Below are 72,089 nucleotides of genomic sequence, written 5' to 3' on the forward strand. Positions count from 1 at the left end.
GGTGTAAGTTGTAAAAAGGTTTTGAAAGACTTGCCAAAGCAAGGCATTCTTGACAGGGATAAACATTGGGAGCAGCTCTAGCTGACTCAGCTCAGAGGATGACATCACAGTTAATTGACATCTTTCTGTTAACAATGCATGGATTATCTTATCTTCTTCATTCTAGGGGAATTATGCATTGAGTGAAGACATCTTGCTGTAGAAGAGAAGAACAATTCAGATAGTTCACATGATTTACAATATGGCTTTGATTGTCTTATGTTAATGGCTGGTAAAGAACTGAAACATGTAGGCTGGAGATCACTTGATAGAAATCAAGGTAGGACTGCACTTTTGCACAGAGTAAAGTTGAAGCATGTAGTTATCAATTGTAAAATAATATTCAAATTGCTATTAGCTAAACTAGTGAAACCTGTAATTTAACATACATTAACATTCTTTTCTTATTTGAAGTCTACTGTTAAATTTCAATTATAACATTAACCCTATCAAGTAATTTACAGGTCATGTTTCTGTCTATCAAGCTATTTACTTCTCATATTTCTATGTATTCTTCCATAAATTTCTATGAATGAATTCACCCTTGAGTGGTATATTTTTGTCTGTATTTGCAAATACATATTTGTGTTGCTTTTTGTATTTCTGACTTGCAACTTCTGAATTGAATCTCCTTTCTTTACACAGAAATCTCTGATCTACATTGTATGAGAAAATCATGAAGTGGTTGTTGTCATTGATCCAGAAACTAAGTTGCAATCTGTCTTGATAAATACCTGAGGCGGTTAAAGCAAAAACAAAAACAATTGCAGCAGTAATCAGAGACTTGCTATTTGCTGACCACTGTGCCCTAAATGCCTGCTCTGAAAACAATCTGCAGATCATCGTCAGTGACTTCTCAAGAGCATGCTCAGACTTTGGCCTTACCATCAATACGAACAAGACTGAAGTCTTATATCTACCTGCTCCTGGGAAAGCCTACTCGGATCCAAGCATTACTATAAATGCAGTGGACAAATTCACATATCTTGGCAGCACACTCTCCAGAAATGGAAAAATCGATAGTGAAATCGACCTGCATATCGCCAAGGCCAGTGCATCCTACGGCAGACTGTCTACAAATGTCTGGAACAGACGTGGTATCACCACAAACACCAAGCTAGGGGTCTATAGAGCCGTCATCCTCCCTACATTGCTATATGCCTCAGAAACATGGACAGTGTACAGTAAACATGCAAAGAAACTAAACCACTTCCACATGACATGTCTGAGAAAAATACTAAATGTCAAATGGCAAGACAAAATACCAGATACAGAAGTCCTTCGAAGAGCGTGTCTGCAAAGCATCCACACAATCCTGATGCAGTCCCAGCTGCGATGGGCAGGTCACATCTACAGAATGGAAGATCACCGCATCCCTAAACGACTCCTGTATGGCCAACTAAGTGAAGGAAAGCGCTCGCAAGGTGGTCAAAGAAAGCGCTTCAGGGACACCCTCAAAGCTTCTCTGAAGGCGTTCAGCATAGACCCAGGCACCTGGGAGACAGAGGCACATGACAGAGCATCATGGCGTCGCGCTGTGAAAACTGGCGCACAGGTTGCTGGGGAAAAAAGAACAACGCTGGCAGAAGAAAAACGCCAGAAAAGAAAAGCAAGGCCCACGACACTAGCTCCAGCTGGAATAACCTGCCCAGTGTGCGGCCGAACATTCTGGGCTCACATAGGTCTCACCAGCCACATGAGGAGGCATAAAACCCCAGTGCAAAGCCCTCAGCCCCCTGGACGACAAAGTGGTCATCATCGAACCACGATGGACGAACTATAAGTTGCAATCTGTCTTGGTAAGCAGTATTGAAGTTAGGGTGATAGCTTTCTTGGTCACAATAATTTAATTTGAAAATTAAAGTAATTTTTTTTGCTTTAGTAGACAGATTTATAATCATTAAACATTGTTTTAAATGTCTAAAAGATTAATTAAAACTTGTAAAACTGTTGTGAAATTATTTTCACTGTTATCAGTATTTTTTATTCCTAGATTTATCACTGCTTTTAGTTACCTATATAATCGTTGTGTTACTATTCAAATGTTGTGTAAACATAATTCTTATTACTATTATGCTTTACAAAAAAAGTGAATTATGTTCTTAAAGGCTCACTAAATAGTTTTATTCAACACTTCATACAGTTGGAGAATTTAGGGGAACACTTAGCTTATTTTTTTAGGATGGATTATTTCCTTTTATTTAAATTAAACTATAAAACTAATAAACCATATTCATATTTAATACTTATTTTCAAATATATATCTAGACCTTCATAAAATGCATACAAAAACATGTGAAAAAATTAGGTTGATTAACTTTGATGAAATTGTATACTTGATGATCATATTTTTGTCAATATCAGGAATGATATTGGTCAAATGAATTGTAAAATGTGTTGTGGACTCAAGCCTGTTTTTAGACTTTGACTTTGTTACAACATAATCAGAAAATCCTGCTGCACTTAAATAGACTGTAGGAAACTGAAGTAATGATAGCTTGTATAACTTGTTTGAAAGTTTATGGATTCAGACAAACTTGACCAGAGATCATTTAATGGATGATCTGTCAGAAACTAGATCAGTTCAAAGTCCATTGTGATGTTGTAAGGAAAGAATTTCCCTTATGGAGAAGGACTAATAAAATCAAATTTTTTTTTTTTTTTCTGCTTTACTTAATAATTAATTCATGTACTAGTTAATTATTCCAGTAGTTTGTGGAACACCTAGTCAGGCTTTCTGTGGGAAAACAGTTTGGGAAACATTGACATACTATATGATGCAGATAGTGACTCAAATTATCATATTGACAGCATTTTAACTTTATTTCTGTACAGTTGTAATAGAGTTTTAGATAAGAACTTTGATACATGGCTCTAGCTTTAGCCATGCATTAATGAGTTTAAGTAGTTTTTTATTTTAGTTGTAGGCAGGGAGTTGATTGGTTGATGTCTCAATATACATGATCATTTATCATGGTCCGGCACTTACGCTGGGTAGGGCATGTATCCCGTATGGAAGATGAACGTATGCCAAAGGCAGTCTTTTTTGGTGAGCTAAAAGGTGGTTGACTTAACAGAAGCGCCCCACAGAAACATTTCAAAGACCAACTTAGGCATCAGCTTTCCTTGGCTGACATAGAAGAGAGCACCTGGTTGCATGTGGCCTCAGAAGGATACAGCTGGAGGTCACTCACGAAGGCCGCAGGATGCACATTTGAGACAAAAAAAAAAATCCGCTGCCGAGGACAAATGCAGACGGCGAAAAGAAAATCTGAATTAACCACCTGCGAACAATGGTTATGCTTGCCCTGGATGTGGCAAAATATGTAGGTCACTGCTGGGGCTTCGCAGCCATGGGAAATACTGTACTCCTCACTAATCTTTGGACTCCAAGACAAGCCTTATACATGATCATTGTTAAGCTCACTATCAGTTCATTATTTAGAATTTTCTTTAAAAAAAAGCATAAAAAAGTTCCCCTTTCAGACCTTATTGTCTATAATAATATAATATTAATAATACATGCTTTGTCCAATACAAGAAAAAATAAATATTAATTGTTTTTTATATTTTCTTTATTTACTGTCAGATGTTTAGTCACTTTGGGAGCAGTGATCTTGAGATTTCGATGCTAGATACTCTCAGATTTAAAAGCCGGTATCTTGGATATTTTCTTAGCTCCTCTAGATCAAGATGGCAAAGAACTTTATAAGGATAGGTCTCCCATCCATCACACAACATTCAAGCACCAATGGGTTTCTTTCAAGGAGTTGAAGATAAGGTTTGAATCAGATTTATCTTTTTACTACCTCTGGCATTTTTTTTATTCATCTCATGCTAAAAAGTGATATTTTTTTTGCAAATTAGAGGACAGAAGGTAATATCAACACTGGCACTGGTGTAGATGAGAGTAGCTGGCAACTGATGCTTTCTGAAAGAGACAATTAAGCTCTCAAGAAGGCAGTGGAACACACATTTAAGGCCAAAATAAAACCTGTTTTGAAAGACAGGTGAAAATTCAAAAGAAAACAATTGGATCCTTGAAGGACAACAGCTTTGTCTGCATCAGATGATGAAAAATATGCATGGAAAAAGAGGGTTTGCATAATATTGATGTGTAAAAACAAATGTCACAGATGACAATCTCAGCTCTGCATGGCCTATACAAATGTCTTCCACATATTAGGCTGATTGTTGACAAAGGGCAAAAGATTAGCAGCAAAATCTCAAGTGTGATAATTGAAAAATAGAGTTAGACTTGACTCAAAACATTTTGAAAGGACTTGTAATGACAATATCAATGCAATTTCTGATTAAAACAGAAGGAAAGGCTGGATGAAGACTTGGAGAAAAGTTCATTTTCTAAATAACTTTTTTATATAAATTTCATTGACTTTCTAGAATTTGAGTTCAATCTATTTAACTGTGTTTATTTTGTGCATAGGTAGTTCCCCTTAACGAAGCTGAGATGAGGCAGTTAAAGCAAAAGGACTGCAATGTTTGTTTCTAGGTAATGTTTTATAGACATAACATTTACCATCCTTTTTATTTATGAAAGTAAAAAAGTTTTTTTCTTTTCTGGAGAGGGGGGGGGGGGGGGGTTTGTGGTAAAAAAAAAAAAATAAAGTTGCCCTTTCCGATCTTGTTGTCTATAGGTCAGATGATGTAAAGGTTATCTGATTCTGTGGCCTACGGCTAACGAGGGTGTCATGTGGCCAACAGAATGACAAACCACTTTACTTTTTCCCTAACTAATGTCAGGTACCCAATAGAGCTGGGTCTTTACCAGGATTTGAGCCATGGACCCTGGTTCAGAAGCTAAGTGCCTTACTACTCAGCCACCGCACCTCCCTGTTTGTGGTAATCAGGGTTTGAGTGTAGGCACATCGGCACAATTTAGGCCATGTCGTTCCCAGGCTATTTTATCTTGATAGGCTCTAAATATAAGTGTCAAATATTTTTACATGTGTATAAGATGCATGTCCAGATAAAGGTGCTACAACTGACCAAATTTTTAAAAATTCATATGTAAAGATAAACTAAATCATGAATAGTGATGTGCCTTTAGAACTGTTTCATGGGAGAAAAACATCTAAAATCATTTTTTTTTCTGCTGGACCAGACACAAGAGAATTCGACAACATATGTATCAGAAGATCAAAATCAGAAACTGAAATCTGCCCATTTGGAGTGTCACCAGAGAATGCTGACCATCTCCTCCAAAACTGCTCTCTTTACCAAGAGGCTGTACATGACACTGGCTTCAAAACACCCCAATAGAAAGAAAACTATATGGAGAGTTCCCTGATTTGGAAACTACTGCAAAAATAATCTCATATACTGGTCCAGTCATCTGAATGCTCCAATAAAAAAATGAGAAGGAAGAAGAAAGAAGATTGTATGTACCATTTTTGTTTGTTTGAGGATGGGGAGAAAAGTGTTCTTAGAATTCAAACACCAAAAGTATGTGTCTTTATGAATTCAATGTAATTGATACTAGGCTTTTTGGGCTGAAAATAAAATGCAGGAAATTTTATTGGAAGTGCAGAAAAAAAAAAGAGTTTTTAGCCAAAATAAACACTGTATAGCCTGAGAACAAATCAGGCTGAAGAACCAAGGGTAATGCTAGTATACTATAGAAGTAGAATCTTTTTTTATGCTTGCAACTTCATTGATGCATAAGTGTCACAAACTGCTTGTTAATGTGATATGAAACATATTTTTTTTTTTTTTGGTACACATATAATCACTCTAAAAAAATTATTTCTAAGATAGATAACTGTCTCTAGTAACCTGCTAGTGGACCATGATGAACCTTTTTCTATCTTGCTTTGTATGATATAAACTTTCCTAGTTTTGACTTTAAATTGTCATTCTAGTTGTGTCAGTTATGCTTATAGGCTGTTAGACAAAAATAGTGAAAACAAGAGTACATAACATTTTCTAAAGAAATTTTTAATATTTTGCATTTTTAGGGAAGCAACATGGCTATCAAAAAGCAGAGACGATACAAACCTCATTAGATGAAGAGTTGGTAAAGTCCTTGGTTTTGAGCCAGCAGAGAAACATAGAAAGGTAATTTGTCAACATTTCAGATTTATCACTAAGAGAAAAGCAGAAAAGCTTTGATGGGCAGCATCTCTGTTGACCCAGTGATCCATCCAACTTATGGAACAAGTGATGGTGAAGATGTTCATTACAGTGCTTATGTCTGGCAACACTGAATGACTTACATTTTTAGTTCATGCTTTTCAAAATGTGGTGATGAAAGCTGAATTGAAGCCTTCATCTCTGGCCAATAGTCATGCTGTTTATTATTGCTGGTATTATTAATGCTTTTGATTAGCACAACTTCCATGCTCCTATAGCAAGCACAGTGCATTCTGGGTCAATATCTTTTGTTGACATATGGAAGGTGGGGGGGGGGGGGGGAAGTATATCTGTGAGTCCTTCCTTTAGGCTCTCAGCAAGCACAATGTGGAATCAAATCAAAAATACCTAGTCTACAATGTGATTTCAATGAAGCTCTCCTCACATACATAATCAAGCAGTTTATAGCTTAGCATTTATAAATTGTATAATGTGTTATGTTTATATGTGTGATTTTTTTTTATGATTTAAAGAAAGAAACTTAAGGATTTTAATTTTTATTCTTTTTGAAATATGTAAGGAATGTTAGTATATTGTTGGCAACATTGTTGGTGTAAAAATGTATTTTCACTTGGTAGCCAAGAATGCTTATAACTGATATATAATTAATAATAACAATTAATAATAATAATTAACAATAATTTAATACACAAAATGTCCAAAGACACACAATTGTATTAAAAATGTCTGATATTTATGTTGCCAACAATTGCTTTATTGTTTCAATGTTATAGACATTGGAACCTCAGCATTAGGGTCAAATGGTCAGTGCCCCACCAATATTTTTTTTAGATTTATCAATTGGCTATGAACTAAACTGCATTCATTGGAAGCATTAGCTTTCTAAAAAGTAAAATAAAGTCTATTGGCAGATGATGAAAAGGTCTGTTTCTCTGGCCCATGGTTAACAAGGTTGTCATGTCCCCAGCACAATGACCAACTGGCTTTTCTTTTTCTCTAACTTATATTAGGTACCCATTAGAGCTGGGTGGACTCCGAGGTATGCTAAAGATCCCGAAATTAAAATACCTGTCTTCAGAAAATTAAATGTTTAGTTTTTCTTTATGTTACTACAACTTTTTATTTGTTATAACTTTTTTTCATTGAATATAAACATTTCATGAATTATTACATAACACTTATCATTTTGCAGGGCCGTACACATATATGTAAAATACATGCTAGATCTATGAGTGTAGAGAAAGATATTCGTTATGAGCTGCTGGCTAGATTATGCCCAAACAGTACAGGTATGTATTCACATTATTATGTTTATATTTATGGGGTAATTAACAATGTTAAAAGAAGTGGGATGTGTAGCTGTTTTGGATAAAATCTCTTGGCTCCCTATCAATGGGGCTTGAGCTCAAATCTTAATTGAGCTTAGTTGTGTTTGCTGAGCCTCTAAATGCAGTACAGAAACCTTTTTACTCCAAGTTTCCACTAAAAGAGATTAGACCATGAGCATGTTATAAGCATGAAAGATGCGCTCTATAAAAAAAATAATTAGAAAAATAAAGGAATAACTTGTAGTGAATGGAAAGAGCAAGGATATTTATTTGGTAAAAAATTAAATGACTCCAGATTAATACATTAAAATCCTAAATAAGAACCCTTAAAATGCAAAGTAGCGAAACTTTATTGAAAGCTTATAATCAGACACTACATAAAACATTCACTAACCCTAACCATATGACAATCAATGACTACAAAACATTTATGGCTGCCTTTTAGCCTTTTAAGCCAACAATCAGTTGCCTGATTGCAACTTGCTTAGAACATAAGACTCCATAAAGTTATTAGAGCTATTGAAACTATTTTACCAAGCTGGGTTCAAAGAAGTACTCAATTTTAATGTTGAGATATTACAGTGAGACTTTCCTAATCCTATTTGATGTTGAGATGAGACTTTGCTAGTCATATTTGGTGTTGAGACATTACATTGAGATTTTCCTAGTCATACTTTGATGTTTAGACTTGACTACTTTCTCTTTCTTCCATTCAAGTTTATACTTTCACTCAGCAATCTAATACTTGATACTCTTTCTATTATTGACAAATTCATGTATGAATACAAGCAATTACTTCATTTTAATGTACATTAGCTTTAAAAACTGTGTAATGTAGTTACCACAATGATCGTTATTGTTTACAAATTTAATTCTCTCACAAACTATGTTCTTTCCTCTCAACAAACACTCTTAATGTTAATGTCTTGTCATCTACTCTTGATAATGGTATTCAGAAGTAAACCTAGATTTCCATTTGAATCAACTTACATTAAAAGAGAAATTCTTCTTCTTCTTCTTCGTTCTCATTGTTATGTTGGAGTGTTCATATGACTAGACCAACACATGAGATGAACTGCGCAGTGGTTTCCAAATCAGGGAGCTCTCCATATAGTTTTCTTTCTATTGGGGTGATTTGGGGCCAGTGTCTTATGCGGGCCTCTTGGTAAAGAGAGCAGTTTTGGAGGACGTGGTCAGCATTCTCTGGTGATACTCCACATGGGCAAATTTCACTGGTTCCAATTTTGAGCTTGCGGTACATGTGTTGTCGCATTCTGTTGTGTCCAGTCCTGAGTCAAAAGATTAGACGTTGGTCTTGTCAGGATAGCTTATAGTAAGCGTCATCTTTCTTGTGATTTGGATGAGAGCTCGTCCATTTCTCATTTATTTTATTTACAATTAATTTCTTTTCTTCTGGATAGAGTGCAGAGTTTATTTGTGAGTTGGTTCTCCCACTCTTGGCGAGTGTGTCAGCCTTCTCATTTCCTTCTAGTTGTATATGAGCTGGTATCCATTGATAACAGTTTTTTTTCTGTTGTTGTTGAGCTTTGTAAGTGCTGTTCTAAGGTGTTTAATATAAGTGGAATCAGAGTTTTACAAGCTTTGGAGGGTTGTTTTCGCATCGGTTAGAAAGACAATCTGACTTTGTGGGGAACTTGGATGATTTACTAGCATGGTAGCAGCTAGTGCTTCCCTTTCTGCTCTGTGACTGTCAGAGAGCTCTCCAGTTGCAATGGATTTTTCTAGTTTTCCTCCATCTGGCCATTTGATAAGTATTCCAGCTCCTCCATTTGTGGTGGCTTTATGGGATGAGCCATCCGTGTAAAATCTGATCCACTGATTGCTAGGGTAATTGGTATGTAGAAAACAGTTCATTATTTCCTTGAGCTCTGTTGGTCTGTTAACAGATTTTCTTTTTATGTTTTCAATATGGTCCCTTATAGTAGGAAGAGGGCTTTCGTCCCAGGGTGGAGATTCATTATAGTGTATTGAGGATTCCAGAGTAATTTTTTCAAGTTGGTGTTTCTTTTTTAGGCTTAGAGATTCCTGTATGAAATTGGTCCTTTTGAGATGGTTTTTGTGCCAGTTTTGTGCAGCGGTTTTCTCCATAGCTCTTATGGGTGTTGTTTTCATTGCTCCTGTCATTATCCTTAGACCAATATTTTGAACCTTGTCTATTTTTCTTAGGTTGGTTTGGGCTGATGAGCCCCCCCATGCCGTGGTTATAAGAGAAATAAATCTGAATAGTATTTATTTAGAATCTTGTCATACTGATTATTTTGATAGTGACTCCATATTGTCTTGACTATTTTGATAGTGACTCCATATTGTCTGTGTTTTTATGCTTTTTTTCTAAGTTTTGAATTAATCATTTGTTTGTTAATGCATTGGTTAAAAAACAAAAGAGGTCTATTGTTGTTTTTTTTATTTTTACTTTTTTATTTGCTTTTATCAATAGGAGCGGAAATACGTAGTGTTGGCACAGAAGCTGGAATGTTTGCTATCAGGGTTCATAGGAAGATGGCTACAGAGAAATATTTTCTGGAAGCAGTAAATAAAGTCATCAAAGCCTACGCCAAATCTAGTGCAACTCCTTGCTACATGACTGACAATGAAATCAATAGTAGCTTGATAGAAATGGCTACTAGAGAATCAGTACAGAACTTGTGTTTACTCACTGATCTGATTTTAAACTTAAGTGAATCATTGTTTGTATTCATGATGTTTTAATTCAACTTATTAAATCATGGTATATTTCTTATTAAATATGTTGTCAGTGTGGTTTTTACTTTTGTCAGTAATTTGTTACATCTGAATGTTCCTTTGCAATTTAAGATTATTGCATCCCAAACCTCCTGCAGGATAGCTGGGAATGAGTATGGGCATTTCATCTAGTAGGGTAGCTAATAAAATCTGAACATGAATGAACTAGATCAGTGTGCTTGATACTCAGGGCATTAAAAAGCAATGCATGAACAGTACCCAGATGTGGCTTAATATCAATTGATAAAGACACTAGAAAGCATTATGAAAATAATTCTTCACAAATCAAGTGTAGAGAAATAATTTTTTGGGTAAATAGGTTGGCATGTCTTGAGCTTATTTAAAACATAAAAATATATTTTTAAAAATTTAGACAATTAGGTTCCAAACCAAATTGTTGTCATTCAAGTTTGTAAAATTAGGCTTCTAATTACTATTACTATTACAATGGCTGCATTGTATATATAAGTACTTGCTTAAATCAATAAGATTTGAGCATTTCTTGTGTAACAGTTAACAGTTAGTTGAAAATGTAATAATGCTGAAAAACATGCTGCAAATAGTAACAGAGGATCTAGACATTTAAATATTTATGCTAAATAAATTTTAACTTTGGGATGCTGTGGGTGAGAGGTTAAGTGCTTGTCTTCCAAACTGAGGGGATCTAAGGGTTCAAATGTTGCTGAAGAATGGGATCTTTGATTCTTACGATGCCTGAGCCCCTCCTGCCCGAAGCTTACTGGTTAAGGCGCCAGTTACTCGCCTTTGCCCCTTCTCCTGTTAGTGAGGACATACAGTTCCGCCGGACTCAATATCTGAGCCACACATGAAGGCCATGAGTTGGACTGGTTGTCAGAGGCTATTCGAGATGCATGCCATTTGGAAGCATTTTATAGGTAGTGGAGTGCTTTCATCCATTACCACTTCCGGCTATGACAACCTTGCTGGCTACCCACCTAGGAAGGAAAACTCTGAATTCAAACCTCTGTTGCTTTGCAGCTATACCCAATCATGGAAAAAGCTTCGGGAGTCAACCCTGAGGAAAAATCAGGAGCTGGCGACCCTAAGGCTGTTTGCAGCACCCAGTGCTACACTCTGGCAGAACCTGCGACGCCGCTAACCCCAAACAGTATCGGCACTGTCGTTCCTTTGGATACATCAGCTGCATAGAGATGGAGGAACTGATGTGTGGGCAACATCGTTCCAACCACAGCTAATGCCCAGACATTCATCTCACCGAGATGATCCATAGGAGGCCATAGAATGATGCCTGAGAGTCCAACCAAATCTATTGGGCACCAGACAGTAGTTGGGGAAAGTAACGCTGGTTGGTCATTGTGGTACTTTACTTCTTACAGGGTCATTATCTGTAGATAAAAGTTGCATTGTATAATACGATTTTTACAATAGAGTTGGGTGGCTAATATGATTAAACACAATTAAACTTCAACTATAATTCACAAAAGTGGACTAAACAAGAAGATGGAACATATTAAAACTCTTTTATTGTCTCCCCTACTTACTATTATTTTCTCTAACATTGAACTGGTACTCTTATGTTCAACATTCTAGGCCATTTAGAGTAGGGTCATAAATACAATTGACTGATGTTTCACAAAACCAATGTTTATGTAAGCATCCAATGTATACATCTCATGACAGTGACACATACATTATATAACAAATAGCAGTATTAACCTGGATTTTAATAGCCAAGATGTAGGTTTTGTTTCATTTAATTTTTTTATTTGAAAAATATTTTATTACAATATAATTATTCTAAAATGCTGTCAGAAAGCAAACATCCCAGTCTACAACATAGTGTCTGGAGCTTCTGAAGCATTGGAAATAGTAGTGTGATACAGACATCAATTAGGATCTCTTCCAGACAGAACAATCATTTCAGTCAGGCTGGTGAGAGGAAGCTTTTATTTTTTGCTGGCCTATAGTTTTACAAGCCTTCAGTTCAACTCTTCAGAGTTTTGAAAAAAAGCTTCAATGAACTCAAAAACCTTAGACCATGTAAAATTTTATAAAAAGAAGAATTCCATCAAATACAAATTCAGCTTGTAAGTAAAATTAAAACTAAACAAAAATGTAAAATAAAAAATTAATAAAGTACAAATTTAATGAAACCTCTCTGGTTTTACACAAATACTTTTAAAAAAATCATGATAGAAACTAATGACTTATACATGTGACCAACACAAATCATCTCACAAAAAATTACATTATTAATTCAATAGATTGTGCACACACAAAATGAAGAAGCAATAAACTATAGCTCGGGAAGAATCAATTAAAATGCATTTTAGTATAAAATACTTTACAGTTTATAGTTTTAATAATAACAAAAAGCTTTACGCAGTGTATAGTTTGTATGATTGTGAAATAGATTAATGTATGAACTTGGTTGTATATAAACTTTGTACATTGTCAATATCTATATGTTACAACATCTAATCACAGAAAAAATATACCAAGACCACATCATAGCATCATTATCAGAAAGACAACTACAGTGGTATTTAACATTGAAATCATGTAAAAATTAAAAAAAAAAAAAAATTCCAACCTTAACAGCTAATAATCAACCTTTGCATAATATACACACTATCCATATGGCTATTTACAACAACAAAAACAATCAAAGCTAGCTTTCCCAGTTCAGTGATAGGATTCCAAGGTTGAGTAAATTACTATTTTAATATATATATATAGATTTTTTTTTATAAATTTTGCAACAAAATTTCAAACATCTTTTTTACTAACATGAAATATAAATTTTTAATGGTACAAAATACTAGACTGGTACAAAATAAAATAAAGTGAAAACAGAAACATTTTCCTAAAAGAGAAATATGATAATTAATGAAATGGTGGATACTTGAACATTCATCTGTCTAGTGGATACTTAAACATTCAACTGTCTGGTGGATACTTGAACATTCATCTATCTGGTGGATACTTGAACATTCATCAGTCTGGTGGATACTTGAACATTCATCAGTCAGGTGGATACTTGAACATTCAACTGTGTTATTGCTTTAAAAGTTAATAAATGAAAATTTTGCGCTGAAAAATAATATGATACAAATATGTAAGTTACTAGCTATTTGAATTGTATATAAGTATTAAATACATCTTGACACTATCATAATGATAACCATTCAATATGCCCATTTCTTCCCAGATTCAACAAATTAGAATCTTTCAAAGATAACAGAAAAAAATGAAAAGTTTTTACAGAAAACTGATTAGATACTTAAGATTAAAAAAAAGGACTCCTTATGACAAGGCAATTATTAGTTGTTGAATATAAACTTAACAAGTTGCAAAATACCACAAAATCTGTTTTTCTAGTTTTTGAGATCTAAACATGACAGTCAGATGGTCATACTACCACACAAAACTAATAGCAGCTCTTCCATTTTTGTAAGCCAGTAATAATAAGGCTTGTCTTAAGAGTCCGAAGATTAGCGAGGAATGCAGTATTTCCCGTGGCTACACAGCCCCAGCTGTGTCCTATATATTTTGCCACATCCAGGGCAAGATAGTAAAATATGTCTATAAACAACTTATATAAATGTTTATTCACAAACCTTCTATTTACTCAACTCTCCTTGGCAACTTTGACTTTGTTAGGTCAACATATGAAGGGGCCTTAAAAAAAAATAATTTACAACTCATGTTAAAATTAGAGCTATTGTTAACTTTACAAATATATTATAGTTACTGTTGCTGTGTGTTTTATATAGGTTGCACCAATCGGTGTTTGGGAGTAACATCCTTTGTAACTGTTGTTGTCAACCAATATGGCGTTAGATTAAACAGCTGATTTCATGTCTTATAAGTTATATCCAGAGTCTTGTTATTATTTGTTCATAATAATCAACATGGTGGCAGCGGTAACAAGAACTATATTTAGATTTATATCAGTGATATAAATCTAGTTAAATTAAAAAAAAAAAAAATAGATCTAAAGTGTAGATCTAGAATCTAGTAGATTCCAGAGTCTCAGTCTAGAATATTATTGAATATATATAGAGAGGCTCGGGGTTATTCAGTTACGGTAGATATACTATAGTGAAGTTTTCGTGGAAGATGGCAGAAGGTCTACTTAAACCACCAACAGAAGGTAATGTCAGTGAAAACTTTCGCCAATGAAGAAGACAAGTGGAACTGTTACTGTTAGCAATAGGAGCTGAAAAAAAACTAAATCAGACAAAAAGCAATAATACTACATTGTGCTGGACCTCAGGCCCAAGAGATTTGTGAGTAGTTGCAGTATGATGAGAATGAAGACGTAAATGACCTGCAAATATTACTAAAGAAATTACACGACTATTACAACCCCAGAAAAAATGAAGTTCTGGAAAGTTTCAGATTTTGGAACATAGAAAAGGTGTCATCTTGTGATGTGTTCATTACGCAGCTTAGAGCTCAGGCTGAAAAATGTAATTTTAAAGAAAAGGATAGAATGATTAGAGACAAGATTATATTCGCTGTGGAGAAAAGATTGCAGGAGAGATTACTGAATCACGATGATCTTACCTTGAAGAAGTGCATAGAGATATGCCAAACATACAAGCAAACTGCAAAAGGATTGGCAGAGATAAATAAGGAAACTGTTGTGAAGATAGATAAGATAGAACAGAAGAAAAATGACAACAGAAACAACCTAATAGATTGCTGGTTTTGTGGAGGCAGACATGCAGTGAACAGAACAGCATGCCCAGCTTGGGGAAAAAATTGCAATAAATGCAAAGGCAAAAATCATTTTGCAGTTAAGTGTAAGACTAAGAATAAAATACATATGCATAATGCAATGGATGAATTTGACCAAGAGGAACAATTAAACTCAATTAATGTGTTAAACATAAATAGGGACAGAATGACAGCACTATTCATAATAAATAGTCAACAAATAAGATTTCAACTGGACACAGGAGCAGATGTTAACATTATATATAAGAAATACGTTAAAAAGACACAAATTAAGAAGAGTGTTCAAACATTAACAATGTGAAATAATTCCAAATTAAAAACAGAGGGCACTGCTAACTTAATAATAACAAATCCTAAAAACAAAAAGAATTATTTGGTAACATTCACAGTTGTAGAGAACCACTATCAATGCTTATTAGGCCGTAAAACATGCCAAAGTTTAAGTCTGATCACATTAAATGAAGATAGATTCATATCACAAGTAAACACAATGGATTGTCATCTGGGAGATTTAGGTGAAACATCATTAACTATCAATGAGAACATAGCTCCGGTGGTATCACCTTGTCGTAATATACCATTTGCATTTCAAAAGAAAGTGGAAGCAGAAATAGAGACATTAGTAAAAAGGAAAATATTAATTCCTGTAAATGAACCTACAGATTGGGTCAGCCAGATGGCTGTGGTTCAAAAGCCAAATGGGGATTTAAAGATCTGCATTGAACCAAGACATCTAAACACTGCTTTAAAAAGAGAACATTTTAAGTTACCAACTATGGAAGCTGTAATGCCACAGTTCCTAAATGCTAAAATATTTTCTAAATTGGACGTAAAGGAGGCTTACTGGCATGTACGTCTAGATGAAAAGTCTAGTCTACTAACAACCATGATCACACCATATGGGCAGTACAGATGGTCAAGACTTCCTTTTGGACTAAGTGTAAGTGGAGAAATATTCCAGAAGAAGTTAACAGAAGCATTGTTAGGATTAGAAGGATGCATTAATGTGGCTGATGATATCGTGATTGTGGGATGTGGTCAGTTCAAAGAAGAAGCAGAAAAAGATCACTCTGACAAACTGAAGAGATTAAGAGAGAGATGCAAAGAGAAACGCATTAAATCAAATGAAACGAAAACAGTATAGAAACATGACCAGATAAGTTTCATGGGACACTGCATTAGTGCACAAGGCATAAAGCCTGACACAAAGAAGATCAAAGCTATTCTGGAAATGAAGAAACCAGAAAATAGCCAGGAAGCAAGAAAATTATGTGGAATGGTGCAGTATTTGTCAAAATTTTTGAACAATCTAGCCGAAGTGTCTCAACCATTAAGAGAACTAACAAAGAAAGATTGCAATTTTAGATGGACTGAAAAATGTGAAGAGGCATTCAACAAGATAAAAACAATGATTACCAATACTCCAGTTTTTATATTCTACAACCCTGAGAAGAAACTGGAAATACAAGTGGACAGTAGTCAACATGGACTTGGAGCTGTACTAATGCAAGAAAGACAACCAATAGAATTTGCCTCTAGAGCATTGACACCAACTGAAAAACGGTGGGCTCATTGAAAAAGAACTACTTGCCGTGGTTTTTGGGCTAGAAAGATTTAATCAATATACATTTGGAAGATATGTCATAATAATAAATGATCATAAGCCACTTGCAAACATCTTAAGGAAGCCTCTAAACCAGGCTCCAAGAAGATTACAAAACTTGATGTTAAGACTAAGACTAAGACTAAGACTGCTTTATTGATCCTTACGGAAATTTGTTGTGATTACAAGGACTCGTTTCTCATATAAAGACAACACAACAGAAACATACACATAAATACAACAGACAACATGAAGAGTTCATTCAGCGACTACACACAGGTATCTTGGTGCATTTCATGTTCCCTGATCAATGAGTGGCGGTGATAGAGTCTGACCGAGTGAGGTACGAACGAGTTTTTGTACCGCTCCGTTCTTGTTTTGATTGACAGCAGTCGCCCACTTCGCGACGACCTGGCGTAGTTCTGATGGAGCGGGTGGCCGTTGTCTTCCAAGATTTTTTCGATTTTTCTTAGGCACGTTTGTTCAAATCGTTATGATTTCTCATTTCAGTGGGTAGAAGGAAACAGTTTACACATTGCTGACACATTATCACGACTGTGCAATCAAGAGGAGAAGCAAGATGAAATATGCCAGACATAAGTTGTGGACATACCGGATCCATTATTAGAAAGAATAAAACAAGAAACAGACTTAGATGACACATTAAATAAATTATCAAAGCAAATTATGAATGGATGGCCTCAAAGAAAACAAGATTTAGACAACATGATTAGAACATATTTTGATTTTGCTGATACTTTGGGACTTAGTAATGGAGTAATTTTGAAAGGAGAAAGAATAGTCATACCTTTCAGTATGCGTCAAGAAATGAAGAAAAACCTGCACACAGCACACATTGCATATGATGGAATGATGAGGAGGCCCCAACAGACGATATTCTGGCCAGGCATGGCTGATGAAATAAAGCAGATGGCAGACATGCACTGCTTGTCAAGAAAGAAAACCTATGAACCAGAGAGAAACACTTATACAACATGATGAAGGAAATGTTCCATGGGAAAAAGTTGGAGCTGACCTGATGGAAGTGGATGGAAGACGGTATCTAATTACTGTTGATTATTACTCTAATTTTACTGAGTATGATTATCTTTCAACAACAACATCACAAGATGTGATTAGAAAATTAAAAGGACAATTTGCTCGTTTTGGTGCTCCAAAAATGTTAATAACAGATGGAGGTCCACAATTTAGTTCAAATGAGTTTTTGAGATTCACAAGGTGATGGAACATCAATCACATCAGATCAGATCCTGGTTATCCAAGAACAAATGGGAAGGCGGAAGCTGCTGTAAAGATAATGAAGAATTTAATACTGAAAACTAAACATAATGGTGATGATCCATATGAAGCTTTACTGGAACTCAGAAATACACCTCGGCAATGTACTGGATTTAGCCCAGCTGAAATGTGCCTCAAAAGAAGTCATCGGACATTGATTCCCAGCACGTCAAAGTGTTTAAGTGAACATGTTGTAGCTGAGAAGAAAGAGAATTATAAACGACAAGTAAAAAGACAATATGATAAGCAAGCTCGGGATTTACCAAAACTCCATCTAGGGCAAACTATTTATTACCAAAACCCAGGTCAAACTGGATGGTATCCTGGAATGATCAGGGAACATCCATCTCCAAGATCTTATAAGATCAAGGGAGATAATGGAGGACTCTACATACGCAACAGATTTCATATTAGGCCAAGTAAAACTATTTTGAAAGACACTGATGTCTATGATGGGAATGTCTTGGATGATGATGATGATAATGAAAGGCCAGATTTTGCTGATAAGTGTTCTCAACATGCAGCACAGTCTGAAGTAGTTTCTCATGTACCAGACAATAATTGTGATAGAAATATGCCAGCAAGAACTAGCACTCGAGAAACAAATAGACCTGTGTGGCATAGGGATTATGACATGTACTAAGAATTTTTATGACAATATTAATATGCATGTTGAAATATTTATTCTATATGTGTCACACTCTCAATTGAAATTTATTTTTTTAGTTGTTATAATATTTATAAAATATGATGAGTTATTAATGTTTGTTATTTTAATTGCAACTATTTCTAATATGTATTTTGTTAGCTATAGAAAGGGAAGGATGTTGATGTGTGTTTTATATAGGTTGCACCAATCGGTGTTTGGGAGTAACATCCCTTGTAACTGTTGTTGTCAACCAATATGGTGTTAGATTAAACAGCTGATTTCATGTCTTATAAGTTATATCCAGAGTCTTATTATTATTCGTTCATAATAATCAACAGTTACTAGATCCTATCACAAACTTTTACCTGGTAATTTGGAGTACTCTTGGGAGTTCAGAGCAGACTGTGTGGCAGTTTCTGTCTTCTTCAAAACAAAAAAAACAACATTTCAACTGTCTTATCCTCACTAAATATTTGTTTATATATTGAAAAAAACAACAACAACCATTTTTAGCATACATTACATGATATAGTAGAGAAGAAAGGTTTGCTGATCAATTAACTTAGGAACTTAAAATATCAAGCTTAAACTTGGTTCTGACACATAATGATACCTAGACATAGACTCCCAAATAGCTAAGACAGAATGACCAAAAGTGTCTGGCACAGAGAAGCCATCACCATACAAACTTAACTAGAGGTCAGTCTAACTGTTTTCCTCTCAACAATTCTCTATGCTTTGAATCATGGACAGTGTATAGAAGGCATGCCATGAAGCTTAGCTCAAAATGATAGAGCATATGGACACCACACTATGAGAATAGGAGTACAAACTGCAAAGGATAAAAAAAATCAGCCTTGAATAAAATAATATAGAAATCCACACAACCTTACATTTACCCAGTATGCAGCCAAACATTCCAACCTCATCACAAAGGCACAAAAAAATGGAATGTGCCACCTAGAGGACAGATGTGTCCTATGAATTATAATGAACGAACTATACATTAAATATGATGTGAGCTGTTAATAGATGTTTTATTTTAGATGATTCAGACAAGAAAGATTGATGCCTATTATAAGCTATCCCGACAAGATCAATGCCTAATCTTTCGACTCAGGACTGGACACAACAGAATGAGACAACATATGTACCAGAAGCTCAAAATTGGAACCAGTGAAATCTGCCTATGTGGAGTGTCACCAGAGAATGTCCTTCAAAACTGTTCTCTTTACCATGAGGCCTGTACAAGAAACTGACCCCAATACACCCCAATAGAAAGAAAACTATATGGAGAGATCCCTGATTAAAACCACTGCGCAGTTGATATAAAAATATTGGTTAAGTCATCTGAATGCTCCAGCATAAAAATAAGAATGAGGAAGAAGAAGATGATTCAGATGATCCTTCAAAAAGCCAAGGAAGGTTTTGAAAGATTTTTTAGCCTTTAAAAAAAAACAACTACTGATCAAATACTTTTACATTAAGGTAGTAAAGTAAAACTAACAAGAAAAATGAGCCTTACCTGAGCTATGTAAAATGATGCCAAAAGATCAGAAAGTTTTACTGTGCTTATAAACTGAAAATCAAACAAATATTTTAAGATAATCTTAAATGTAGCAATTGACTTGATATAAGTATGGGTTGAAGTGACACTAGAGATGTGGGACAGGTTTCATTCAGTAGGCTAGGCTCTATCATTTTCAATTATTCTAAAAATATTTTTTTTTCCTTTTTCAAAACTCATCATGAATTGGACAGGTAAACATCATGGCTCTGTTGAAGCACATTATAAAAGAAACTTATCTGAAATAGGGAGGCTTTGTGCTTAGTTGAAATGCACCTGTACCAGAACAAATAATTTTTAAAACCAATTAAAACATAAATATTTTTTTTAGTACTTTCATAAATATAATCTTTTTTTAAATTTTTAAACATAGTTGGGTTCTTTGGGTAGATTAATTCAAATTGTGGGAGATGTACTATTACTTCAGTTTCTTCTTCTTCTTCTAGCCAGCTTTATTGCTGCTGAGCTGTGAGGTCTTTTGCAGACTGTGCCAAGGAAAAAAAGTGTGCTGTTTTCTTCAGTTGTTCAGCACTGCCGTAGAGGGTCTTGGTTATGTTGGGCTGTAATGGAAGTAGGGTCTGCCTAAGGTGGATTAGGGAGGGGCATTCAAAGAGGATATGGTTTACGGTTTCAAAGGGGTGGGCGCAGTGTCTGCAAAGGGGTAGTTGTGTGGAGTTTATTTTGTTCAGGTGGTAATTTAATAGTGGTGTTTGTCCTGTTCTTAGTTGGAAGATTGTAGATTGTTCTTTGCGGGGGAGGAAGTTAATACTGTCCAGTTTGTTAGGCTTAGTCATTTCTCTGTACATGGCTCTGTCTGTGTTTCCTGATGCCCATTGGTTGAGCCACTCCTCTTTGTGATTGTTGACTAACATTGACATTAGGGTGAGGTAGTTAACAGGTCTATCTGGTTGTTCCATAGATGAATCTGCCTTTGATAGCTTATCTTCCTTTTCATTTCCCATGATGCCAATGTGTCCAGGGATCCACTGTAGTGTGATATTGATATTTAATTTTGATATCATCTGGTGGATTATCACAATGAGTGTTGTCAACTCTCTTGGGCTGTTTGAGGTGCTGCTATTAAGTGCTTGCAGAGTAGATTGGGAGTCTGTAAAGACAACAATATCTGATGGTGGTTGCACTCCTTCATATAATTTGTTTTCCACTGTCTGAAGTGCTATGGTAATTGTCTCAATTTCGGCTTGGAAGTTTGAGCAGTAATCGCCACAGGGTGCGCTTATCTCAAAGTGTTTATTTTTAGGGAAGACCAGGAAGGCACCAAGACCAGCATTGATGGTAGCTTTGAAAGCTACGCAGATGTATTTACTGGCTTAGGCTGCATGGAAGAGGAATATAATATACTATAAAGGTCAATTCCAACATTAAACCTGTTGTACACGCAGCAAGGAAAGTCCCAGCGGCACTACGTGAGGAATTACAAAATGAATTAAGAAGAATGGAAGATGAGGGTGTCATTGAAAAAGTAGATCATCCCACTGCATGGGTCAACTCACTTGTTATTGTTGAAAAGAAAGGAGGCGGATTAAGGATATGTCTAGACCCTAGAGACCTCAACAAAGCCATTCAAAGAGAACACTATCAATTACCTACTATAGAAGAAATAGCTAGTCGACTAAGTGGCAGTCAAGTGTTCACGGTATTAGATGCCAACTCTGCCTTTTGGCAAATTAAATTAGACAAGAGCTGTACAGATCTAACAACTTTTAACACACCTTTTGGTCTAAACTCTTCTGCAGAAGTATTTGCAAAACGTTTCCACCAAGCTTTCGACATTATACAAGGGGTTGAGACATACATGGACGAAATACTGATAGCAGGTAGAACAATAGAAGAGCATGATGATAGACTTAGGCAAGTTCTTGACATAGCAAGAAGGAAAGGAATCAAACTGAAGCCATCTAAATGTAGCCTAAGAGTACGACAAGTCAAGTTTGTAGGACATATCATTACAGATAGTGGTATAAAGCCTGATGACTCAAAGATTGAAGCAATACAATCCATGCCATACCCTACAGATCGCAAGGAACTAGAAAGATTTTTGGGTATGATTAATTATCTTGGTAAATTCTTACAGAACTTGTCAGAAATAACTGCCCCATTAAGAGAGTTACTTAAACAAGACAACGAGTGGATATGGTTGGAACAACATCAGAAGGCTGTTGATTATTTAAAGAGTTTGATCACAACCGCCCCAGTTTTAGCCTTTTATGATGTTTCACAGCCAGTCAAGTTGTCTGTGGATGCTTCACAGGAGGGACTTGGAGCAGTATTAATGCAGAATGAAAGGCCAGTGGCTTACGCCTCAAGATCTCTTACAGACTGTGAAAAACGATATGCAGCAATAGAAAAAAAAATGCTTGCCATTGTCTTTGGAGTTGAACATTTCCATTACTATGTGTATGGACGTCCAATAAAGGTTGAAACAGATCACAAACCTTTGGAAGCGATTATCAAAAAGCCTTTGGCATCTACACCACCTAGGCTTCAGCGGATGCTTCTTCGACTAATGAAATATGAAATACTGCTGGAATACAAGCCAGGCAAAGAAATGTCTATTCCAGACACACTGTCAAGAGCATCGCTACCAATCAAATATCCCTCAAGTGATGACTGGCAAGTTCATCTGATCGTCAATAGTTTACCCATGTCAGATGAATATATGAACATTTTTCAGCAGGCCACTGCAGATGATGCTGTTTTAAGGCTGTTAAAGAATAATATTATGATAGGCTGGCCAAACAAGAGAGCTGAAATTCCACAAGAAATTCGAGCATATTCAGGATTTAAAGAAGAACTTAGTGAAAGCAATGGTTTACTTTTTAAAGGAGAAAGATTAATAGTACCAAAAGTATTGCAAAAAGAAATGCTTCAAAGACTGCACCAAGGTCATCTTGGGCGAGATAGATGTCTTGTTACAGCTAAGGAGGTGTTCTTCTGGCCTGGAATGTCTAAGCAGATTATAGACATGGTATCAACATGTGCAGTGTGTAACGAACACCAGAAGTCCCAGCAAAAGGAGCCATTGTTACCACATGATACTCCTGTACTTCCTTGGGAAAAAATTGGAGCTGATAATTTTGAGTATCTCGGTAAAAACTATTTGCTACTTGTAGATTACTATAGTAATTTTTTTTAGATAAATCTTATCCCAACACTAAAGGCTTCAGATTTCCACAATCTAATGGTATGGCAGAACGGGCCATACAAACAGTGAAACAGCTTCTAAATAAAGCTAGAACGTCGGGTCAAGACCCATACATGGCCCTCTTGCAATTTCAAAATGCTCCATGCCCTGATGGACCTTCACCTGCACGGCTGCTCATGGGCCGCCGTCTGAGGACAAATCTTCCGACAACGGAGGCCTATCTCAGACCTCAAATCCCAGACAAAAAAGAAAATGCTTGGAAAACAAGAAAAAGTAATCAAGCAAAATATTACAACAAAACAGCGAGGCGCACTGAGCGACCACACATTCAGCCTGAGAGCAAAGTATGGATGCAAAAGAAGCCTGGCGATTTATGGGAACCAGCAGTGGTCATCTCAGAAGCAGAGACCCCGAGATCATACTAGGTAAAAACACCGAATGGGATAACTTACAGAAGAAATAGAAGGATGTTAAGAGACACATGTACAAAATCAAGGGTCATGCCTGATATTTTTGAAATGGACACCCCAGAGACAGTCATTAATGGTCAAACCACACAGCCAGAGAACGTGAGCGATACAAATGTGCAACAGGAACAGACTAACACTACCAATCCGCCGCCTGTAATAACTCGATATGGTAGGCAAGTTCGGCCACCAGTACGTTACCCTGATGCAGATAATTAGATACATGTATATCTTTTTATTATTATGCAATTTGTATATAATTAATGTCTATTTGTAAACCTAGACTATTGTTTTTTTTACTACACATTTTATAATTTATATTGTTACTATTGATAATATTAACAATTGAACATTCTGTTGTGTTAAACATGTATTCAGTTTACTCATTTGTTTATAGTGAGACAGAAATCATTTGTATAGTCAATTTCTTCTTTCTTCTTCTTCATCGTTCTCATTGTTATGTTGGAGTGTTCATATGACTAGACCAATACATGAGATGAACTGCGCAGTGGTTTCCAAATCAGGGAGCTCTCCATATAGTTTTCTTTCTATTGGGGTGATTTGGGGCCAATGTCTTATACGGGCCTCTTGGTAGAGAGAGCAGTTTTGGAGGACGTGGTCGGCATTTTCTGGTGATACTCCACATGGGCAGATTTCACTGGTTCCAATTTTGAGCTTCCGGAACATGTGTTGTCGCATTCTGTTGTGTCCGGTCCTGAGTCGAAAGATTAGACGTTGGTCTTGTCGGGATAGCTTATAGTAAGCATCATCTTTCTTGTGATTTGGATGGGAGCTCGTCCATTTCTCATTTATTTTATCTACAATTAATTTCTTCATTTCTTCTGGATAGAGAGCAGAGTTTACTTGTGAGTTTGTTCTCCCACTCTTGGCGAGTGTGTCAGCCTTCTCATTTCCTGCTAGTTGTATGTGAGCTGGTATCCATTGAATGACAGTTTTTTTGCTGTTGTGGTTGAGCTTTGTGAGTGCTGTTCTGAGGTTTTTAATATAAGGAGAATCAGTTTTGCAGGCTTTGGAGGGTTGTTTTTGCGTCTGTTAGAAAGACAATCTGACTGTGAGGGGAAGTTGGATGATTTGCTAGCATTGTAGCAGCTAGTGCTAGTGCTTCCCTTTCTGCTCTGTGACTGTCAGAGAGTCAATTGATATCTCAAAGCTTTTAAGGAGGGAGATGTGATAGTAAGTGTATGTGTTTTGCGTGGCTGGTAGTGCAGTGTGTGTGCCTGTGTATGAAATGACCAGTGGACCTTGAGTGTACATGCTTGAGTGAACAGCAGTGTGTCAGGGACTGTGTGTAAAAGGAAGTCAGAGTATAGAGAACAAGTGGCTGGAGTAAAGAGCATAAAGAAGGACGAATAAAATCATTGTGTTTATTGAAGCTCGTGTTGTTTTAGTCTATTACAGGATTTTCTTCTTTATTTATTGGCTAAGTGTCTATTTTTAGGATGTAGTTTCTTTTTGCTGTTTTGTTGCTGTGGCTAAAGATTGAATAAACTGACTTTTCTTTGTTTACTTCAGTTAAAAAAACAGTACTGAGAAACTTGAAACAAAAATGTACAAACTTAAAACATAGTGTGTAAATGTAAAGTAAGAACTATTTTTTTTAAACTCATACCTTTATTTCAGCAGGGCGGTAATACTTTCTATTTTTGTCCTCTATAGCTGTTTTGTACCTATCTCTAGGAAAATGTTTGATACCAAAGTTGTGAAGGACCTTCTCAATTGTTTTCATTCTAACATCATCTTCATTTATGGCTAATGCAGGCCAACTTACACTCAATAGAAGAGAGGCATCAGTGTTCTGCGATACAAAAAAAAAAAAGTCATTTCGAAAAGTTCAAGGATACAAGAGTATGCAAATATCAAGATCCAGGATTCTTGTCCATTTAAAGTTCACAAGATTAGGTTTTGAGGAATATACATGGCAGCAGAGTAGTCAAGTGCTTGGTTTCCTGATGAAACTGACTAGATCTCACATTATGCCATAAAAGTGCTTTATTTTCAACTAGTCCTGCTACATCTGTAGATTCATTTATTTGCAATGCATATGTACTGCATATTTCTTATTTTCAAAGCAAGTAACAATTTTTTTTATGGCTCATTAAATGATATGATTTAATAATTGGTATAAGTAATTACCCCCCCCCCCCCAAATAAATTAAAACAACCTAACATAAACATAAAATTGAAATACATGATGCAAAATAGAGTCATGAGATTTATAACAAACAAATATTCACATTTGAGTAACACCATTGGTAAAGTCACTAAATTTAGAAATTTCTGAACTAAAGACTAAAAAGTACAGTAATAAAACATTAAACACTGAACAATAATTTGCAAATACAAAACACACCTAATAATATACTAAGAAAGACACAAAGATAAAAGCACATTTCTTTTTCCATATGCTAGGACAAGTTTGTCCAAGTATTCCTTCCCCGGTGTCATTAGAGCATTGAACAGTTTGTCTGAATTAGCCAGGTTAATCATGCAAAATGAAAACCATGTAGTGGACTGTGCAGAAACCTAATAATGGGATATTCAAAATAAATGTCAGTTCCTATTAATCAAACATGAATACAAACTGAATAGAGTAAGATTTGCTGTGGTTGAGAATTGGAGATGTAAGACTAATAGCAGTTGTAGACTGAGTGATCTACAAAAATGAAGTTTCTCTGCTAGGCTGCCTAGTACCTAGTACATACATTCTTTTTTCTTTGGCCTCATATTACAATGGTAAAATGGTTATAAAGAGGTGAATAAAATATGGTTAAATATAGATAAGCTCTGAAGAGGATACAAACAGATCTCTGAACTGGCCACAGCACCAGAGCCCATGTACTATGCTAATATCTTTGACCATCAAGTCCCCAAAAAGAACCTTTCAAGTTAGTTAGGTTATTAGGACTCATTGTTTTGCACTTTGCTAAGAGTCTGCCCACATACTTTTTTTTTTACTTTTGTTATCTTTCCATGGGCATTTTTTTTACAAAGAGGCTTTGTTCTTTGCTTACCTCAGAGTTTGATTCCCAGGGTAAGATTGTTCTGTTCCTGTGGTGGGCATCAATATTAACAAAAATCCCAGACCAGGTGGCTCCATGCTCACCAAATAAGTTGCATTCATTGACTGCCTTAATGCTGCTCTAGCAATGCCAACTGAAATGATGACAAATACAATAATATATTTCTTAAAACATCTTGCATTTCTTGCTTATGATAAGATAAGATTATGTGTTCTATTTCATTAAATTAGATGTTAATAAATAAAAAATTAGATATCCAATATTATATAATATTATATATTATATTATATTATATCTGTTTCCATTATCTTTTATACCATTGTTATATCTAGTAAGCATGCATCTCTATTCTTCCATTGTTTAAGTTACCAGCATGTATCTCCATTGTTATAATTATCAGGCTCTCTGTCCTTATTGTTATATTTACCTGGCATGAATCTCTGTGCTTTTATTGTTATATTTCCTCTTTCCCAGGTGTTCTATAAGCTCATAGTCAGGTGTTCTATAAGCTCTCTCCACATAAAAAACTAGATTCTGTATGAAGTTGACTTCATCTGTTGAATGAATCCCCTGAAATAAAAGTAGGAAGAATTCATTCATGCTTTTAAGCATCATTTCTGCAATTATCAAATACAAATTCAACTTATAAATATGATAAGAGCAGCACAACACATCTTTTTTTTTAATCAATGTTGCCTTTCATGATAATGTACCATTGTTAATTGGGAGAACTAAAAAAAAATCCTTTTCAATAAATACCAAGAATAACAATAAAAAGAAAGATTTTGTTATTGGTTATTTAAATAACAATATGAGTACAAGCAACAAGTACAGGTAATAATGAAAGTCCCATGATGTAGGAGATATTGTGTCTGGCAGAGAAGGGGCAAAGTTGAACAACTGGCAACTAAGCCAGGTAATCTTCAGGTAGGAAAGGCTCATTAGCCTTAGCTTGCCATTCATCTAGAAGGAAAAAAACAGAATCCAAACTCTGCTGCCTTGCGGCTGTGCCCAACATGGGAATAGCTTTGGTAGTCAAACCTGAGGAAAAAATCAGGAACTTGTGACCTTTGGGCAGCTTGCAGCACAAATGCTACATCCTAGCAGAACCTGTGAAGCAGTATCAGCACCTGTGTTCTCAAGGAAAAAACAAAACTTTTTTTGGAGCAAGGGGAACTGTTATGTGGACAACATTGTTCTGACCATAGCTAATGTCCAGGCCATCCTCTAATTTCCATGAGATGATCCCTAGTTGCAGGTGACTGATAAGGTCATTGTTATTGTGGGAGAAAAAAAAAGGTTATAGTTCTTTTTCCCTCATTCTTAGACATATTCATAATTGTATAATTAGAAATGAAGGTGCAATGGATGAGCAGTAAGCCCTTGGCTCCTGAACTGGGTGTCCCAAGTTTGAATCCTGGTAAAGGCTGCAATTTTTAATTTCAAAAATTTTGGGGGGCCTTTGAGTCCATCCATCTAATGGGTACCTGACATTAGTTGGGAAAAGTAAAGGCGGTTGGTCATTGTGCTGGCCTCATGACACCCTTGTTAACTGTGGGCCACAGAAAAAGATTACCTTTTCATCATCTGCCCTATAGACTGCAAGGTCTGAAAGGTGAACTTTACTTTTTTTTTTACTATAATTAGAAATGAAAATATTACTTGCTGAAACAGTATTTCTATTTACTGGTAATCCTGGAGATATAGTGCAACTCTGTAATACAATAGAAATATCATTTTGTTATTCTTGTAAGACACACAAAGGTTCAGCAAGTTCAAGTTCCTATAAAATGTTGTATATCTTGAGCTATGCTAGGTAAGTAAATTTGTTACATCTTAAGTGTGCTAAATGAAATAACATCTAAAAATATTAAGAATATTAAGAAACAGTTTCAGGTGAAATAAAATTTTCAAGCGAAATCCTTTAAAACTTTTCCCCATGTCTCTCTATGCTTTAAATAACTAATAACTTTTTCACAACTTCAAGACATTTGATGATTTGTACTGGTGACTGATCATTTCATCCCTGGTCACATCATCCCCAATCAATTCATCCTTGGTCACTTTGTCCCCATTTAAATATTTTTTTTCTAGTTGTGTAACTGTGCTGTTAAGGCTTCGCCTTTAAGCCCTTGTTTATCTAATATATAAATATGTTTATTTAGAACACTTTTTGATATTTTGACAGTTATTATAGTGTTTATATTGTTCCTTCCAGTCTTCATAATTTTTGAGAAGTGAAATAATATATGTAAATAAGTAGGTATATTGTAATGCAGGCTTTGTATTTAGTTCTATTGTTTCTGTTTGCTATAGGGATGCCAATATTATCCTGCACATTTTGTGTTAATGTAATGAACAAATGCGAAGGTGTGGTGGAAGTAGGGGAAATCTCTTGAGAGATAGAAGTACAATTAGAATAATTATGATCATGCCGATCTAGGCTTATTACTTATCAAAAGAGGTAAATGTGTGGTGAAAGTGATGAATATCTTTTGAGAGATGAAAACGATTAAAATACTTATGATCATGCTGCTGATAACTTTTCTCCTGATGGCCATCTTTTTTTATTTTATCTTTAATTGTCAATCATTCTTTCTTGAATATGAGCATGCAATATCAAACCCAGATATAACATTTTATTTTTTCTAATTTCTAATAAATGCTGACTGCAAGAAATATGTAACACTGGCTAAGAAATTAAGAATGATGTACAGCAATACGAATCAATGGATTGTCTTCTGTACCAACTATCAATAGCCTATCTTATCTTTCAATTAACACGCAAAACAATCTTTACATTAGCTCTATATCTATAAATGTTAAACTTTTATATTTTTAATGACATTATATTCTGTTCTTATTTAATGTGTCACACTTTTTGTCTTGTAAATGAAATAAAATGAAATACTGTTAATTTCAAACTTTTTACAATTATTATTTGATGGATAAGAGGATGAAATGACTAGCGGATGAAATAACCAGGGGATGAAATGAAAAGGAGATGAAATGACCAGGGGATGGTGACCAAAGATGAAGTGACCAAACATGAATTGACTGGGATGAAGTGACTGTGAATGAAATGACCAGGAACCATTTGTATCAGTCTCTTGCTGTTCTTAGTGATCTTTAGTTCCTAAAGCTAATTATATTAATTTTCTAAATCTGTGTCATGCATAGTGTATGAAATATTTAGATATGTAAACAAAGAAATAATCTTGAGACTCACATCCATATTTGTGAATCAGCTGAAAGTGTCAAGGCTCCACGTCCATAAAACAATGATTTGACAAATGACTGCATAAGTATAGAGTGGGGGTTAGCCTGATATTGTTATTGTTCAACCATTCCAGTAGATTCCCACCCCTTGTCAACCATCTGTCATGATCTTTCCCAGGTGAAAAGAAAGGTCATGTTGTCTCTCACAACAGTTTCAATCTAGTCAACTAGACTCTCTGAAGTGTCTATCAGAGTTGCACTAATATTATAGAAGAGCAATATTATTTCATTTCATAGTTCTTTAGTATGGGACAATCTTTCACAAATTAATCACAAGCTAAAGATTTGTATTGTATTATTCTTACACTGTAAAACACTAAACCTATTTTTTTTTCTTTTTTTGTAGATTAAAGATTTTCATTTGATAATTTTAACATTTATAGCTATAAGCTTTTCTTTTTTATATCTTATCTTCTTATCTTATATTATACAGACCTTACTTCAAAAACGTTATAAATAGAGATTGTTAGAGGGAAGCACTGATCATGTTGATTACACTTAAAGTATGTAAATAATGTTTGCATCAGTCAAACACACCAGCAGACTTTTTTAAAAATGATATTGAATTGCTCATGTTAATTAGTCACTCAATGACTTAAGAAATTTGAAGACTATTTCCTCCCATCCCAAACCTCATGTAGGATGGGAGAGGATGGTGGCAGATTTCAAACCCAGAGCCATCAGTCCAAAGCAGGCATACAGTTAACATAATTGTACTATGAAATTGGCTATATTTGGCAGACTCATTCTGTGATTGAAAAAGATCAATTGAGAATTTAAAGAACTAGAAATCATTTATATGTCTCTCTATCAAGTTTTGTTTTTTACTTGTTAATCTACTGTTTAGTTTATGTACTTTTGTTGCAATACTAAATGTCTTTTTGATCCTGAAGTCTCTAAACCTAGTGTTTCACTGACCTAGTTGTTGACCTCACTGCTGTTTTTTTTAAGACTGTTCTAGTATTGGTATGTTTCCTTGAGTTGAGGAATCCAAAACAAAGGTTAAATAACATTTTGGTGGTGTTCTTTTTTTTAACTCCTGACAAATGACATACAAAAAACATCCATTTTGATCAAACAGGTCTTATATCTGCTTGGTGGCACATGATCTATTTTCTACTCAGGGATGTAAGATATCCTCCATCAGGCATTTATCCTATATGCTCTGTATATTGCTGAATTGTTCACTTGTAAGGTAATTTGTTACGTGTGCAGCATAGTGTGAATGTGGAAAGGTGCAAATTTGTGTTGAAATAGGAAGAGAAGGAACTGAAAAATGGAGTAATTTAATTGACATATTATTGTTTGTTAATCAAGATTAAAGTATTCATAATCTATTATAGATGAATCTGTTGGTGTATGATTAAGAGTCTCATCTGCTTGTAACATAATTAATTTACTGACTCGTTTTAGGATTATTCATTTTTAGATTAGAATCAATGTCCAAGCACTGATGCACTATCCATGCAACTTCTGCTTTTTTGCATTAGGCTACTAATAGTTTTATCTTTCTAAATGGATGTTACTTTGGCTACAAATTCCTGATGACCAAAAAAGAACTTACTTGCAAATGTTCATATTCTTTGCCTCTGTATGCTGGGTAACCAGTGACAAGATCAAATGTAGAGTGCAGGGCATATGCTGGACTTAATTGGATTTGAACTTTTCTACCTTTGAAAAAGAATAAACAATTGAACTTCGTGCTGATGGGGCACGTCAGCCTAAATAACGCAACCCATCTAGGAGAAAGAAAACTCTGACTCCAAACCTCCACTCTGTGGCGATATTCCCCCGTGTGGGTATCGGGGCTTGGAAATGACCAAGAGAAATAAATAACCCCACTGCCTTTCCACTTGCATTTCACTAAGTGAATAATAGCATTGCACTACACCAGACAGAGGTCCTTGTCTCACTACATTCTAATACTAGACATAAATTCATCATGAAGTGTTTTTTTTTCTGGATCTGGTGAATGTGATATAGTGAAGGGGCCTGGATCCAGGATGTGACGATTCCACAGAGCATACCCAGGGCACAGTCCACTTTAAGCTTTCTACTGCAGAAAAGTTCCATTTGGAGAGCTCTATGGATGGCGGAAAATGGACCATTGGCCAACCCCACCTTGTCCCATGGATATTCCGGTTACAGTCTTCAGACCTAGATGTTTTCCTTTTATGTCAGTATTGGAGAAAATTGCCAAGACCGAAAACTCCCTTAAAATGCGGGGACTATATATTTATATATTTAAAAAAAAGCCTGAGGAAACACCCAGCCTACACTAAATGCCAAGGAATTAGACGAAAAATCCATACGAGCTCAGACGTCGCCTCGTAAAAGGTCTGCGCATGGCAGTTTCTTCCAGGACTGCCTGTGATAAGTCAGCTACTGAAAATAAAAAACAGACTAGCAGCAAACACCTAAACCTTTTGCAACTCAACATCTTAGGCCTACAAAACAAGACAACAGAACTCCAACACATACTCAAGAAGCATGATATACACATAGCGCTATTGCAAGAAACACTACTGCCCAAGAAAAAAATAAACATCACAGGCTACACACAGTACAGATTCCTTTGCACCAAATGCCAGGGAATTATGACCCTCATAAGAAACGACACACAAGCCACAGTAAAACAAATACAGAACAATACAGACATCGACATGCATGAAATACTTCTTTGGAGAGGAGGAACAAAGTACACCATCAAAAACTACTATTGCCCACCATCATCAACAGCAAATAGACATACAACTACCACACTACACAAGGACAATAATAGCTGGCGACTTCAATGCACACACACCTTCCCTAGGCTACCCACACTACAACAAGCGTGGCAAAGAAATAGAGGATGTAACAAATGCCTCTAACCTACACCTTCTGCAAAACAAAACTTCACCTCCAACTTTCCTCCACAGAGCAACAACTAGCAGACCTGACCTAACTTTTATCTCTACAGACATTACCGACTCTTCTAAAATAACAGTACTTGAAGACATCTATAGGTAGTGACCACAGGCCTATACTCCTCAATATTGGAACACCAGGTAGATACCAATCCAACAAAACAACTAGATGGAACTATAAAAAAGCTAACTGGGCAGCTTTTTCACAAGAAACAGACACAAGACTATCAAGCATAATTGAGACAGACGTCAATTCAACCTACACAACTATAGTCTCCAACATCTTACAAGCAGCAAAAAAACACATCCCTCGAGGCCAAGTTAAGAAATACAAACCTTTTTGGACACCTGAATTAGATAAATTAGTAAAAGAAAGAAACATGGCCAGGAAGACTATAGAAAAAAAACCTACTAGAGAGAACAAGACAACGTACAACAAATTGACAGGGCTTATAAGATACAAAATTAAAACAGAAAAAAAGAAAAAGTGGACCACAACATGCGAACAACTAGATCTAAACAAGGATGGTCGAAAGGCCTGGACCCTTCTGCACCGGCTAGCAGGAAAGAAACAAATAACAAACCCCCAACCTATAAAAGGCACTGACGACATAATAACAGAAAACCTTAAAAAGGCTGAAACCTTCAACAAATATTTTGCCAGCATTAACAAGACAAAGCCAAGAAAACAACTGGACCAGGCCTTCAGTAATATCTTAAAGAAAGAAGAAAAAGCTCCAACAGTCAACTGTCAGATCTTTGACACTCCCTTCACTCTACATGAACTCAATACTGCCCTAAAAAGCCTCAAGTCTGGACCCGATAAAATAACAAATGAAATGATTCGGGGACTAGGACCACAGGCCCAAAACTGTATACTTAACTTTATCAACCATACATGGAAAACTGGAGACATACCACAGGAATGGAGAACCGCAAACATAATACCCATTTTAAAGAAAAATAAACCACCTGGAGACCCAAAAAGTTATAGACCAATATCTCTAACATCCAACATTGGCAAAATGGCAGAAAAAATGATCAATAACCGACTTTATTGGTGGCTAGAAAGTACTTGCTCACTCCACAATGCACAAGCTGGCTTCAGGAAAGCAAGTAGAACAGAAGACCACCTCTTTCATTTTATCCAGGACGCAGAAGAAGGGTTTCATGAAAACAATCACACTACAGCAGTATTTATAGATTTGCAGCAAGCCTATGATAGAGTGTGGAGAAAAGGTCTATTTTTGAAGATGAAAAAAAATGGGCATCCATGGAAAAATTTACAGCTGGATCAGGGCATTCTTAAAAAACAGAACCATCCAAACCCGACTTGAAGGTGCCATCTCTAGTAAAAAAAGTTTGGAAGAAGGACTACTACAAGGTTCAGCCCTTAGCTGCACTCTCTTTCTAATCTTCATGAATGACCTCCCGGACCTCATTTCAGTCAATAAGGCACTTTATGCAGACGACCTTTTAATTTGGACTACAGAGAAATATCCAGTGCTGACTAGATCCAAACTAAATAGAGCCCTCACAACTATCTCCACATATTCAAAATTATGGAAAATGGAAATAAAGAAAAGTCAGTTTATTCAATCTTTAGCCACAGCAACAAAATAGCAAAAAGAAACTACATCCTAAAAATAGACTCTCAGACAATAAATAAAGAAGAAAATACAACATATCTTGGTGTAAAACTAGACCAAAGACTGTCTCTAAAACACTTTATGGCAGATTTAAAAGAAAAGGCATCACAAAGTTTAAACATAATAAAACACCTAGCAGGAACATCCTGGGGAGCTTCTTCTTCTTCATCGTTCTCATTGTTATGTTGGAGTGTTCATATGACTAGACCAATACATGAGATGAACTGCGCAGTGGTTTCCAAATCAGGGAGCTCTCCATACAGTTTTCTTTCTATTGGGGTGATTTGGGGCCAATGTCTTAAACGGGCCTCTTGGTAGAGAGAGCAGTTTTGGAGGACGTGGTCGGCATTTTCTGGTGATACTCCACATGGGCAGATTTCACTGGTTCCAATTTTGAGCTTCCGGAACATGTGTTGTCGCATTCTGTTGTGTCCGGTCCTGAGTCGAAAGATTAGACGTTGGTCTTGTCGGGATAGCTTATAGTAAGCATCATCTTTCTTGTGATTTGGATGGGAGCTCGTCCATTTCTCATTTATTTTATCTACAATTAATTTCTTCATTTCTTCTGGATAGAGAGCAGAGTTTACTTGTGAGTTTGTTCTCCCACTCTTGGCGAGTGTGTCAGCCTTCTCATTTCCTGCTAGTTGTATGTGAGCTGGTATCCATTGAATGACAGTTTTTTTGCTGTTGTGGTTGAGCTTTGTGAGTGCTGTTCTGAGGTTTGTTGAGCTTTGTGCTGGGGAGCTGAAAAGAAAACCTTAAGACGGTGAATGTACACTTTGGTTTCTTATAGTTATAATGTTTTTTGTTTGGTGTAATGCACAAATTGTAAGACAAATTTCCTTACGGATAATAAAGATTATTATTATTATTATTATTATTACACTGGATATGTCAGATCTGTAATGGATAACTGTCTCTCCATACAAGTAGCTGCCAACAAAACCTATCAATCATCATTAGATACAATCCAAAACCAAGCCTTGCGGCTAATTAGTGGAGGTATGAGAACTACTCCCACAGCAGCCTGTGAAATAGACTCCAATATTGAACCTCTTAAGTTAAGGCGCAACAGAGCAGCATTAGAAGCTATTGAGAGATACAGAAGGTTGGAGGATGATCATCCAAATAAATTACTAACACAGAGAAATAGGAAAAACAACCAAAAAAAGCAAAGAACTCTGATCCAACTTACTGACGAACTAGCCCTAAAACACCACCTACCCAATAACAGAGAAAAATTACCAGGTTTTCAAACATTACACCCGGACTAAACTACAAACAACCAACCATCAAAACACATTTACTAAATAACACCTTAACAAAAGAATCAAACCCACTAGAGCTCAAAGTAGGCACGCTTGAAACAATCGAAAGGTATAAAAAAACAGCTATCCATATTTATACAGACGGATCGGCTTTCAAAGCTACCATCAATGCTGGTCTTGGTGCCTTCCTGGTCTTCCCTAAAAATAAACACTTTGAGATAAGCGCACCCTGTGGCGATTACTGCTCAAACTTCCAAGCCGAAATTGAGACAATTACCATAGCACTTCAGACAGTGGAAAACAAATTATATGAAGGAATGCAACCACCATCAGATATTGTTGTCTTTACAGACTCCCAATCTACTCTGCAAGCACTTAACAGCAGCACCTCAAACAGCCCAAGAGAGTTGACAACACTCATTGTGACAATCCACCAGATGATATCAAAATTAAATATCAATATTACACTACAGTGGATCCCTGGACACATTGGCATCATGGGAAATGAAAAGGCAGATAAGCTATCAAAGGCAGGTTCATCTATGGAACAACCAGATAGACCTGTTAACTACCTCACCCTAAGGTCAATGTTAGTCAACAATCACAAAGAGGAGTGGCTCAACCAATGGGCATCAGGAAACACAGACAGAGCCATGTACAGAGAAATGACTACGCCTAACAAACTGGACAGTATTAACTTCCTCCCCCGCAAAGAACAATCTACAATCTTCCAACTAAGAACAGGACACACACCACTATTAAATTACCACCTGAACAAAATAAACTCCACACAACTACCCCTTTGCAGACACTGCGCCCACCCCTTTGAAACCGTAAACCATATCCTCTTTGAATGCCCCTCCCTAACCCACCTTAGGCAGACCCTACTTCCACTACAGCCCAACATAACCAACACCCTGTATGGCAGTGCTGAACAACTGAAGAAAACAGCACACTTTTTTTCCTTGGCACAGTCTGCAAAAGAGCTCACAGCTCAGCAGCAATAAAGCTGGCTAGAAGAAGAAGAAGAAGAAGAAGAAGAAGAAGAAGAAGAAGAACTCAAATCTAGTTTAATTTTTATATTTACTTAACACACTAAAATATTCAGACAAAATTATTCATTCAATTTATTATCTTCATTATTGTCAAATAGTTAAGGTTATGTTTGTACAATTTTCTATTTCATGTCAACTGGAAACATTGTATATTTGAATTTAACTAGAAAACATTATATACTTTTTGTTACCATGGAGAAACTTTTTACTTGACATTTAATTGAGAACAATGATGAATGTGCTTTTTATCTGAAGACGCACAAGTTAATAATGCAGCCAACTATTGATTTGCAGAGAAATTTTATACCACCAATAAATATTTTTTTAGAGCTGCACATGTCTTGAATTTCAAACCTAAGAAAGCATATTGTTAAGTAATTTACATGCATACCCTGGGACCCAGGAGTAATCCAAACCTAGTTATTTTATGTACTGACCAAAACAATATGATTTTAATATTGATATGCAATGTTATTCTATGCTTGGTTTTAAACAAACTACTCACTTTATCTGCCTGTCATATCCAACATTGCACATGGAAAAGTGTTTGAGATGAACCATAGTCGCTCTACAACTGAAGGAGGCCAACTTGAATATCCAACATTGCTACATACCCATCATCAGCTTGGCCCAACTTATGATCCTGCCCTGGTCATCATCAATCTTTCTGGATAGAAATAATCAAGTAATTAATAATGTGCATACAAAGATACTAATTTTCAATTAGTCATCAAAACTGTACTAATTTTCAAGTCAACATGCACCAATTAAATATTAATAATTACCAAAAAATGGACCATAACCTTTAAAATAAATCTTTGTAACACAATCTTAAGGTTTAATTTTTTCCAAGTTATTTTGTTAGCTAAAATATTTATTATCATAGACAACTGAACACTCCTGGCATCTGACTTACAGGGAGACATTGACTAAGGATTGCTATCTATTCTGATGAAAATCTGACTGAAATGAAATTATGTTTCATAGTTTAATAAAGAAACTTATTTCTGGGTAGATTTTTGTTTGGTGTTTGAGAACCAATTTATTTGTAACCATTGCAGTATCTTTACTTGGAAGACACTTTGACCAAAAGTAGATACCAGAGGATAATAACTAAAACCAGTTTAGAATTAGGAATTATACACACTTCAAGTCAAAAAAGAAATATACAACCCTGATATTGGAAAAAAAAAGAAACATAATTATAAACTGTTTTAACCCTATACCATATGTATCCCAAATGCTTCAATACCTATTAATTTTTTTGACACATAAATCTTTCCTTATGAAACGCTAACAAATGGAGTTAATGCCACCTGAGGTTTTCAATTTAGAAATCTCTATCCCTACTAGTGCTAGGTGAGTTTTTATTAATATAATAGTGGCAGACTTTGAAAAAAAAAAGGCAGCAGCTAAAAATACCAAACATGAAATGATAAAGCTGAAATACTTATAAACTTGAGCCAGTGACCAAACAGCAACTGCACAGTAAATAGAATCCTGAACATGAGCTATTCTATTTGTATTCTTGTCAGATCCAATAGAAGAAAAAAGAACATAAGAATTCACATGTTGCAACTTAAACATCCAGACAACAAAAGAAAATTTAATATATGATATACGCTATCAAGTGTAATAAAGTCCACTGTTCATCTTGACCGAGTTATTTAGTGTTTTTATATAACAGCTGAACCCAGGGACAATTAAACTTGATGAGAAACCAATGTAGTTTCTAAAGAACTAGATTTAATAGAAAGCTGTAACATATATTTGTGAGCTCATTTTTCCTAAACTAAATGTTGTGCTCAGAGGACAGAGATTTTCATCTATTAATGATGTCATCATCATGTTTGTAAATAATATTTTTTTAAGCAGAAAGATGCTTAATTTTACACTATTAAGTTAACAGTATTCATAAAATTGAACACAAACAAAATAATTATTAATTAATGAAATTATTTGTTTAAATCATGTATGCTTTAACATGAGTGGGACTCAATGTTATTAATACTTGTTCTATTTGAGTTACATTCCTTTGTAATTGTTAGTTATGTGTCCTTTGTTGCGAACAAGCAGTATGATGTATGAATTAAATGTCTATGTCCCCACCCTTTGTGACAACTGTCAGAACATTTAATCCATTAACTATTTATTGAGTTGAACTTTGAGAAAATGAGAATTTCAAAGTGTAAGTAATGCATGGTAAAGAGAAAGTAAAGTTCCTCTTTCAGACCATACTGTTTCTTTGGCCAATGGTTAACAAGCAGGGTGTCACATGGCCAGCACAACAACCAACCGCCTTTACTTTCCCCAACTAAAGTCAAATGCCCATTAGAGTAGGGGCGCCCTAAAAATCATGAAGCTCAAAATCCCAGTTTTCACAGAGATTCAAACCCAGGACCTAAGGTTTGGAAGCCATGCGCTTAACCACTCAGCCACCACACCCCCCTAAGTAATGCATATTGACATGAAATATATATATATATATATATATATAGTTCGTCCATCGTGGTTCGATGATGACCACTTTGTCATCCAGGGGGCTGAGGGCTTTGCACTGGGGTTTTATGCCTCCTCGTGTGGCTGGTGAGACCTATGTGAGCCCGGAATGTTCGGCCGCACACTGGGCAGGTTATTTCAGCTGAAGCTAGTGTCGTTTGTCTTGCTTTTCTTTTCTGGTGTTTTTCTTCTGCCTGCGTTGTTCTTTTTTCCTCAGCAACCTGTGCGCCAGTTTTCACAGCGCGACGCCATGATGCTCTGTCATGTGCCTCTGTCTCCCAGGTGCCAGGGTCTATGCTGAACGCCTTCAGAGAAGCTTTGAGGGTGTCCCTGAAGCGCTTTCTTTGCCCACCTTGCGAGCGCTTTCCTTCGCTTAGTTGGCCATACAAGAGTCGTTTTGGGATGCAGTGGTCTTCCATTCTGTAGACGTGACCTGCCCATCGCAGCTGGGACTGCATCAGGATTGTGTGGATGCTTTGCAGACACGCTCTTCGAAGGACTTCTGTATCTGGTATTTTGTCTTGCAATTTGACATTTAGTATTTTTCTCAGACATGTCATGTGTAAGTGGTTTAGTTTCTTTGCATGTTTACTTACAATGTCCATGTTTCTGAGGCATAGAGCAATGTAGGGAGGATGACGGCTCTATAGACCCCTAGCTTGGTGTTTGTGGTGATACCACGTCTGTTCCAGACATTTGTAGACAGTCTGCCACAGGATGCACTGGCCTTGGCGATACGCAGGTCGATTTCACTATCCATTTTTACATTTCTGGAGAGTGCGCTGCCAAGATATGTGAATTTGTCCACTGCGTTTATATCCTGTCCATTTATAGTAATGCTTGGATCCGAGTAGGCTTTCCCAGGAGACATGAAATAATTTAAGTTTGAACAATTATCTCAAGTGTTTGATTACAAAATTAGACAAAAATTAAAGTCTGCTTTTCAAACTAGTCAAAACAAATGCAGTCTGGTAGGTGGGGAACAGAAATGGGTAGCTACTTCATTTTACCACTATTGGTACACACTATAGTCTATGTATCTTATCTTTTGGTAAGAATCTCAACTGCATTTCTGCATTTTTAATTGCACATCAAAATTAATCAAATTATGTCTGTAGACATCTAGAGCATTTTTCACCACCAACCACGGTAATTTATTAGCCCCATCACACACCATGCAAGGATAAATATCTACATTTACATCATGCATGGCAGCATGTGTCATGATGATTGATAATAGATCTATGATTGTAGGTCTACTATCAAATTTAACGAGTAACAACATTATCTGCTATGGCTATGGTTATAGATCTAGATCTATTTTAAGTCTATATTGTACATATAGATCTATATCTAGATTCTAGAGATCAAGCGAGAGTTGAGATGCCAAAACATGGTAATGACCTGGTTTATTATTGTGTTATTTCGAACTTCGCCGAGTGCAAAAGAAACGAAGCTGCATCAGTCGAGAGAAAGAAGAAGAAAGCTACCCTAGCCCTAGGACAGATGCATATATATATTTAATATATCTATACAGGATGGTTGCCTGGTCGTGCGGTTAGCGCGCTGGACTGTCGTTCGGATTTATCGACGGTCGAGGGTTCAAACCCTGCCCGCTGCCATCCCCCGTCGTCCTGCGGGAGGTTTGGACTAGGAAGTAAACTATCTTCAACTCTGAAGGAACATCCGAAACATGTAAAACATTTTACAAAACAACAAACATGCACGAACTCACGAACTGTGTCAAACTCTGTCACTCCAGAATATAAGGCTTGATCAGTCACACCAAATTCTGCCCCATCTCAAAACGAAATCAGTGACTCACCTGTCTTCCCGACTCATTGTGATTGTCTTCCGACACATGAGGAGCCATATCTAGATCTAGAATCTAATTATAACTTAAAATGCACGTGATTTGTTGGAGACACGGGGAAAAAAGTTTGACCTAGATCTAGATCTATGTCTAGTCTAGATCTACTTTTAGTGAAAGATCTAGATCTAAATCTAGATACTTTTAGATACTTAATATAGAGCAGCTCATTTTTCTGATTCAATCAATTACTTTTGTGTTTGTAGGCCTATAAATTAGCGTGCTTCGTATTTTGGATACTTCAAAAATATTGGATTTTTGTTGATATAACCATTGAGTTACCATTGTTATAGGCCTACACGGATTATTGGAACAGTTTGGATTATTTAATACGCAAAGGTAAGGCACTTTTTTTTTAAAAAAGAAGAAAATAGATTACCCGACAATATGATACATGATAATCTGATGATGATACTGATAGTACTTTAATTTAGTAACATAATAAATGATAGATGCATAGATCTGTCAGCCGCCCATACTTTTCCAACGAATGCTAGGTACCTATTAGAGTGAAATAGACTCGGGGGCGTCTTAAAATGGTCACTGGGATTCGAACTCGAGACCCCAATGCATTCGGAAGCCAAGCGCGTTATCACTCGGCCACCACGCCCCCAGTGAAAACGTCTGTGTTTATCTTATCTTATATGATACAGACGTTTCTTCAAAAAAAAGAAGATGATTACGTCCTACTCGTCATGCATTTAATAATGCATATTAACCAATGACCTAAATTGGCTAAATTCTGCCAAGTCACTGGTTTTCCTGGCTGGCTCAGGCAACCCGTTCCATGCTCTAATAGCGCTAGGGAAGAAAGAGCATTTGTGCAATAAATAAGAGGTGGGTGTTTAGGGAGGATACACGACATGTTTATAACTAGATGTTACTATGTGAATATTCATAATATAACTAGATGTTACTATGTGTATAGGTCAACTAGTGTCGTGTGCAATCGTCGCGAAAAGAAACAAAGGAACGTGAACGGAATCAAAATAGAGCCGTGAGATTTAGAGCATAGACTATATATAGTCTATGATCTAGAGTAGGCCTAATTCCATTAGCAAAGTCACTAAAATTGAAGACGCTTCAGAGAAGAAGATTTAAAATAAAAGTATCAGTATTACATATAATTCTGAACCACTAACTTGATGTAATTGCTTACAGCATGCTCAGTGTGCACTAACTTGATGTAATTGCTTACAGCATGCTCAGTGTGCACTAACTTGATGTAATTGCTTACAGCATGCTCAGTGTGCACTAACTTGATTTCATTGCTTACAGCATGCTCAGTGTGCACCAACTTGATGTAATTGCTTACAGCATGCTCAGTGTGCACTAACTTGATGTAATTGCTTACAGCATGCTCAGTGTGCACTAACTTGATTTCATTGCTTACAGCATGCTCAGTGTGCACTAACTTGATGTAATTGCTTACAGCATGCTCAGTGTGCACTAACTTGATGTAATTGCTTACAGCATGCTCAGTGTGCACTAACTTGATTTCATTGCTTACAGCATGCTCAGTGTGCACTAACTTGATGTAATTGCTTACAGCATGCTCAGTGTGCACTAACTTGATGTAATTGCTTACAGCATGCTCAGTGTGCACTAACTTGATGTAATTGCTTACAGCATGCTCAGTGTGCACTAACTTGATGTAATTGCTTACAGCATGCTCAGTGTGCACTAACTTGATGTAATTGCTTACAGCATGCTCAGTGTGCACTAACTTGATGTAATTGCTTACAGCATGCTCAGTGTGCACTAACTTGATTTCATTGCTTACAGCATGCTCAGTGTGCACTAACTTGATGTAATTGCTTACAGCATGCTCAGTGTGCACTAACTTGATGTAATTGCTTACAGCATGCTCAGTGTGCACTAACTTGATGTAATTGCTTACAGCATGCTCAGTGTGCACTAACTTGATGTAATTGCTTACAGCATGCTCAGTGTGCACTAACTTGATGTAATTGCTTACAGCATGCTCAGTGTGCACTAACTTGATGTAATTGCTTACAGCATGCTCAGTGTGCACTAACTTGATGTAATTGCTTACAGCATGCTCAGTGTGCACTAATTTGATTTCATTGCTTACATCATGCTCAGTGTGCACTAACTTGATTTCATTGCTTACAGCAAGCTCAGTGTGCACCAACTTGATGTAATTGCTTACAGCATGCTCAGTGTGCACTAACTTGATGTAATTGCTTACAGCATGCTCAGTGTGCACTAACTTGATGTAATTGCTTACAGCATGCTCAGTGTGCACTAACTTGATGTAATTGCTTACAGCATGCTCAGTGTGCACTAACTTGATGTAATTGCTTACAGCATGCTCAGTGTGCACTAACTTGATGTAATTGCTTACAGCATGCTCAGTGTGCACTAACTTGATGTAATTGCTTACAGCATTCTCAGTGTGCACTAACTTGATGTAATTGCTTACAGCATGCTCAGTGTGCACTAACTTGATTTCATTGCTTACAGCATGCTCAGTGTGCACTAACTTGATGTAATTGCTTACAGCATGCTCAGTGTGCACTAACTTGATGTAATTGCTTACAGCATGCTCAGTGTGCACTAACTTGATGTAATTGCTTACAGCATGCTCAGTGTGCACTAACTTGATGTAATTGCTTACAGCATGCTCAGTGTGCACTAATTTGATTTCATTGCTTACATCATGCTCAGTGTGCACTAACTTGATTTCATTGCTTACAGCAAGCTCAGTGTGCACCAACTTGATGTAATTGCTTACAGCATGCTCAGTGTGCACTAACTTGATGTAATTGCTTACAGCATGCTCAGTGTGCACTAACTTGATGTAATTGCTTACAGCATGCTCAGTGTGCACTAACTTGATGTAATTGCTTACAGCATGCTCAGTGTGCACTAACTTGATGTAATTGCTTACAGCATGCTCAGTGTGCACTAACTTGATGTAATTGCTTACAGCATGCTCAGTGTGCACTAACTTGATGTAATTGCTTACAGCATGCTCAGTGTGCACTAATTTGATTTCATTGCTTACATCATGCTCAGTGTGCACTAACTTGATTTCATTGCTTACAGCAAGCTCAGTGTGCACCAACTTGATGTAATTGCTTACAGCATGCTCAGTGTGCACTAACTTGATGTAATTGCTTACAGCATGCTCAGTGTGCACTAACTTGATGTAATTGCTTACAGCATGCTCAGTGTGCACTAACTTGATGTAATTGCTTACAGCATGCTCAGTGTGCACTAACTTGATGTAATTGCTTACAGCATGCTCAGTGTGCACTAACTTGATGTAATTGCTTACAGCATGCTCAGTGTGCACTAACTTGATGTAATTGCTTACAGCATGCTCAGTGTGCACTAATTTGATTTCATTGCTTACATCATGCTCAGTGTGCACTAACTTGATTTCATTGCTTACAGCAAGCTCAGTGTGCACCAACTTGATGTAATTGCTTACAGCATGCTCAGTGTGCACTAACTTGATGTAATTGCTTACAGCATGCTCAGTGTGCATTAACTTGATGTAATTGCTTACAGCATGCTCAGTGTGCACTAACTTGATGTAATTGCTTACAGCATGCTCAGTGTGCACTAACTTGATTTCATTGCTTACAGCATGCTCAGTGTGCACTAACTTGATGTAATTGCTTACAGCATGCTCAGTGTGCACTAACTTGATTTCATTGCTTACAGCATGCTCAGTGTGCACTAACTTGATGTAATTGCTTACAGCATGCTCAGTGTGCACTAACTTGATGTAATTGCTTACAGCATGCTCAGTGTGCACTAACTTGATGTAATTGCTTACAGCATGCTCAGTGTGCACTAACTTGATTTCATTGCTTACAGCATGCTCAGTGTGCACTAACTTGATTTCATTGCTTACAGCAAGCTCAGTGTGCACCAACTTGATGTAATTGCTTACAGCATGTTCAGTGTGCACTAACTTGATGTAATTGCTTACAGCATGCTCAGTGTGCACTAACTTGATGTAATTGCTTACAGCATGCTCAGTGTGCACTAACTTGATTTCATTGCTTACAGCATTCTCAGTGTGCACTAACTTGATGTAATTGCTTACAGCATGCTCAGTGTGCACTAACTTGATGTAATTGCTTACAGCATGCTCAGTGTGCACTAACTTGATGTAATTGCTTACAGCATGCTCAGTGTGCACTAACTTGATGTAATTGCTTACAGCATGCTCAGTGTGCACTTACTTGATGTAATTGCTTACAGCATGCTCAGTGTGCACTAACTTGATTTCATTGCTTACAGCATGCTCAGTGTGCACTAACTTGATTTCATTGCTTACAGCATGCTCAGTGTGCACTAACTTGATGTAATTGCTTACAGCATGCTCAGTGTGCACTAACTTGATGTAATTGCTTACAGCATGCTCAGTGTGCACTAACTTGATGTAATTGCTTACAGCATGCTCAGTGTGCACTAACTTGATTTCATTGCTTACAGCATGCTCAGTGTGCACTAACTTGATGTAATTGCTTACAGCATGCTCAGTGTGCACTAACTTGATGTAATTGCTTACAGCATGCTCAGTGTGCACTAACTTGATGTAATTGCTTACAGCATGCTCAGTGTGCACTAACTTGATTTCATTGCTTACAGCATGCTCAGTGTGCACCAACTTGATGTAATTGCTTACAGCATGCTCAGTGTGCACTAACTTGATTTCATTGCTTACAGCATGCTCAGTGTGCACTAACTTGATGTAATTGCTTACAACATGCTCAGTGTGCACTAACTTGATGTAATTGCTTACAGCATGCTCAGTGTGCACTAACTTGATTTCATTGCTTACAGCATGCTCAGTGTGCACTAACTTGATGTAATTGCTTACAGCATGCTCAGTGTGCACTATGGTCCATTCTCTTTCCCGTGTTTATCAGTAAACACAACTCCGCTTAAGTCGGGATTCGTACTCGAGCCCCCCATGTTAGCTAGCCAAGCCCTAGCCAATCGGTTTTGGCCTCTCAGCAACACATTCCAGTTAGTGTTAAGCTACGCATCAAGACAAGCTCCACAAATGTTGGTGCTGATAAGTAGCTCGAGTAAACACACACTCATGCACCCACTTAACGCAAATTGCAGCTAACAATGTATCAAGTCAAACGCAGCATCTTTTTTTTCTACCAACTCTTGGCTTGCAAGTCTGATCGGACAAACTGCTATGTCTGGATGAGGTCCAAGTCAATGTCTATATAAAACACTGCTATTTCAAATGTGTCGGGCACTCCGGTGCATGAACTAGAATACATGGCCGAAGGACGAGCACACCGGGAATCCCCACCATTTTTCTATGTTTTATCAAGCTAACCGTGCAGGACTCGCCTTTGGTGTAACTACTGTTTCTTGTGGAACGGCGCCTGGGTTATTATCGATATTCCCTTAGAGATTAGACCCTTCCACAAAAGTCTTGTGTTGATACTCATTTAGTGTAATTACGTCCACTAGCGATTGTTTCCACGTCCTACTGCCACGGTGAGGCAGAGAATATCGTACCCGGCGTGTCACTGACCTAAAAGAAGAGTTCCCTATAAGTACGCATCTTGCGTATTTTGTACGCAAATGGACACGAAAATACGCGAGTAGGCCTACGGTTTATCATCTGAAAATATGCATTTCTGACATTAAAAAAACTTACGTAACACTTTCAGGCAGAATAGTTAACAAACCCAAGAGACTTGATTTGTGATTAGCTGAATTGACTTTAATCTTTGAATAGTGTGTTAGTTATTCTTATTAAAAAGATTTTCTGAATTAAAGAAGAGAGATGTAATTTTCATTACAGGCGTGAATAAAGCTAGGGACAATCTGCAGTAGAATGGGGACGCAAGTGATTTTAATAATTTTACAAGACATTTATAATCTTCTTATCTTTTATAATACAGACGTTACTTAAAAAAAGAAGATGATTACGTCCTACGCGTATTTTGTATTTTGATAATACATATATTTAGCAATGATTGAAAAAAATATAGGGCCTACTTAAAAACAAAAAAAAAAACAGATTTAGCCTAAACAATCTCTAAAGTATCCACCCAGTAGGGTACGAGAAGAGGTGGGGGGGGGGCACCAGCTAGATTTTTTTTTTAATTTTTTAAATTTATTTTCTGCATTTCGAGCTTCTGAACCACAGACATATGATACAATAAATATATATAGGTCTTAGTTCTGAACTCACATCTCCTTATAATGAGAAAATCTGAAGTCAAAAAAGGTAAAGGGTAAGATCACAGACCTACATAATCTAGATTGTCGAAACATGACATTTTTTGTTATCTCCATGGAAACTAAAAGGCAATAAACTTTTGATTATATCATAGATTAGATTTGAGTGAAAAATTTCCGAAGTTCTGTGATTAATAGATCTAGCCTCTTCTAGATCTATTTAACTATTTAAAATCCGCGAAATGGGATTGTAATATTTCTAAACATTTAAGACTAAAGATCTTTTTTTTTCTTCTGAAAATGAAGACCGATTTCCAAGATTTAGAACTTAGATCTACAGATATAGATCTAGAATATATTCTAGATCTAGATAGAATAGTTCTAGATGATATTACTATTACTAGAGTCTAGATCTAGATTATATATTACAAGCTTAATAGGAAAGCCTTGATGCTGAAACCAAGAAGCACCAGCATACCACATGTGACATGCTGGCTAAATCATCTAAATGATCTTCAATCTTGGCATTGACAATGATTATGAGATGTGAAATAAATAAACTATGAAATAAAAAAAAAGTACAATCATTAAATTAAATCATCTAATGTGAATAAGCATTTGTAGCATGTGCAGGGGCGGACTGGCTATACGGGCATTCGGGCAAATGCCCAGTGGGCCGGTATCCAAATGGGCTGATAATCTGATAGGACTACAGTAAGTATCTTCTTTTTTGAAATCATCACCACACATGTCTTGTCTGTATTTTATAAGATAAAGGCTATAAAGGCCACATGGATGCCAATATTTGAATATTAAATTGTTACATTTTTCATAGTATTCCCTTTTCAGGGGACGGGTCCTCTGAGCGAAGTATTTCCTTAAAAATCTTTTACAGACTCTACTAAGGCCTAGTAATTTAATCTAAACACATTTTCCGAAATAATAATGTAATAGCCTACATTGATAGAGCTTCTTCCTTTTAGGGCCTAGAGTCTAGATACACTTTACCATTAAAAAGCAACATAAAGCCTTTATTCCTTATAAGGACATAGTGTTCATTTTAAGCATGTGTACATCTATCGATACATTATCAATTTAACAATGATTTTGAAGACAGGTAGACCTAGAACTGGATGCCCATCATATAATATACAATTTATGGGCCGGATGATTTAGAAATGCCCGGGCTGGTTTTGATACCCAGTCCACCCCTGAGCATGTGTCACATATATATAAAAGGTTACTCATTAAATTTTCAATTAAATAAATATATAAATAAGTATTTTTACCAGTAACCATTTGTTTCCTAATTTAACCAGTCAACCAATTCATATGAAATAGTTTATAAACATTTTTTTTGACCAAAACAAAACCTACAATAAAATTAACTTTACTTAATAGTACAAAAAAAAAAAAAAGAAGTAAGTACTAATTACTTTTTTCTGTTTATATCTAATAGCCATTTTTATCCAAGACAAGTTTCTAATATTGGTGCATCCATGTAAAGCTCCCATCACCTCTTGGTTTGTTTAACAGCAAAATTTTTACATTTCTCACTCATTCCTCTGTACTCACTCTACTTTCATAAATATGTTTGTTATAAATATCAATTGGATGGCTGCCTGGTCGTGCGGTTTGCGCACTGGACTGTCGTTCGGATTTATCGACGGTCGAGGGTTCAAACCCTGCCCGCACCCATCCCCCGTCATCCTGCGGGAGGTTTGGACTAGGAAGTAAACTATCTTCAACTCTGAAGGAACATCCGAAACATGTAAAACATTTTACAAACATTTTACAATTGTTGCCCCTAGTGTTTGTTTATATTTGTGTCTGTATCTTGACCTGCAGTATGTGTGTAGTTATTTTTTTTTGTTATTCATTGTATTAAAGCTTAAAATGTTAACACTGTTTAAGTAGTACAGCCACCCCCAATGCAGCTTTATCTGCATGAGTTCGGATAAAACATTTTAAAATCACTATTACTATGGAATATTTTCTTAATCTTTGGGTTTAAAGACAATTTACTTCATTATTTTTATTTATTACAAACAGAAGTAAAAAAAAAATTAAATGTAGAGAACAAACTTATAAGATACTGTACTGTATGCAGAGCTTTGTGATGTATGAAAGCAGGTATCTTAGTCTTAAACATATGTTCCAAGAAGAAAGGTATTAAATTAGGACAATTCATATATACATGATTAGTGTTGATCTTTGCTCAAATAATACTAAAAATAATTATTGTAGGCCTTAAATTAGGTTCTAGTAATCATAATTTAAAAGAAAATATATTTTGAAAATGTATTATTCTGAAAATTTAAAAAATGCTACATTTTTTGTAATTTTCATGATAGGCTTTTTTTTTCTCATAGGAAATAATTCTTATTATGTTTTAAGGACAACTCAGTTTCTAAATATAATTTCTTAATATTTTTTTATTTTTTTTTTACAACTATGTGACTCTGTACCCACTGCATAATTACTGGGGTGCCATAGCGTTGTTTTATGTTGTGTGAAGCCATGATGACAGTGTCAATATTGGGAGGCCATGGTTCGGGGCTTTGCAAAGCCTGTAGTACAGATTTTGAGTCAGTGACCCCAACAATCTGTGTTGCCCTCAATTGTCCCTCGCCGAGTTGAGAGTCAATGACTTTTAATGCTTCTCAGACTGCCATGGTCTCCACATTGAAACTGCAAACACAACCACATGGACCAAAGATTTTGACTGAGTGAGAGCCAAGAAAGTCGATGTAGGCTCCATAGCCTGCTCTTTCAGAATCTATCGATGCCGACCCATCAGTGAATGCAAAAATAGCACTGGGCTTGAAGGTATTAATGGTCTCCAGTGCTAGAATTTGAAGGTCTTTAGATGAACGACTTAGCTTAGTGGCATTTGGGTCTACTAGTTTCAAACGTATATTACAGTCTACTAGTTTCAACTGTATGTCTGGGGTCGATGGGCGACACCAAGGAGGAAGGGGATGAAAACGTTGAATGTTTTGTCGGTTGGTGGAGAGGCCAGCATCTGAATACGTCTTCTGTATCTCCAACCATCCACTAGTTTTCTAGCTGGGAGGTATTCATCCAGCCTTTTATACCGCTCAAAGCAGGTCAGTACTCACCTTGTCCTCCTAAGGTTTAGTGGACCTACATTAGCCATTATTTCAGCTGCATTTACTGGACTTGTCCTAAAGGTTCCACAGACAAATCTTAGTGCTTGGGACTGTATTTTATCAAGTTGTTCAAGAGCAGTCCTAGAGCCATAAATTTGCACAGGTAGGCTGTAGTTTGTGAACGGACTCCTCCTAAATACAGTGATTGGAGCATGTCTGCTTGGGCTCCCCACTTTGTGGATGCCAGCTTCCGCACTTTTTTCCACTATTGCAGACTCCTTGGCCCACCAGGGAGTGCAAATTCCACCCACTGAACAGGCTGTAAATTTTCATCATGCTCTGGCTATAATTCAAAAAACAGAAATGGAAAAGTGGTTTGTGTGCTGGGACAAGTCCCAAAAAGCCTGTGGAGTCTGGGAGCACATGAGGCGCCCTAACCACACTTCCCCATGGTGGAGACTGTCCAGGCCTGAGAAAGCTATTATAGCACAGTGCAGGACAGGCCATTGTCCTGTTGGCTCATATTTCTCATGGCTATTGCCAAATTTCAATTCATGGTGCCCCCGCTGCGGGGAAGAAGAGGAAACTGTGCCTCATATTCTGTTTGACTGCCACAGACTTGCTGATCTCCGTCTTGACAGGTCTTGGAAACCAAAAATTCTCGACCTGTATGGCGACATTTATGCACTTTGCAAGACAGCAGGGTTTCTGTCCAGGGTTTTTGCAAGAGAGGATTTGAGCCTCTCAAGCCCTCACTCAAATGGAGTTTGATGATGATGATGATGAATATTTTTTTTTACTTTTTACAATTTTATTAGGTATCTTTTAAGAAAACATTTTTACCTCCTTTTTTTCAGATTTGAAAAAATTAAAAAACACCATTCATGAAATGTACAAATTATATTTGTTTCTATACTGCATTCTTGGAGCTGCTGTTTATAAGAACTCAGTTATGTCTTCATTTCAAAGTGTACATTTATTTAAAGGCATTGAAGGAGTTGTGAATGGAATGATTATGTTTTATGTATTAGCTGAGTTTTCTAGATTTTATGAAATTTTAAGCTTCATATGTTCTTTCATAAATAAATATTATGGTTTAACACAAACGTCTTGCAGTTCTGCAGTGAATGACTTCAGGAAGGGTTTAAACTTGGGTCAATAGTGATAACAATCTGAAAGGGCCAGGTAGCTATTTTTATATGTGAAATCAAATTCTTATAAGTAAGATCTTATCTCTTATAATTGTATTTCCAAGTATTTACAGTTATGCTTTTAGCTAAGTACCAATCATTTATATTTGTATATCCAATTATACTAGGCTAAATGTAATTACCAGTGTGAATATCCTGGGATAGGTATAATCAGTTATATTTGCATATCCAGCTTTGTAGGGGTTGAGGTTAGGCACATATTTATTTTAAAATTCCCAATGATATTTTTGTTGTACTTTTTATCAGTGTAATCAGCTATGTTAGTATGTCCAGGTATGTTCTGGGCCGAGTGCAAACAGTGTGAAAGGTTACTTCTCTGAGATGTGGAACTACATGGACATCACCATGTTGGCGTTGTATACTGCTGGCTACTCCACGACGGTGTGATCTATACAAAAACCAATGGATACTTTGCTGACAACCAACTGATTCACATTGAAGGTAAATATTTGAACTCATTGACTTTCTCAGTGAAAATGGGCAACAAAAAAAAAATGTCATGCCCTAAAAAAAGAAAAATGAATACATGACAAAAGAAAACAATTTTAAAAAACATTTTCAATCAAAATATATAAAAAATCTACTATTATTAACAATAAATTGCTTGGTGTACACTGAAAAAATGTTATAGTTTATATTTTCACCATTTAAAAATTAGATGGCTGTAAATGTTTTTAACTTTTTTTAAATTGTTAAAACAAATTCCAGCACCTGTTTGGCTGTTGAAATATACAGAACTGTCATAAAAACATTCTGTATCCAGTAGGTGGAAAAATATCCTTGGACAGTTCAGCTTAGAGACATCCCCATGCAGATGGTTGCATGAGTCTTCTTTACAGTGCTTGTTTAAAATGCATACATTTGCATGTAGTTCTAGTGAAGTCTCTTTTGTGCTCATGTTTCCAATGTGGAAGGAGAAAAATGCTATCTAGGCACAATGAAGAAGGAGGGCTTATGTCTTAGTAATTTTGTTTATTTTCCCTCCTTCTGATAGAAATGAAATGCTTCCATCCATCAATCTCAGTGGCACTACAGCCCATGGAGGGTTCTGGCTTGCTTAATGACAACCCTTCATTCCGATCTCTCCTGGGCCTTTTGTCTCCAAGCCCTAACCTCAAGCTGTTGTAGATCTGAATTTAATGCTTCACTCTGTTCAAATTGAAACTGATATTGTCCTTCTAGTCTTTTTTTCCATGCATTTTTTGATCAGAAAACTTTTTTTTTAATTCTTCATATCCTTCAAAACACTTTCAGTAAAGTAAATGTTAAGGGATCAAGAATATATTGGGAAAAAGAAATTCAATAAATGTCTCAGGACTTATTGTGTTGACAGCCAATAAATAGACCTGTTTCTAGAGTTAAATGGGTTAACCTAAACACTAATTTTGTGACTTGTAATAAATACAGAGGTTTTAGGGTTAAGGCTAATTATAAAAGCCATTCAACATTCTTTCATATATTGTAGTCATCTCAACTGAATAGTGCTGAACAGAGATGACTTCAACAGGCTGTGGATGAGTTCAGAAAAGAGCAAGCAGGCTTCCAAAGAGGCAGATCATGTGCTGAAAAGATTTTCATTCTACGAAACATTATAGAACAAAGTCTTGAATGCCAACAATGGCTAATGATCAGTTTTGTAGATTTCAAACAAGCATTTGATAGTATCCATTGAAAATGGCTATGGAAATAGAGAATATGTCATCCCTAAAAATTCATCCAATGCCTTCTTTAACATTGAGATGGGTGAATATTGTATTCCTTCCTCTTTCTTCTTGCCATCCAGTACATAATGAGGAGAGCAATGATCCAGACTGCCTTCAGTATTTCATGGAATTGAATGATGGACTTGGACTTCACAGATGACACTGCACTACTGGGCCCTACCAAAAATTATACAAGAAATGATGGAGAGCCTAGTTAGCAGGTCATCATCGGGTCCAATTGCTGCAGTAACCTTGTCTCTAATCTCTTGGTTTGTGATGCGATCTTTGAATGTGATACCTGGGATCCTTCTGTAGCATCTCAATTCCATTGCTAGGATCCTCTTCTCTAGGCCTGCAGTCAGCATGCAAGACTCACAAGCATATAAAAATGTGGCCATGACCAGGGAACACATCATTCTGATTTTGGTGCTGAGGGCTATGCCTTGTCTGTCCATATTATTTTAAGTTTTGAAAGGGCTGTTGTGGACTGTGCAATTCAGGCCAGAATTTCAGGTTTTGTTCCCTCATCTGAGACAATATGTCTAAAGTATATGAAACTACTGACTTTAGTCAACTTTTCACCTCAAATACTGATGCCCCAATAAAGCCCTGTTAGCAAACCTATTGTCTCAGATGAGGGAACAAAATCTGAAATTCTGGCCCGAATTGCACAGTCCACAACAGCCCTTTCAAAACTATAGGTCATAATTTTTACTTTACTAAAACTTGACTAAAAGAACAATATTCACTACTGTGATATTAACCAAAAATTGGAGGGATGGGGTGACATCTGACCTTGCACACATAAACATTGCAATGAAGATTCTTGTTACATGTCAGAGTATATATATATATGGCTCCTTTTGTCTCAAAAAGCAATGGATGCGCCCAAATGAGTCACTGGTTTTGGCTTAATCTTGAGACAGGGCAGAATCTGGTGTGGCTAATCAAGCCAATTCTAGAACAGCAGACTTTGCCACGATTCGTATATGTGTATGCCTCTGATTCAGGGCTAGCAGACAGGGCAGCTTTCTTTTTTTCCCTCAGAGTATACTACTGCTGCAAACCTTCTACATCATACAAACATTTCTTAGTGCACACTATGAAGGGACACTACTTTTGAATTTTTTGCCCCTTTTTCAAATTTGGATGCTGGCAGCTGCCATGGTATGATTATGAGCTCATTTTTTATAATAATATTTTTTTTAGTATCCTGAAGGAAATTTGTTATAAAAAATAGTGCCTTACATATAAATTATTACAATGCCAAAAATGAAATATAAATTCATGCAATGGTGTTCCTCTATTTTCTAGTACATCTAAAAATGTCAGAGAAAAGTTGAGGACATCCTCATACTTGTCTAGAATCTCTTGAAACTTAAGGCTCTAGGAAATTATAATAATTATAAGAAGAATTACAATATTAGAGCAAAGGTTTATTTTAGCTCATATTATTAAAAAAGTAAGTTCCCCTTTCTGACCATCATGTCTATAGTGCAAATGATGTAAAGGTCATCTGTTTCTGTGGCCTATGGTTAGCTAAAGTCATGTGACCAGCACAATAGCCGTCATTACTTTTCCCCAACTAATGTCAGGTACCCATTAGATCTGGGTTGACTAAGAGGGGCCTTAAAGATCCTGAAAGTAAAAATTTCAGTCTTCTAGGATTCGAACTTGGGACCTGTGCTCATAAGCCAAGTGCTTTACCACTCCCCAATGTGCCTCTCATATTATTAGTTAGGCTTTAAAAATTTCTTCATTGGAACTGAAAACTTGGTGATTCAAAGATATAACTTTACTTGTTTAATTAGTTAATTAAAGTGTTTCAATTTCACTTTGTTTATTATCTTCTGTAGATTATTCATTATTGAGTAGGTCTATTTAGGAAAAAAATCCACTAGATTCAACCAATTCAGTGAAGCATTTCATGACACTTTTAGCTATTAAACAAATCAACTTACTTGCACCTGGTTAGAAACAGAAGTAGGCCACCAATTTCCTTCCTATTGCATGAAGGGCTAAGGATTCTTGGCCAAGGCATAATATTTTAATCATGATGATATGAAGGATTTGAACACAGGTTATTATAATAACAACATTAGTGTAAGTCAAGTTTACTTTAGCCAACTTAATGAAATTATGCGAAAAGTATCTTAATCTAGTTATTATTCCATAGGATGTTGGCAAGTTCACCTTCATCTATTTCAGTCATGATTGCCTTTATATGTGGACAAATAAGCCTATACAGTATTTCCAAGAATGAGAACTTTGCAGGATAGAGTCATTTGACTTACAAGGTGAAAGTTTTTTATATTTAATTTATGGATGTTTTTTTTTGCAAAGCAAAATAACTTCAGGTTGTATAGACATACTCAAAAGAAAGACATTTTTTCTGCAAGTGACCATAAAACTTAAAATAAATAAATTATGGCTTTTATTGGTATTGTTTAAAGTTAAATACTTTGAAAGATGATCACTAGTTAAGATGTTTAAGTTTACAAGATGATACATTAGGCCAAATTCCTACAAGTGCTCTTTCTTCCCTAATTTGAATATAGAATGGGCTGCCTGAATCAGCCAGGAAAACCAGTGACTTAGCAGAGTTTAATTCACTAATTAACATGCATGACTAGATTGACACATGAAATGCATAGAACATAATTATATTCTTTTTTGAAGCAACATCAGCAATCTATAAGATATGAGGCCTTGTTAGGATGGACCAAAAAGCCATTCATTTTAGTTTTTCATCCAACACAAATGGGGACCCTAAAAAAGAAGAACTAAAGATGGAATATCTGTGGATGTGCTAAAACCATTGCTCTTTATTGACTTCACCAAATACATGGTTTTGATGTCAACAACCAGGTTTGCAAAAATGACTCTTTCATCCTTTTCAAAAGAAAAGATAAACTGGGTACTTTATATTTATAAACAACTCTTGACAAAAAATTGAAACATATTTGGAAAATTGGTAGGCCAGTGATTCCACTTTCACATGGATAAGCAATTGTGGAAAAATGATTTTCTATTAAGAACTAGAGAATTGCAACTTGGCAGAATCGTCATAGACAGCTTTTGAGGATTCTCAAAACTTAGTGACTTTGTTATTAGACCAAAAAGTTTTATTCTGCTGGAAATGTTCATGGAAGATGTACTCTGTATTTGATGAGCCGAGAAAGAAATGTGAATAAGACCAAAGGGGAGTAAAGAGAACCAACAGTAGAGATGATGCAGTGATGCAACTGAACAATAGATAATGAGTCCTCTATTTGGGAACCCTCAACTAAAAAAAAACATTATTAAGAAACTAGAATACACAAGATAGAGCAGTGAGATTCCGAACTAACAAATATTCACATTTGATTATAGTTAGACCTCTAGTAAAATTATTAAATTTAGAGATCCTTCAGGACAGAAGACTTCAAAAGTAAAGTAGCAATTATACAAAAAACATTAAACTATAAACTTCAAATACAAAAACAAAACTTAAAAAAATACTTAGAAAGACACAAAGATAAAGGAACATTCCTCATCCCATATGCTAGAAGAAATTTATACTCCTTCTTCCCTAGTGCTATTAGAGCATGGAATGGGTTGCCTGAGTCAGCTAGAAAAAACATGTGAATTGGCAGAGTTTAAGTCATTGATTAACTTGCATGACTAGATTGACCCTTGAGACACCCGTAGGATGTAATAATCTTGGATAAGAAGATGAGATACTGCAAAAAGATGGCAATAGACTGGGGGCTGTGAAAGCTCTTAGTTTATCTCATTTGCCAATGAACAGTCTAAGAAAGAGTGAAGGAAGGAGAGTCCAAATCAGTGAAAGACAGTCTGAATTAAAAAAACATGGGTTTAATTGTTTAGATTGGTTTATATTTGTATCAAACTGGTTGTTATTATTTTGATTTTGTTGAATTTTCTGTTTTAACTTAATGATTTCTCACTTTGATATTGTCTGTAATATTCTTCACCTATCTCTTAGTTTGTTGGGGCATCTTACAAGATCTTCTTTTAGGGTGTTATTCAGGAAGTCTAAATTGCATCTGGTCACAGCTATGTGATGGGGATGGTTCTGAGGTCCAAGGTTTGAGTCCTCCTTAAGACTTATCTATGTATTACGACAGTTTCTTCACCTTCTTCTCCCTGGGTGCTGCTATTATGTTTGATGTCATGTTTATTTCATCAATAGTCAAAGTAAGAAGTATTTGGGCCTGATATTGATTAGCTCTATACCTACTATTACTTAGTCATAGTAAAAAGTATTTGGACTTAATAGTGTTTAGTTTTGTTTCACTTTCAAATAGAATAGTTACTTATTCAAATTCATTTGTTAAGGTATGAAAGAGTTGAAAAAAAACATGTAAATCTTTTTTTTAATGCTTTTGATATAGTGCATAGTTCATGCTTAGAGCATACTTATTTTGCTCTGGCCCAATCTCCTTTTGTTGACTATTGGGGGAAGGGAACACATGGGAGGTTTACATGCTGTCTTTGGGCTTTCAGAAAACAACTCTGCTCGAGTCAGGAATCAAAATCGAGCCCCCATGGTAAGTGGCTAAGCTGTAGCCAAGCAGTGTAGGCCCGCCTCTCAGCCACACATGCCACAAATTTTGTGAATGAAAATGGGAAAATGGAACCTGCATCTGACAATGTTATTATAGAAACTCTTTTAGAAAATACTTTTTACTATGACTATGGGTGGCTGCCTGGATGTGCAGAATGCACGCTGGACTGTTGTTTGGACTTGTTGATGGTCCTGGATTCATACCTTGCCCTTCCCTATCGTCCTCTGAGATGTTTGGATGAGGAATTAAATTATCTTCAACTTTGAAGGAACATTTGAGACATGTAAAACATTTTACAAACTATCATCTCTATTTTAAAAATGGCCTCGTTCTTAAATAGGGCACTTGCTAACATTGGATACTAAAGAAGTTACAGTGTTACTAGTGCAGCCTTGAGTTCAAATCACAGTATAGAATGCAATTTTTATTTAGGGCTTCAGGATGTTTCCAACCTTGAGTTATGGATACATAACTTCATTTTGGGATATTATCTTTCCTGAACAAAAAATCCTTATTCTATTAATTTTTTACTGTTTGGCTTAAAAGTTTTTAGGATAAGAAGAGCTGCATTCAGAGTCTGAATCTGGGACTGTCAAATTGACCACCATTTCTGAAACTTAATTTAATTTTTTATTTAACTTACATTGTGATACCATGCAGTGTTGACTTGATGTGAATAGAACTGATGTAGGTCAGTGAGTTCAGCAATACAAACTTAACCAGCAGAAATAACTGGAATATAATAGCAAAGTTCCCCTTTCAGACCTTGTGATCTACAGTGTCAAGGCTCTTTTTCTTCTCTAATATATGTATGTGTACTTCAATGCTGATTACTAAATGTACCCAATTCCTGGCAATACCTTAACGACACATATAACGACAGAATAAAGTGTTGAGGAGATGGAGTGTTGAGATGGAGCGTTGAGGAGATGGAGCATTGAGGAGCTGGAGCATTGAGGAGCTGGAGTGTTGAGGAGCTGGGAGTTTTGAGATGGAGTGTTGAGGAGATGGAGCGTTAAGGAGATGGAGCATTGAGGAGATGGAGCATTGAGGAGCTGGAGCATTGAGGAGCTGGAGTATTGAGGAGTTGGAGTATTAGGAGATGGAGCATTGAGGAGATGGAGTGTTGAGGAGATGGAGCATTGAAAAGCTGGAGCATTGAGGAGATGGAGTATTGAGGAGATGGAATGTTGAGGAGATGGAGTGTTGAGATGGAGTGTTGAGGAGATGGAGCATTGAGGAGATGGAGCATTGAAAAGCTGGAGCATTGAGGAGATGGAGTATTGAGGAGTTGGAGTGTTGAGGAGATGGAGTATTGAGGAGTTGGAGTGTTGAGGAGATGGAGTGTTGAGGAGATGGAGCATTGAGGAGATGGAGCGTTGAGGAGATGGAGCATTGAGGAGATGGAGCATTGAAAAGCTGGAGCATTGAGGAGTTGGAGTGTTGAGGAGATGGAGTGTTGAGGATATGGAGCGTTGAGGAGATGGAGTGTTTTGGGAGTTGGAGTGTTGAGGAGATGGAGCATTGAGGAGATGGAGTGTTGAGGAGATGGAGCATTGAGGAGATGGAGTGTTGAGGAGATGGAGCATTGAAAAGCTGGAGCATTGAGGAGATGGAGTGTTGAGGAGATGGAGTATTGAGGAGATGGAGTGTTGAGGAGATGGAGCATTGAAAAGCTGGAGCATTGAGGAGTTGGAGTGTTGAGGAGATGGAGTGTTGAGGAGATGGAGTATTGAGGAGATGGAGTGTTGAGGAGATGGAGCATTGAGGAGATGGAGCATTGAGGAGATGGAGTATTTAAGGAAACATGAAACTTGTTCTATTCTAAAGTCACTAAAAGAAAGCCTTTACATTTATTTTGTTTAGTTTTGTAATTATTTTTTCTCTTTTGTTAAAAAAATTTGAACAGAATTTTTTAAATACTCATTTGGGAATCAACTGTGAAATTTATTAACCGGCATATAGGCTAATTGATTAATACTATTTGATATCTATCTTGTAATTTTGCTTTCCTCTGCTATGCTGTTTTTTTTATTTACACATTTTATCTCATATTGTTTGAGATCTATCTGTGATCTATATTATCTTGTTTAAGATCTATCTGATCTAATTTGTGATCTATCTTGTTTGAGATCTAAATGATCTAATTTGTGATCTATATTATCTTTTTATGAGATCATTTTCATATTTGAGATCTCTTAGCTTCTGCAAATAGAATTTCAAGAGATGATGATATTTATATTAAGCCCTTCTTGCATTTATTTCTTCCAGAATGCCCAAAAGATTAGTCAGCTAAGGAGCCTAAAATGTTAGCCTGTTTACAAATATGAGATCTTCCTTGACTACACAAGTACCTTACAGAAGAAGGCTACTCACTTGTGTTTGGATATGTCAGCTGTTTTGATAATAAATCAAGTGTTGTTTTTTCTACTATCTCTAATGTTTGTAGGTTCTAAAGTTAGAAAGTGTTGTTGTTTTTTAATGCCACATCGCCTGTCAATTCTGTTTAGTTTTTATATATTCTTTTTTTTTAAATACAGTCCCTGTGGCCCTTTTCAAGCATGACAGATACTATTCTAAGCAGCTTTTTTCTCTGGAAATTATTCAACCACAGAAGCTGTGAGGGATATCTGAAATCCATTGCTTACTTGTCTAGAAAGACTTCCATCCATTGAGTGATAAAAGATTAAGCGTACACAACTTTTAGTAGTCACCACATAACACTTAACATTTTGATGCTCAAGACAATACTGTTCATGAATGGTTTATTTTTCTTTATGCTGAGAGTGTCCAAGAAGGATAAGGTCAAAGGTTAATTGGACAAACAAGTTAATAAACTTTGTCTTTGAATCTGAAATTGTAGAACTTGTAGAGAAAAAAAAACAACTAAGTGTTGTTTTTTTTAATTTACCAGGCACCAAGTACCTACTATTCATTTACTTTGACTGTTGACTTTAAGTTAGAAATTAAGGAAAGATTTCTTTGAGCTATATTTGTCAATGACCATAGGCATTAAGAGAGTTGACACCTCATTTTACTTTTCAACAAGATGATGTCTTAAAGAAATTAAGAGCTTTTGATGGAATTCTGTGGTTGAACAACATAAGGAATAATCACAGGATTCCATCAAAATCATTGCAATTTGAACATTGTTGGTAGTGTCAATGTTAAGTTTTTTAGTTCTTGGTGTTACTACATTATTCATTTTCTAGTGACCAGGCAGTGTTTTATACTTGAATGAATATCTGTTGTAAGAGGTTTAAGGTATACAACTCAATCTATAATATCTTTGACAATAAAATATTTTGATCAAGTTTATATTTTTGGAACAATATGCTAATGTGTTAAATGTACATTTTCTTTTTTTTTTTGGAATAACAACTGATATTTAGTTTTATCCCTTTGTATCTTTCTACAGTAGATGCACTGTCATACTAAATAAAAATTTAAAAAAATTATAATTTCTAATCAAATTGTCTCCCTTTTAAAATCAAATATCTAAATGAATCATGCTACTTTGATTCTACACAATCTACAGGACTACCAATGTACATTAGTTCTGAACAAAAAGTTGCTAACTTTAAATAATTGATTAACTCATTTTGATATTTATGTATACCTTGTAATAAAAGTGGCATTCATTTTACAATTTCATTTTTTTTTTTTTTTCAAATTACTTTGTATTGCCTATATGGGGAAATGGTATTTCTGGTGTTTCTTTGCTCAGCAAAAACAAATCAGGATTTGAACTCAAGCCCCCTTGACAGTGGTTTGTGCCAGATATCCAGCATTTCATGCAGTTTGTATGCCAAATTTGATACTCACAGTGCCCCAATGCAGGTAGAAAGAGGAAACCTTGCCTCATTAATGTTTGCTGCTCCAGGCTTGCTTCTCTCTATCTCAACTGATCTAGGAAGCACTACAGCTGGGTTTCAGTCCACTGCATTGGCTAGAGAGGATTTCAGTCTCTCAGGCTGCAACTTAAATGAAGTCTGATGTGATTTTATTTATAAAAAGTTGTATGGATGTCTTTAAGCTACATAACTTATCCTAGTCCAATGTGTTGATTGACATAGTTACCAGGTACTGGTACTAAAAGAATTGCCGCTTTTATCCTCCCCTTCCAGCAACCCTTAGATCTAGTTTTTCTAAATTTCTAGTAGTTTAATAGTGCTTTTCCATATGTCATTAAAAAGTTATGTTAAAAGTTAACAGGTTTCTTTAGCTAATTGCTTTGTAACAATATTTGTTTTTGAGCAAATTTTTAGCAAATCTCAAACTTTGATCTGATTCTATGGCCTCCTTCAGTCACAAAGCTGCTAGGGATCATCTCATTTTCCAAACATTAGCTATGAATCATTTTCCTGACATTAGTTGTGGTTGCAATGATGTCACCCACACAGCTATATATTTGAAGGAATGGAATATGCCAATACAGTTTGGGATCAATGGCATCGTAGGCTCTGCCTGGGAGTAGCACTGTATGCTGCTAACTGAATGGTTGACTCCTGATTTTTCCTCAAAGGCTTTCCCATGTTGGTTTTAGCTGCAGACTTTGCAATCTGTAGGGCAGATGATATAAAGGTCATCTGTTTTTGCGTCCCATGGTCGGCACTATGACCAACTGTCTTTACCTTTCCCTAACAAATGCCAGGAACCCATTAGAACCAGGTGTACTCAAAGGTGCCTAATAGTCCTAAAATTAAAAATCACAGTCTTCAAACCCTGGACCCATGTTTGGAAGCCAAGTATTTCACTGCTCAGTCACCTCACCTCCAAGTGAATTATATAGAAGCTTTTCACTGTTTGCTCAACTTTCATTCTACAACTAAAGCAAGATAATTATGTATTGTTAGGGACAGGGGTGGTCTCAATGCTGTCTGGAATGATTCAAGAGAATATTAGTATTATGTTAGCATGGCAGGGCCCAAGGTCATGTCTAGCCTGCACTAACAAGAAGTTACAGTTGCCAGAAGGTCAACTGGGTGGGTTGTATCTGTGCACCTCAGTCTGTGACCAAGGGGCTTGATAAAAGAAATCAAGAAAGAGAAGAAATAACAAAATGATACTTTAATTCAAATGAGCAAAGCAGCAGTTACAAAACACTGCAGATAAAAAAAAAAAAAATTAGGAAAAGATCAAGTACATAAACATTAGAAGTGGCCATCATTTTTAAACAAACTTTAAAAAAAAAAAAACTGCCAATTATTTTGACTTGTTTCAATTAGAAAAATAATGTACCATAATATATAACTATATATATAAAGTAGCTTTACATATAGAAAAAACAACAAATTCTGAAACTTAAAGGCAGTTCCAAGTACAGAATAATTAAAACTGACACACTCTTGTCAACAGTACAGGAAACAGCATCGCCCTAACCCATATAATATTAGGCAGAAGTATAAGCATACAGCTTAGCACTAGTCTACAAAAGTAGCAAAAATAAAAATACATAAAAATAGCTCTGAGAGCATCAGTTCACAATTATAAAAAAATGCTTGCATGACCTGTTAATAAAGTCTAGGTCTACTGTTTGTTTCTTGGTTTTACATGTGTTCCATCAGAAATAGAGATTACATCCTAGCCCTAACCAGGACAGTGAGTGTTCATACCAGAGACTATGGATAGTGGATACCCCCATGATCATCATTAGATAAGACAAAGTGAATTAGTATTTGAAAGTTTTAAATAGATTATGGGGATGAACTCAATGCTATAGTGAAGTCTGACAATATTAAATATTAATATAATCTTTGTTTATGAAACAATTTCTTATTTATGATTTCAGACTAAAACTTAAAATGCATTCATAGCAACACACAAACACATTCATATTAATAACATCATAGAAAATGCTAACAGTTTTATTTTAAATATAATATAACATATTATAATTGATCTTAATAATGTCAAGTCACTATTTACACTATAAAAAGCATAGAACAAATTGTGCATGGATGTGACACTAATGAACATTAATATGATAGCACACAAAAGAAGGGGAGATGATAAATTGAATTAAAAGCATAATGTAGCAAGGCTTTGGTGTTGTGACTTCAATAATAATAATAATAATATACCACAGCCCCTCCCACCTCCAAAAACAAAAAAGATAAAAACATTAACTGAAACAACAAGATGATTGAGGGAACAAAAGGAATATTAAAAACGAATGAACAATGACTGGACTGATTGTCAAGATATACCTATATATAGAACAAGATAGAAATCAATTATGGTGATTCCACCTAATTAGTTCTTACAAAGTACATCACTTGAGTACTTGTACCTGTATCAGAAATGATTGTTCTACTCATTGTCATCTGTTAGGTTTTCTGACTTTGCGACCACTTCTTGTAATGTAACCTCTTTTTCTTCTTCTTCTTCTAGCCAGCTTTATTGCTGCTGAGCTGTAAGCTCTTTTGCAGACTGTGCCAAGGAAAAAAAGTGTGCTGTTTTCTTCAGTTGTTCAGCACTGCCGTACAGGGTGTTGGTTATGTTGGGCTGTAGTGGAAGTAGGGTCTGCCTAAGGTGGATTAGGGAGGAGCATTCAAAGAGGATATGGTTTACGGTTTCAAAGGGGTGGGCGCAGTGTCTGCAAAGGAGGAGTTGTGTGGAGTTTATTTTGTTCAGGTGGTAATTTAATAGTGGAGTGTGTCCTGTTCTTAGTTGGAAAATTGTAGATTGTTCTTTGCAGGGGAGGAAGTTAATACTGTCCAGTTTGTTAGGTGTAGTCATTTCTTTGTACATGGCTCTGCCTGTGTTTCCTGATGCCCATTGGTTGAGCCACTCCTCTTTATGATTGTTGACTAACATTGACCTTAGGGTGAGGTAGTTAACAGGTCTATCTGGTTGTTCCATAGATGAACCTGCCTTTGATAGCTTATCTGCCTTTTCATTTCCCATGATGACAATGTGTCCAGGGATCCACTGTAGTGTGATATTGATATTTAATTTTGATATCATCTGATGGATTATCACAATGAGTGTTGTCAACTCTCTTGTGCTGTTTGAGGTGCTGCTGTTAAGTTCTTGAAGAGTAGATTGGGAGTCTGTAAAGACAACAATATCTGATGGTGGTTGCATTCCTTCATATAATTTGTTTTCCACTGTCTGTAGTGCTATGGTAATGTAACATAAAGTAGGTGACCACGGGTACTCAGCCTGAGGTTGGGAGGAGATCTGAATTTGAAGTAGCATTAGGGAAATGTTCAGTTCTTTACAGATGCAGGTTCCCTCACAAAAAAAGGCTCTAAATGATGGTAGTAAAGGAAACAATCTCTAATGTATCTAATGTGTCTGTGTCTTTGCCTCTAGGATTTGTTTTCCCTCTCAAGATGTTCACTGAAAAGAGAACAAAAATTGATCAAAACATTTTCATAGTCAGTGAAACATAAAACTTGGCAAAGCTTTACTTAGGGGTTTAGTATAAAAAAAATATTAATTGATATACATAGCTTTGCTTACCTTTTTATTCCATACATCTCTTGATCAATATTTTGGTTTACATTTCATCTTCATGTCAGTCTACATCTTCATCATGTTGGTCTACATCTTCATCATGTTGGTCTACATCTTCATCATGTTGGCCTACATCTTCATCATGTTGGTCTACATCTTCATCATGTTGGTCTAAATAAGAATAAGAAAAACTTTTGCCTTGAAAGGGGAAAAAAATTAATTCTATTGCTTTTCTTTTCATGTTCAATAAAACTATTCTGATGATGCAGCTTTGACTTTATGTTTTAACTTAGTATTTTATGAATAAACTTTAAAGAAAAAAAATACACTCAAGACACCTACTACAGCAGCAAAGAATAACTACCCAAATTAAGTGAAAAAAAAATTTAAGTTTTATTAAGCCTTTAAATTCTAAGGAATTTATTGAAGATTTTCAATTATGCCAAAAAACTATAAATAACTTGCTATTTAGTGTATCTAATGTACAGAATACAGAAAGCTTTAATATTTAGAGTGAAAATTCTGCTATAAAGTTTGTGCTTTTCTAGAAAATAAAATCACAACTTTTTAAGTTCTTTTGCTTGTAGTCCAAACTAATTTGTTTTGTTTAGTTGGCAATAGCAATCTTTCCAAATAGCTACAGAGACTGTCTAGATTGTTTCAAATTCTCTAGGTTTATTCTTTTTATATATTCTTTTATTTGATCTCACTTTCTTTATATTGCTTCAGCCAATCTCTATATTGTTTGCTCTCCTTTTTCTATCCTTATGTATTGTATTTCTTTTAGAATGTACTTAAAAATCAAAATGTAAGCAAAGAGCAAATTATCAAGTTTAAAATTCCCACGAGATAAGATCCAAACAAATGAAAATTCAGTTTGATTACAATTATCCTTAGGATTACCACTATAACAATGACAATATAGATGCAAACAGGAACAACATTCACACACAAAAAATATAAACACTCAGTCTTATACAGCCAGTGCTTAATGAACTAAGTTTCTCAGTGATGTGACAAATGACTATGAAACACACTGACAGAAAGTAGAGTAAAAGAATAATAAAATCTTTCTGTTCTAGCCTTAATGAAGAGGAGGCGACCACTTTATCCAGATCTGATGTAACTGGTTTAGTGGCTGCAGATCGTCCTCAAGAATGCATAAATGAGATCAGATAATGTTTCAACATTACTTACATGTACACTGCACTTGTTTGATATTCTTGTCAAATGTTTGACATGTTTTGAATGTTTCTTGAGAGCTGAAGAGAATCTACTTCCTTGACCAAATGTCCAGCAGAATAAATGTCATCAGGCAAGATATGAGCATCAAGATGACCACACACAGTCCAGCACACATATCACATGACCAGGCAGCCATCCATTCTTATGAGAAGACAAAGTCTTAGTGTAGTGACCTCTTTTGCTTGAATTTTTTCTTGTAACTTAGTGCACAAAATAATTGAGAACTGAAATGACTTCAACAAAATATTATGAAAATCTAGGAGACAAAAAAATGCTAAGTAGAGGAAAAATGACAATTATAATACACATTTTGTTAATGTTTTATTTCATGTCAGTTCTCTGCAATTCTATAGAATTTGAAGAGTTAGAGCATGAATAAGATAATTCCCCTCTCCCTTTTCAAGTTAGTTGTTAGTAACACCAGGTTAGTAGCAACAAAATCATGTAGAAATAGACATGGCTTTATTTAATTTAGTCTGACTGTTGTTGACTTGTAGCACCAAACTGCTGGTAGGCAACTAAACTGTTGAAGGCATAATATATCTTAGCTAATAAGAACTTGAACAACTTCCTTGTGAACAAAACTAAATATAACATTTATAATACTTGTGATCACATGAAATAAATGTAGTAGAGACTTAAGTAATAAAATTTCTTACAATCTAACTCACTACAATAACACAACCTTTCAGTCTTACATTCTGGAGTCGTCTCCCCTAAGACCAAGTGACGACAATGCCACTTTTGCATCATTCACATCCAATCGCTAACCTCTTTCCACAGTCACCATAAAAACACACACACACACACTCCATAACACTTCTGCTTGTCCAACATTCTTTCACTGAATCAAGCCACAAACATCCTACTTGTCCATATGTTAGACTTTGCAATGACCATGTTTTTAATCATACTAGTTACATTTAGCAGACACTCTGGCACATATTGGAAATGATAGTGCAAATATTATGACTAATCAAGCTTTAAAAAACTCTAAATTAGATTCTTATTTCTGTACCTTGATATCTGTCAACAAAAACAACTGATACATTTGAACCTAAGGAAGAACAAAAAGAATCTGAAATATAAAGTTGTGTAACAAAAACTTGAGAGTTCAAGGTAACAAAACTTAATACATAGATATAAATTCCAGATATAGGCGAGAACCTAAAAAATTGGAATTTAATTTTGTAGCTTGATATCTGTTAACAAAAAATTAAACTTCAGTAAAAAGAAGTGTGATTAAACATTTCAAATATATAAATTCATATGTTGCTAATGACACTGAAAAAAAAAAGTGTTTCTGGGCGTAATAAACAGGACTACACATTTGTAAAAACACTGCAGATTATGTATAATATATAATAACCATAATCATATATATTTATTTATTTATTTATAACGGTAATCAAAACTAACATAATATAATATAGTATAATATAAAGAGTGAGAGAGAGTTGAATGAATACTTGATGTGCCCCAACAGTTAATAGGACACTTGAGGTGCCACATAAGTTAAAAAGACAAGCAGTAGTTAGGTCACTTGTGGTGCCCCAACAACTGATAGGACACACATGAGGTGAACAACAGTTGGTATGATGGATGAGGTGCCCAACAATTGATAGGACAGAGTGCCCCAACAATAAGAGTTGTTAGGATGAATGAGATGCCCCATGATAGGATACTTTAGGTACCCCAACAGTTAATAGGAGACTTGTGGTGACCTAACAGTTGGTAGGAAAGAAGAGGTGCCTTACCAACTGATAGGATATTGAGGTGCCCCAACAGTTATAAGGACATTTGAGGTGCCTAAAAAGGTGCCCTACCAAACAATAGGACAAGAGGTGCCCTACAAATTGATAGGACACTAGAGGTGCTCTACCAATTGATAGGATGCTTGAGGTGCCCTACCAATTGATAGGATATTGAGGTGCCCCAACAGTTATAAGGACATTTGAGGTGCCTAAAAAGGTGTTGAAAAACTTGTGGTGCCCCAACAGCTGATTGGACAGACTTGAGGTGGACAACAGTTGGTATGATCGATGAGGTGCCTAACAATTGATAGGACATTTGGAATGCCCAAACAATTGATAGAACACTTGGAGTGCCCAAAAATAAGAATATTGAAGTGCCCAACAGTTGTTAGGATAAATGAGATGTCCCAACAAATGATAGGACATTTGAAGTGCTTCAACAATAGATACAATACCTAAGGTGCCTCTAAAGTTAAAAGGATATTTGAGGTGCCCAAACAGTCGTTAGACACTTCAGTTGCACCAACAATTAATTAGTAAATAGTATATTGAAGTTGGACAGTGATTGTACATTTTGACACAGGCAGACAATATTTTTATGCCAATGTATATTATATATCTCATCAAGTAATAGTCAGTAATTTTGTGCAGTACAAGTATATATATTGCATTGAAGTTGAACTGTAATTGTAAAATTTAACCCAGGCAGACAGTACATTTGTGTATATTATATATCTCATTAGTAAATAGTATGTAAACACTCGTAGACAGATGAAGACAATAATTTTATGCCAATGTATATTATATATCTCATCAAGTAATAGTCAGTAATTTTGTGCAGTACAAGTATATATATTGCATTGAAGTTGAACTGTAATTGTAAATTTTGACACAGGCAGACAGTACATTTGTGTATATTATATATCTCATTAGTAAATAGTATGTAAATACTCGTAGACAGTTGAAGGATGAAAAAGTGCCCCAAAAAATCAACCAGACACTTCAGGTGCACCAACAATTAATTAGTAAATAGTATATTGAAGTTGGACAGTGATTGTAAATTTTGACACAGGCAGACAATATTTTTATGCCAATGTATATTATATATCTCATCAAGTAATAGTCAGTAATTTTGTGCAGTACAAGTATATATATATATTGCATTGAAGTTGAACTGTAATTGTAAAATTTAACCCAGGCAGACAGTACATTTGTGTATATTATATATCTCATTAGTAAATAGTATGTAAACACTCCTAGACAGTTGAAGAATGAAAAAGGTGCCCCAAAAATTGACCAGACACTTCAGGTGCACCAACAATTAACTAGTAAATAGTATATTGAAGTTGGACAGTGATTGTAAATTTTGACACAGGCAGACAATATTTTTATGCCAATGTATATTATATATCTCATCAAGTAATAGTCAGTAATTTTGTGCAGTACAAGTATATATATTGCATTGAAGTTGAACTGTAATTGCAAAATTTAACCCAGGCAGACAGTACATTTGTGTATATTATATATCTCATTAGTAAATAGTATGTAAACACTTGTAGACAGTTGAAGGATGAAAAAGTGCAACCAGACACTTCAGGTGCACCAACAATTAATTAGTAAATAGTATATTGAAGTTGGACAGTGATTGTAAATTTTGACACAGGCAGACAATATTTTTATGCCAATGTATATTATATATCTCATCAAGTAATAGTCAGTAATTTTGTGCAGTACAAGTGTATATATTGCATTGAAGTTGAACTGTAATTGTAAAATTTAACCCAGGCAGACACTACATTTGTGTATATTATATATCTCATTAGTAAATAGTATGTAAACACTCCTAGACAGTTGAAAAATGAAAAAGGTGCCCCAAAAATTGACCAGACACTTCAGTTGCACCAACAATTAATTAGTAAATAGTATATTGAAGTTGGACAGTGATTGTAAATTTTGACACAGGCAGACAATATTTTTATGCCAATGTATATTATATATCTCATCAAGTAATAGTCAGTAATTTTGTGCAGTACAAGTATATATATTGCATTGAAGTTGAACTGTAATTGTAAATTTTGACATAGGCAGACAGTACATTTGTGTATATTATATATCTCATCAAATAATAGTAATTTTGTGCAGTACAAGTATATATATTGTATTGAAGTTGGACAGTAATTGTAAATTTGGACACAGGCAGTAATTTTGTGCTGATATATATTATATAACTCAAGTAACAGTATATATATTTATATATACATTCTATTGAAGTTGGACAGTGAAAAGATTAAGAAGCACTCTTCAAAGTGATGAGCTATATCAGTGCTAGTATTCAATGACATTACAGGAAGATAATCAGTATTGAAATATATTACTGATAATTTTGATTTTCATTTTTATGTTCTATATTTAGAAAGCTGTTGACAGTATTGTTCTTGTCAAAATTTGGTATCACTGATATTGTGTCCTTGTTAAATTTTGTCTTTTTTCAATGTGTAAAAAAAATATATATATGATCAGAACATAAGGTTTTAGAGGTCGCAGATTTAACACTGTAGATTTTTGTGTTTAGACTATTGTTTATTTTAATGTTTACATTGTATTAATATTGTGCACAATTTCTTGGGGTCTTTAAGTCATTTTTATTTATATTTGTAAGTATATGTAGTATTTCTTGAAAATTTTCTGTCTTTTTCCTGCTGTGCTTGTTTGTTTTTATATATAAACCAAATCATGCTTTTGGAACAGGATGTGCTTTAGGGTAAGAGAGTGAGGTCAATGTGTTGCTCGAATCCTCCTCAATTGAATCAAAGTTTTCAGTGCACTGAGTCATCATATCATCATTTATATAATTGTAACATTTTGGTATAAACTTTGTTACATTTTTTTTTTACATTATAATATTTTATTAATTTTGTTTTCTCTTTCTATATGACAAAATAATATATTGTAAAGACATAATAATTGATTATGACATTGATTATTAGATTGTTGACAATTTAGTGTGTTATGTTAATCACAATAGTATTGGCTTGATAATATTGTCAGTGATTGTAAACTATAAAAGATATTAGATATCATTATTATCTATAAAAAACGTACAGAATGCATTGGTACATTTGATAATTATTAATAGATACATGGATGGATATACTGAAGTAAAGAAAGTTGCTGAATTGTTTGGTCTTAAAGATGAAGAAAAGAAAGATGTTTTGACATAAATGGAAAGGAAAGAAAATCAAGTTGATATTTTAAAGAGTTGGCGAGAGCACAAAGAGAAGAGAGAAATGCAACTAGATGCTGAAAGAAATTAAAAGGAAGCAAAACCAGACAAAGAATCAGAAATTTAAAAAAAAAAAAAACTGAAAAATAAAAGCTGCAATTCCAAACAAGGGAGACAAAACAGAAACTACCAAGGGTGAACATATAGAGAATATTTACAAAGCACAAAGAGAAGAGAGAAATGCAACTAGATGCTGAAAGAAATTAAAAGGAAGCAAAACCAGACAAAGAATCAGAAATTTAAAAAAAAAAAAACTGAAA

General features: G+C 35.7%; 3 protein-coding genes and 2 long non-coding RNA genes across 19 annotated transcripts in view; 2 read left to right on the plus strand and 3 right to left on the minus strand.

The window, feature by feature from the left end:
* Positions 1-20,344: 20,344 nt before the first annotated feature.
* LOC129921638 (probable phosphorylase b kinase regulatory subunit beta) lies at positions 20,345-39,029 on the minus strand. The gene is made up of 7 exons (XM_056003754.1): positions 38,372-39,029; positions 31,605-31,711; positions 28,428-28,475; positions 27,189-27,331; positions 26,753-26,894; positions 25,351-25,536; positions 20,345-20,363 (listed from the first exon to the last, which is right to left on the minus strand). Exons 1-5 carry the CDS (start codon positions 38,427-38,429, stop codon positions 26,882-26,884), a joined length of 369 nt encoding a protein of 122 aa, XP_055859729.1. The 5' UTR covers positions 38,430-39,029; the 3' UTR covers positions 20,345-20,363; positions 25,351-25,536; positions 26,753-26,881.
* Positions 21,544-23,244, plus strand: LOC129928989 (uncharacterized protein K02A2.6-like). Its single transcript, XM_056045608.1, has one exon. It carries the CDS (start codon positions 21,544-21,546, stop codon positions 23,242-23,244), a length of 1,701 nt encoding a protein of 566 aa, XP_055901583.1.
* LOC129921637 (uncharacterized) lies at positions 34,735-38,118 on the minus strand. The gene is made up of 2 exons (XM_056003753.1): positions 37,427-38,118; positions 34,735-35,342 (listed from the first exon to the last, which is right to left on the minus strand). The coding sequence occupies exons 1-2, from the start codon at positions 37,480-37,482 to the stop codon at positions 34,793-34,795; spliced, it is 606 nt and encodes a 201-aa protein (XP_055859728.1). The 5' UTR covers positions 37,483-38,118; the 3' UTR covers positions 34,735-34,792.
* A 1,454-nt stretch (positions 39,030-40,483) lies between the features above and the next one.
* On the plus strand, positions 40,484-55,809 carry LOC129921640 (uncharacterized). Its single transcript, XR_008773595.1, has 3 exons — positions 40,484-41,629; positions 51,456-52,250; positions 55,689-55,809. It is a non-coding gene; the product is annotated as an uncharacterized LOC129921640 (long non-coding RNA).
* A 7,262-nt stretch (positions 55,810-63,071) lies between these two features.
* LOC129921639 (uncharacterized) overlaps positions 63,072-72,089 on the minus strand; it is a 25,489-nt gene continuing 16,471 nt past the window's right edge. For 5 of the 15 annotated variants that reach the window (XR_008773587.1, XR_008773582.1, XR_008773589.1 and 2 more), the window contains exons 6-9: positions 67,811-67,849; positions 66,745-67,025; positions 65,554-65,718; positions 63,072-65,430 (exon numbers count right to left, since the gene is read on the minus strand). This is a non-coding gene — a long non-coding RNA (uncharacterized LOC129921639). Of the gene's footprint in view, positions 65,431-65,553; positions 65,719-66,744; positions 67,026-67,810; positions 67,871-72,089 lie in introns of all 15 variants that reach the window. The other 10 variants (XR_008773592.1, XR_008773590.1, XR_008773588.1 and 7 more) reach the window with 10 other exon arrangements.

This window comes from Biomphalaria glabrata, chromosome 11 (genome assembly GCF_947242115.1).
Source record: "Biomphalaria glabrata chromosome 11, xgBioGlab47.1, whole genome shotgun sequence".
NCBI classification, from domain to species: domain Eukaryota; kingdom Metazoa; phylum Mollusca; class Gastropoda; family Planorbidae; genus Biomphalaria; species Biomphalaria glabrata.

Coding starts and splice junctions, on each gene's coding strand:
- LOC129928989 (XM_056045608.1), top strand. CDS start 21,544: ATGGAAGATGAGGGTGTCATTGAAAAAGTAGATCATCCCACTGCATGG.
- LOC129921637 (XM_056003753.1), bottom strand. CDS start 37,482: ATGGTTCATCTCAAACACTTTTCCATGTGCAATGTTGGATATGACAGG. Junction 35,343..37,426: donor GGATATGACAGGCAGATAAA/GTGAGTAGTTTG, acceptor TTTTCTTTTCAG/CTCCCCAGCACAAAGCTCAA.
- LOC129921638 (XM_056003754.1), bottom strand. CDS start 38,429: ATGTTCAGGATTCTATTTACTGTGCAGTTGCTGTTTGGTCACTGGCTC. Junction 31,712..38,371: donor TCACTGGCTCAAGTTTATAA/GTATTTCAGCTT, acceptor TCTTTTTCAAAG/GTAGAAAAGTTCAAATCCAA. Junction 28,476..31,604: donor AAGAATATGAACATTTGCAA/GTAAGTTCTTTT, acceptor ATTGTATTACAG/AGTTGCACTATATCTCCAGG.